This window comes from Ananas comosus, linkage group 21, assembly GCF_001540865.1.
Source record: "Ananas comosus cultivar F153 linkage group 21, ASM154086v1, whole genome shotgun sequence".
Classification (NCBI taxonomy): Eukaryota; Viridiplantae; Streptophyta; class Magnoliopsida; order Poales; family Bromeliaceae; genus Ananas; species Ananas comosus.
Window position 1 is genome coordinate 6303556 of NC_033641.1, and position 72089 is coordinate 6375644.

Consider the following 72089-nt stretch of genomic DNA (forward strand, 5'->3'; position numbering starts at 1 on the left):
GTGAAAACTACCACTACATGTAGGAAAGAGCTACCACCCCGGTTGTCAGATAAGTGTGTGAAGCTACCACATGAAAATTGATTGATTAACCGGAAAAAAAAATGAATATTTTAGATTTTTCGGAGTTATAAGGTGATAAGATGAAAAAGATGCTCAAAGAGCCACCCCCGGTGTTTTATTAGTTAAATCTCTATTTTGAATGTTTTGCGATAAATTGGCGTCAATTTTGCCGAATTTCTTTAAATCATTTTCCATGAACCATTACATCTTGATGTTTTTGGATCATTAGATCACTTTTGATAACATAATCTTGATGTTTAGATGAATTTGGAAATCTTATAATATTTTATTTTCATTATAATGATTTTTGGAGTACAATCCTTAATTTTTATAAATTTAATTTAATTATGAAGTTTTCTGAGAAAAATTTTTGAAATCTGTGAACCGGTACTGGTACTAGATCATGTACCGGTACTAGTACTGTAGACCACATTTTATAAACAGGTTACAGGTTTTCGTTTCTCTTTCAAATCACAACCAAATCTCTCTCTTTCGCTCTCTAAAGTTCCCAGGTGATCTTCGCCTCCAGATCCACGTGTTTCCATCAAAGATTTGTGAGTATCTTCCTCGGATTTAATCTTTTAATCCCGTTTTTGCTGTTTTTCGAACAAACTCCGAGACAAAGCTCGATCTCTGTTTTGAACCATTTTTGTTGAATTTTTTTGCTGTGATTTAGTTTATATTCATGTATTCTCACTTCTAGAACACTTAGATCACGACATAATGCGTTATTTTTTGCTAATCTATGATCTATACCTTGTTATATACAAAATTTCGGGATTACATGTTAAATGCCACTTTTTATGATAAATCTTGCTTGAAATAGTTAAAAATAGTATTGTTATGTATTCTAAGATTATTAGAAATTTTTTCGCTATTTTTATAGATTTTCTTCAGATTTTATTCATGCAAGGTCTGTTTTTGTGTAGGAAAATGGCATTTTCACTGCTTTTGGCTCTGTTGGTGCTTATGGCCACTGGAACTGGTCGTGGTCGCGGTAGAGGCCGTCGTGGGGCTTCTAAGAGGACTCGTACTGCCAACGAGTCGTCAGATTCTGATCCAGATTATCAGGCTAGCTCCCACGAGGAGGCTGAAGAAACAGTTGTTCGGACCGACAAAGGCAAAGGGATAGCAGCTGAAACCTCACGTAAGAAAAAGGGTTCTCCTCCTAGGCCAAGCACAGGTGGCCCTGTGATCTGAGAAGGTGGATCTTGTGGGCGTGAAAGTCGCTCAAAGCATGCTGCAGAGGTTCAAACGGAGCGGCGAAAAGCATTCTCAAGCAGATCGTGCCTTGGGGAACGTTATGTGAATTTCAAGGAGCTTGTCCAGGAGGTTCCAGACTTTGGGCGTTTACTGCAGAGAGCTCCTATCAAGCCCGTTGGACGGGTTCCGGCACGTTCACCTTTTTGTGTGGAACTCATTCGAAAGTTCTACATGTATGGAAAGGTTCTTGCAGAGGATGAGGAGACCGATACGTACTTATTCGGGGCATATGTGCGTCAGCAGAGGATTCTTGTTACCCCATACACAGTTGGTGAGCTTTTGGGGTTGCATGTAGATACCACGGGTCTTCATTATACATCAGGGATTTATCAGTCTTTATCTCACTGGAACACGGTTGTTCGTGCGATTTGCAAAGATGGAACGAGGACAAACCATGGTTATGTGGAGTCAAAGGACTTGCGGCCTGAGTATCACCTTTTGTCCTTGGTTCTTTGTTACAACGTTCAACCTACTATTGGGACTAAAAGGATTCGCTGGGATCGACTTGTGCTTCTATATCTCCTTGGCCACCCTAAGCTAGCAGATAGATTTAATATTAATATTCCATTTCTTATATGGCAAAGAATGGTGCACGTGATACAGTCGTCGGTACGACGTGAGCTACTTCCATTTCCTAAATTGATCACGCGAATTTTGCAAGAAAATAGAGTAGACGTGACGTGTGAGAAATATAACTATGGCCTTGGACCAATTAATGGAGTGACATGGGCCAAGTCAGTGAGCACATTAAAGACTTTTCAACAGACGAAGGGATCTTCGAGAGCAGCTTCTAGTTCCGCACCTCCACGTCGTGCAGAGGCCGAGGGATCTTCGAGTTCAGGGGGAGTGATTACTGTAGAGTCACTTCACCATGAGGTGCATTCTGTTAAGAAAGGTTTAAAAAGGTTGGAAGAAGGGATGAAGAGAATTTTGGAGAAGCTTGGATGTCGACACGACGATGTATTTCCTACCTATACCAGGTCGACATCGACACATCCACTTATACCACCTTCCACTAGTGCGTCGGACGTAGGAGGAGAGGGAGCTAGAGATGATGATGAGGAGGAGGACACCGACTGATTTCATCTTCGCACTTAGTTTGTTTTTATTTTCTTTTTAGGACGATGTTTTAGTTTATCATTGCTTGCCTTTGCATTTCTCTTTAGGGTTGTAACTATGACATGACTACTTTCCTGCTTTCTAGTATATTTTCGCTCTATATGCTTTGTTTTGGCAATTTTTGACAAAAAGGGGGAGAACATAGATGTCGGATCGTTGGCGCTAACCATTAATCCCAAAAGCTCGAGCTATTAGAAATGCGCAACCAATTCACTTAAAGCGTACAGAAACAGCGCCCACGGATTTCGATTGTGACTCGGCCCACCTGGCCTCACGCCACTTCGAACATGACTCGACCCAACCCAGCCTCACGCCATTTCGAACATGACTCGGCCCACATGGCCTCCCGCCACAGGGCAGGATGCTGGCCCATTTAAGCCAACAATCTCCCCTCCAGCACCTGCACACATTTGCAGCATGCAGGAATCGAACCCGTGACCTCTGGCTCTGATACCACTTTAATCTGTCACGCCCCGGGGTCCTTTTTAGTTCAAAAGGTAGCGGAAAAGCGTCTGGAATTTTTTTTTTGAAAATCTGACCCCAGAGTGTGCCAGATCCGCCACAAATACAGGAGTTCCACTGTTCACATGGACAGAGTCTCTAGGATGGGAGTAGTCCTAGGATGGGTGACCCCCTGGGAAGTTGGGGCGTCACAATAGATGGGCAGGTATTGATCAAAGCAGGAGAAGAGGAGAAGACTTCAAGAACAAAGGGGGAGAAGGAATGAAATTTCGACATCGACAATGACTTGAAGGTATAATAAGAATCCAATGGTTTCAAATTTCTACATCATTTTTGGATAATTTGTTGTGCAGGAGATCATGACTTCGAGACTCCTAGTAGCATCTAAGTCATAGAGTCTGTTGTAGGAGTTTTGATGTAATTTGAATTTCATATTGTATTTGGATTACACGCGAGGGGTTCGATGTTTTGGTGATGACATTGAACTTCGTTTTCTCTTTAAATTGTAATTTTTGAGTTTGTGTGAGTTTTGTCACGAAATTGCCAAAGGGGGAGATTGTTAAGTATTGTATGTTGGCAAGTTTCGTGAATTGAGTCGGCGTCTTGAAGGAGCAGTGCATATCGTCAAAGATCGAAAAATCCAAGATTTCGAAGAAATCAGAAATAACTCACGATATGAATCACGATGCTAAGGTAAGTCTTTAATTCATGTTATGGTGATTTATACTTAGTTATAGACATAGTTAGTTAATTCGGATTCGGCAAAAATTCGGTACGGATATAATTTGGATAAAATTCGTCTTCTAATTTTTAAATTCGTTGAAAAATACGGCTAAAAAACGGATTCAGTAATTATTCGGATATGTGATTTATACGGATATTATACGTTCTTCAATTAAAAATTCGGGATCAAAAATTCGGCTATTAAATTAAAATTATTTTTTCTCAAGATTTATTCTATTAGTATAAATACTCATATTTCTTAAGAATATAAGAATAAAAAACTACAAAATTAAGCTAATTAAGTAAAAAAAATAGCAAACTATATTATCACTATAAATAAAATGTTATATAATAATATTTTTATTATAAAAATAAATTATTATATATAATAAATAAATATATATTTATAAATAAAATTATATATATATATATATATATAAAGTTAATGACTTATGAGAGGGAGGTCCACGGTGCATGTGGTCCATGAGGCCAAAGTGGCCTCGTGGACCGTGCCCCATCCTGTTCTCGAAAGCCCCGATTTTCTTTCTTCTTCTTCCCAAACCCAGCGCCATTTCTACCGCTTGCTCTCAAGTCTCAAGTCACAAACTCGATTTTTTTTCCAAAATTTATAAAATAATTTTTTCAAAAAAAATTTGAGGGACAACTATTGTTTGGAAAAAAAAATTTTAGTGAAATTTTTTTTTTCGAGGAATTTTACAGTGATCCAAAGTTCTGCGATGAAAGCGATGGAGGAGGAGGACGTCGACGATGGCGGCGACGACGCGGCCGCGAGTCCGCGACCGCCGTTTCTTTGGACGAATCATTCGCGAATCGCAAATGATTCGCGGATGATTATTATTGCTGAAAAAAACGCGTTTTTTTACGCATGTTTTGGAAAAATTCGGATGCCGGTGTTTAATTCGGTTTTCGAAAAAGTCGCGAATAATTCACGAATTAAACGCGAATTAACTAACTAAGGTTATAGACATTAGAATCATGAAAATCAAAGTTTAGTAGATTAGAAAGTGCTTCGGAACTGTGTGAAACCCGAAATAGTGCAAAATCTGGAAAATGCACAGTATACCGGTACAACATTGAAAGAGTACCGGTACTAACTTGGTTCCGGTACAACATTACCTTTGTAACCGGTTATCAATGTTGAGTAGTTTTCTGTTTCGTCTTGGTGTGACCGGTAACAGCTTATTTTAGTACCGGTACGCAGTGTAAATTTCTGAAAACTTTCTAATCCGACTCTAATTGATTCTAAAGTCTATAAATAAGGTATTAGGGTTCTCTAACTCGGTGAACATCATGAGAATACATGTTTGAGAAACCCTATAGGCTAAGTTTCTTCCAAAACCTATTTTCTACAAAGAAGCCTCTTTTAGGTCAAATCGAGATATTGTAATTTGATATCTATATGTCGATTTGATCTACTCTTCGCTTGGAGTTTTCTTCTCTGGTTTTTATCGATACTCTAAGCGAAGGATCACCATAATCATAATGTTCTTCATGGACGGCGTCGTGGATTCGGCGTGATCAAGGCGGTTTGAGGATTCGGATCGTGGGCTCGTGGATTCGAGTGGCGTTCGTGGATTCAGAAGTGAACGAGGCGTTTGTGGATTCGAACGTGAGGGCGTGGACAACCTGGTGGATTGCGCGAGATTCATAGGAGGTTAAGAGAGGTCGAGTCCGTGGAGTCGGTAATCACCTTGTAATCTTTTCTCTTAGTGAATTATTTTTTCGTGTGTTGGTCCCATGGATTTTTTACCCCAAGTTGGAGTTTTCCCACGTAAATCTGGGTGTAATTTTTATTTTCCGCATTTACTTTTATCGCATTGAGATTTGTGGTTTTTGGCCGTTACACCTATTCACTCCCTTCTAGGTGTTTGATACAATCTAGATAGATCTTAGGGCTCCTCAAAACTTACACCCCCCACAAGTTCTCTGGTGCGCCTGAACTAATAATCATCAAATTCACCATATCCATCGAAGTCCTATTTTTACGTTCAGCAATTCCATTACATTAAGGTGTATAAGGAGTAGTCACTTGATGCACAATTCCAAACTTTTGACAGAAAGTAGTCATCTTATTTGAAGTATATTCACCACCTCGATCAGACCTCAAAATCTTGATTTTCTTATCTAATTGATTTTCAACTTCAGCTTTATAAATCTTGAATCTGCTTAAAACCTCATCTTTAGATTTGATCAATAAAGATAACAATATTTTGAATGATTATCTATTAATGTCACAAAATATTTATTTCCACCTCTACTAGGTCTACTTCCATCACAAACATCACTGTGCACCAATTCTAAAAGATTGCAATCTCTATCCACAGATTTAAATGGTTTTCTAGGTTCCTTAGCTTGCACACATATTTCACATCTATGATCAGGTAAATCATATTTAGGAATCAAATCAAGATGCATCAATCTTTTGATAGTATTAAAATTCACATGTCTCAATCTTCCATGCCAAATATTAGGAGAAATAACATTCAATACAAGATCACTTTCATTAATAAAAGGAGGAGATACATATAATTTAAATAAACCATTACTCAAAAATTCCTTTCCTACAAAATTCATTCATTTTGTTATAACTACCCTATTACATTCAAAAACTAACTTAAAATCCTGCTGAACTAAAAGAGAACCACTAATCAAATTCTACCTAAGGTCGGGAACATAGTGGACTCCGTGCAAGGTTAAGGTCTTCCCAGAGGTCGGCTTCAAGTCCACTCGACCTGTCCCTAGCACATCAGAAGAGGCAGCATTCCTGTCACGCCCCGAGACCCGCCTATTTGGTCGGATTCGGGCCCGCTAACAGACCGCCAAACGGACAGAGTTTCCCCTGTACGTCCTAGGCGTCGCAATCAATACAATTCTCGATGTTCCAACCAGGAACAGATTTCAAGCAGAGATTGCATAAGGAAGTATCAAAATCATAAAACAACTAAGTTATTTCAAGCATTCACATCACATCCTTTTTGCAATTTACATTTTCATTTTCTTTTCTTTCAAATACAATCAAGATTATTACAATATTGTCTTTCTTCATTTTTACACCCCTAGCTAGGCTGACTTGGGGTACCGCTATCTCTGGTCTCAATGGTAGGGCGCTATCTACGGAGCTACGCCCTTTCCTCGCGCCGCCGTGCCGCTTACGTGTGAATCTGTAATCCCCAAAACAACATGGTGTGAGAACTATTGTCCATAGTTCCCAGTGAATACGGCCACCCAAGGAAAGAGCTCGACCCACCAGGTCTGAAGGAGGCACTGCAACATGTTAGTCCAACAGATATCCAACAGATATATATGCAAGTATTACAATACATGTTATGCCTCTCAACATGCAACAATGCAAATCTTGCAACAATGCAGATCATGCAATAAGCTAAGTAGATCGACCGATTCTACTTTCAATCCTGCTATTCATAGCTCATCCAATTGACTTCTAAGTTTTTTTCTATCTTAGATTCATGTCAATTATAACTCTGCTCATAAGGTTTCATCTACCTTTGATCCATATCATTTGCTCTTTGCTTTTAAGGTTTCTTGTACCTTAACCAAGCTAGCCACCCGACTCAGCCTCGAGTCAATCATTTGCGGAATACCGCGTAAAACCAGGCTCGAGGTGAAGGACATCTCATATGCATCTCAGCCTTAAATCCACTCAACTGGGATACCGAATCCACTCTACTGGGATTCAACTACAGCTCATATGCTTGTCACCCAATCTCACTGGCTAACCCGAAGGTTACGGCTGACTCACATCTCAAATCTCACGGTGAGGAGACTCTGCACTACACACACCCGAGACCGTCTGCTGGGTAATCATGTTACCCAAACGCGACTACTACTCTGGAGCTCACTACTTGGGTGGGGCGACCACGCCAAGGTTAAACAGACTATGTCAGTATGATCCAATCCTCTCACTCGAGGATACCCTGTCGACTAGGGTTAACAACAACACGAGAAATCCACTAATCCCAATAATAATGTCACAAGTGTCTCTACTACACTAGTTTCACGTGGCACACATCCACGACTCGGGAAATCATCTATCCCTCTGTTCACGTCATAGTGTCTCTACTACACTAGTCCAAATGCCACTCGATCTACTTGACATTCTACTTATCCACATCGAGTATTATAGTTTTCATGTTCTTGTTTTCCGATGTCAAATTCTCTAATCAACCTAGAGTTATCGACCCTAGTTCACATCTACATGAATTTAGCACATGCTACAACATATCATCATGCATATTCATCTAACATAATCCACTTAATATGCATATTCCATCTCATGCATTCATATAGCCTCTATGTCATGCATTCATCTAGCATCTCATGGTAGGTAACAACATCAAGCATAATATGATTCCTACATTCACATATCATGTGCAACCTACCAAATATACATACATGCATCAATAATAACCATGCATCGTCATTATCATCTATGGTAGTTCAATCATAGCATTCATCTCATGCAATCACATGTTTTGCAACTAACTACCATTATATGCATCAATGATAAACAACACTCCACTTCAACATGGAAGTGAGCTAATATCTTCGGTGAGCACAACCCACCTCGTAACGCTCTACGATTGCTTGTAGTCACTTGCAATTGGCCTTCCGCGGCACACATGGTCCGGTTCGACCCGAACTCGCAATCGGCAACCAAACACTCGCCGATTCTCAACCTAGAGTCACTTGGGGCTCTTCTCTAGCCTTCAATTAGAGAACGATAGGGTTATACTAGATCAAAACCTTCTAATCTCCAAAACCCTTATTCTAACTCTAGCCTCTGCACATGCTCCAAATATCCCAAATTAAATGGAGAAATTATGCTAACATCACATTAGAGGCTACTAGAACATCAAGTATTAAGGATTTAACCAAAATCCTAACACTCACCAAATTGCGAACGCCGAGTCGAAAGCACGCCGCTCAACCGGGTGCACGAAGACCCGATCCGATGCTCCACACGCGTTCCCAAGCCCGCTCTCCGCCAAGCCCGCGAATTTGGGAGAGAGAGATAAAGAGAGTAGGGAGATATCTAGAGAGAGAAAGGGAGGGTTTCTCTCTCCCTCTCCATACGTGTGTGTGTGCTGTGTTCGGTTGTGGGAGGAAGAAGAAAGGGTCAAAAACCCCTTTTTATAAAAGTCCCCCACAACATTAACATTAGCACAATTCTAGTTTAGCAGTTCAGAATTTGTTCCTTTTTGCTGGAGCCCTTCTGAATGTCCGTTTGCGCTCAAATTCGACAGTCATGCGCAGTTTTACCTAACAAGAAGAACGATATCTTAACTTCTCAATTTCGACCTTTTTTGTCACTGAAAGCTCTATCGACCCAAAATCTCTAGCAAATAGTAGTCGGATTTTATTTTTCACTTTTCGGTTGTCAGAATGACATAAAACTTTAAATCTAGCCTCATAAAAATAATCCCGACATTTTCGCAGATTTTCATAATTTTCTGACACCGTGAATTTTCTGCTAAAATATCAGCCCCGTTTCTTACAGAAAATTCTAAATCTTCTGTTTCCACTCCAATTTCAGCATAAGTCATTTTCGACTTCTATTTTACTTCTTTAAGTTCAATAAAAATAGTATCTTACACTATTTTTATTTACATCTACTTTTATATTAAGAATTCGGTACATTACAAGCATGAACACTAGCTCCAGTATTTATCCACCAATCAGAAGAACTATAGGCAAGGTTAACATTGAGTAAACTAGATCCTAACCTGATAGTGGAGTCAGAAGGGGCAGACCCAGCAGTCAGCATATTCACCTGGCGCTCAGGTGGAGCTTTCTTCTTCTTCTTTGGTATAGAAGGTCGAGTCTTGCGAAAGTAGCAATCCTTCACAAAGTGATTCGTCTTCCCACACACAAAGCAACCAAAGTTGCTCCACTTTGTAAGATATGGATCCCGAGGATCTAAAAGGTAAGTAACACCTAGAGGGGGGTGAATAGGTGTAAAAACGGGAAACTCGAAAATCTCGATGCAAATAAAACAAAGTAGTGGAAAATAAAACAGCACACCGAGAATTTAACGTGGGAAAACTCCAATTCGGAGTGAAAAACCCACAGGATCGATCACGCGAAGATAATCCACTAAGAAAACTTGAGTACAAGTGATTTTGACAAAAATATACGACTCAATTTACCGATTTCTTGTTGATGGTGATCTTCGCCGGTCCTCGATCGATAGGAATCCACCAATCGACCTTGCTGCAACTCCTCGCAGCGTCAACGCCTCAACTCCTCGAAGCGTCCACCGAATCCTCGGCTTCACGCGAGATCCACGCGTCGAACCTCCTTCCGGAGCTTGTAGAATCGAAGATTTGTGATGATTTAACCTTTGAATACCATAAGCTATGAGGGTTCACCTTTAATCAAACATCTACTTGATTCTCGTATGAGTTATCGAGTAAAAACGAAGAATCAAGCCGATTGTTGATTGTTAGAAACTCGTTATGTGAATCGAAGCATTGAAACGGAAAAACAAGTTTCTAGGGTTTAGAATCAGTAAATATTCAAAGCCTTAAACTTTTAGATGACCCACATAGCTTATTTATATGTTTAGAAGACTTAGAAGTAGACTAGGATTGCAAAAAGTCCTTTTTAAAAACCTGTGTCGTCCTCAGAGACCGGTCTTCTCGAGGAGACCGGTCTGTGAGAGACCGGTCTCTCAAGTGAGGAACCGGTCCCTTGCTGCGTGACCAAAATCACAACGTTCGGGAACCGGTCTCTCAAGCTTGAGACCGGTCCCTCGCTGTGCGACAGAAATACCAAGGTTCGGGAACCGGTCTCTCATTTCAGGGGACCGGTTGCATCAAAGCTCACGCAGTGAGGACCTTAGGGGAACCGGTCTCTTGAACTCAGGGACCGGTCCCTGAACACAGAAAAATTCAGTAAAATATTTTTAAAGCAATCTAAGCCTTCTGAACTTATTCTACCCATTAGGTTAAAAGCTTAATGCTCTACCAACTGAGCTATACACCCGATTTGACAATCAGGGTTGGTGCGGAAAGCTGCAATCAATAGGATTTCCCTAATCCTCCATTCCCGAAAGGAAATTGAAAGATTTCGTTGAAATTGTTCGTTTGGAAATTTCCCAAGGAAGCTATAAGTAATGCAACTATGAATCTCATGGAGAGTTCGATCCTGGCTCAGGATGAACGCTGGCGGCATGCTCCCAAAATGAACTAGAAAACCTAGATATTTTTTTTTTATAGAATTTGATCAATCCTTTTTTCTGTCGTTAAGGTGGAGAACTGAACCAAGAATTCTCTTTCTTCATCATCAATCGAATNATCTTCACCACAAATGATCTTTTCCTCATACCTTAGATGCCAAACTTTACGAGTGAGTTTTTGTTCTTCAATTTAGATCAACTCTTCAAGACTCCATTCAACATTACGAAATCCGCCAACCTATAAAATCCTTAACACACTTTCCTCAGGTTTAGGTATCTTAAAGTTTGGGTTGAACTTTCTACGGTGGAAAGGCTTCTTCTTAAAGTTCCGGTGAGGCTAAAAGTTTCTACCCTTTATTTTTGGGATTCTCTACTAGGTTGGCTTGGGTTGAAGGTTCACTGGGCTTCTTATCCTTAGCTCGGTTCGACTCTTCTATCCTAATGGATCTTAGGACATAATTCAGGGATAGCTCTCTCTGATTGTGGTTAAGATTGTTTTCATGGTTCGACCAAGAGGGTGGCAACTTATCTATAAGGGCGGCAACTAAAAAACTTTCATCAAGATCTACACTACTAGATCTAAGCTGCTCAACTATATGCTCAAAATTATGAAGCTGGTCAGGCATGGACTTATTATCTACCAATTTAAATTTAATTAGATCAGACGCCTTGTATCTCTTCTGGGTAGGATCAACATGACCATACTTATTTTCTAAGGATGTCCAAAGTTCCCTAGCTGTCTTAGCACTACAGTAGATATCATATAATTTGTCAGATAGGGTACTAAGAATCCGGTTTAAACAATGATAATTTATCATGTTATGGTCAACAGAAGGTACGATTGTAGTTATAGATGTAGTTGCAGTTTCAGTAGTGGGAGGAGTGGATCCAGTCTGGGCTTGGCTTCGAGTAAGCGGTCTGTTGACCACATTCTGGGTTGCACCTACAGGTGCAGATCTACTGGCATTCTCGGCAGAATCCGAGATAGCAGAAACCAGCCCAAGTGTGGTGAGCCAGAACATCATTTGGTTCTGCCACCTCTTAAAATTACAACCATCAAAAGTAAAAGGTTTCGCCGAATCCTCCATAATAAAAAAATAATTTGTGGACAAATTAATTCTACTGTTATGTCAAAAAACTGTTTTGAATTTCAGAAAAATAATAGTAAGATAGATATTAATTTGTGGAAAAGAAATATTTTATTTACTGTAATAAAAGAAACAGAAAGATTAAATTAATTAAAAAAATTATCTTCTAGATTGTTCGATAAATCTTTTTGATCTTTTATTACAATATTCTTTAAAAACAATTCGGAAGTTTAATTTCAAATTTAGAAATATTTCGAGAAAGAAAATAAATAATAAATATTGTAAAGAAAATGTTTAGATAAGGTCTGTGGATCGAGGCATGCAGAGCACTATCCTAGAAGTGAAATTACCCCTCCACGTGCGAGGCTTTCCGGCAATTACTTCCAGCGATACAACGACCACGTTCCACCTTGTCGGCATACTTTCAAGGTGGCGTAAAACGAACCCAACAAGCTTCAAATCCAGCAAAGAAAACTCGGCAAAAATCGGCGGAAAAGATTAATAGCGAGAAAGCAGGAAAAGATGAGAGGGTTTAGGTATGCTCGAGTTCTTTTTCAACTCGTGCATGTACCGCACGCGCTCGGCCTGGCTCGTGCTCGTTTAAACAAGAGCATAACTCTCATTTTCTTCCAAGCAACTAACTTGAGAATAAAGAAATATATATATATATCATCAACACCCTTTTGGTTTCCAATGTGGGACTAAACCTCACACATAAAAATTTTAGTTGGGCTCCCAAACAAATCCCATTAACAATTATTGGGCTCCCAAGAGACCTTAACAAGTTTTAAATCAAAGAAACACAATAAAATCCAATAAAATCCTGGAAAGCAACATTATGAGGCAATGGAATGGATCTTGCGGTATTTAAAAGGTACAGCTAATGTAGGAATTATCTACACTAGAGAATCTGGAATTGCTAAAGTAAGAGGGTATATTGATTCTGACTATGCTGGAGATTTAGACAGGAGGAAATCCATTATAGGTTACACTTTTCTGCTGAGTAGCGGACCTGTTAGTTGGAAATCCACGTTGCAGCGCACTATAGCATTGTCAACTACAAAGGTGGAATATATAGTAGCAATTGAAGTAGCCAAAGAAGCAGTTTGGATCAAGGGCTTGGTAGGTGAATTCAGAATCATACAGGATAAGGTAAAAATATTTTGTGATAGTCAAAGTGCTATTTGTCTTGCTAAAAAACAGGTGCACCATGCAAGGACTAAGCATATAGACATAAGGTATCACAAATTAAAAAAGTTCACAAATGAAGATGGTAGAGAAATTCAACTTATAAAGGTGTCTACAAAGGACAACATAACTGACATCATGACAAAGCGGGTAACAGCTGAAAAGTTTAGGCACTGCCTAAACTTAGCAAATTTGCAAGATTGCTGATGACTGGAAGCTCTAGGGAGAGAGGGCATTAAAATGAGAGAGATTGAATGAAGAACAAAACAAGCTAAGATAGAGATTGTTGGTTATATATTTTCTTCTGTATAGGGCATAAAGATATTTATTTAGCCCATAAGGTTTTTCAACTAATATGCAAAAGATACATGAATATGAAAGTTGGTTCATAGTGCATTGGGTCTACCAAAGTATTTCAAGTGTGAATACAATGACAGTGAAGTGTGCTTGTGTTTCATGCATATGCATGAAACACATGTATGCCATGTTTGTCAAAAGCCTATACATAGTCTATTAAAGAAAGTTGACAATTGAAGTTGCTAACTTTAATTGTACATCTGCATGCATGTCTATTAAAGGGTTCCAACTCCACAGATAATGCAAGAAGCATAAGCAACAAGCAACAAGTGAATTAAGTGAGGTGTGAGATGGAGTCTGAGAATTTAATTAGTAGCTTGTTGAGTTTCTCTCTATTTTAAGAAAAATTCATTTGAGATTAAGGCATGAATTTTTTTCTTATAACAAGAGAATGGTGGTAGTAACCATAAGACTCTTGTTTTTAGATTAAAATAAACATAGAGGTGTGGGCTTGTATTTTGATTTTCTTCATATAAAGGATATATCTCTCTCGCTCTCCCAGTGGATGTAGGCAACTTGCCAAATCACGTAAATCGATGCCCTTTTTTCTGTGTATTTTTTTTCTATTATATTTTGTTATTTTTTTATTCGTGTATTTTTGTTAATAGCACATGCAGGACGACCCTAAGTCCCAACAATTGCCACATATCACTTAGGGATCTTTTGATCATTAGAACATGTCTGAATTTTGATTCTCCAAAGTACAAAAATGGCTAAATAGGCTGATACTAGATGACACCCGGCAATATTGGGTGGCATGCCAAGCATTGGTTGGTGGGTGCCGGGCTGCACGGGTTCGTGCCACGTGCCGGCACGCCACCAACATGATACGACACAATGTTGAGGCAATCCTTGCATATAATGATACTCAAACTTTCCAGAAATACCGACGGTACCTAGCGCAAGTGACTAAGAGCTTGATGATTGGTACAAGTGATAAAGAGTTTAGTGGTTGATATCCGAGGTCTCGAGTTCGAATCCTATTTGATTCACATTTTCAGCTAAATTTATTTCTAAATGAAATAAACGAAGCGGATAACATGCTACCTATCTCTAAAAAAAAAATAATAAGATACAAAACATGACAGAATTACCATATTGATTTAAACAATACAGCTACAGACTTAAACTTAGTTTAGTAATTGAGGCTCATCATAGAGTTGGAATAAAAACAAAATTGTAACTGACTTATCGTGATATGCAGAACGCAATATTATGTACGAAAATAAACATAATATTTTTTCATCCTACTTTCTCACTGCACGTAACGCAATCTTTATCTCAAACGAAGCCTTAATGATGTCAACTTTGGGGTCCTCGGCTCCGATATCCAGCAGAACATCCTTTTCTGAATTTCTTTGTTGGAGCGAGTTCAGTAAGACAATGAATTTCTTTGTTGGAGCGAGTTCAGTAAGACAAAAGAAATATTCATGCTCACTGCTACAATCCACAAGTTTAGTATGGAAGAGAAAAAATTACAAAGGCTTTCCCCTAACAAAATTAACAAACATTAAAGCTACTCGTGCCGATCAATTCCCTGTTACTTAACAAAAAGAGAATAATAATAATACAAAAGACGAAAAACCCCCAAGAAATACATCAAGCGGTGCCACAGCTATAATAACAAGTGGGTCGTAATATAATTGTCTCAGAAGCTGCTTGTTTTCTAGCCAATATATACATTGCTAGTCCGACGATTCCAGTTTATAGGAGAAAACAAATCTTCAATGACATTACAGCTGAAAAGTAGCAAAAATATTGACAGTAGACATCGTCAAAAAAATGTCGAGGGCCTCTCCAACGTATGCGTTACTGAGCTCTCAACTTTTTATGGGCACAAATGAAACCAAATAGCTCGCCATTTTGGGGCCCCAAAATGTCGCGGATTGAAAATGAAAAAGAATACTTGCAGCATACCACTTGTAATAGTTTATGAACTAACGAACTTCGAATGAATGACACAAAGACTCTGGGGTCGTATTAGTATTATACACCGTAAAATGAAACAGCCGACGCTCTCTCTCAGCTACCTGAAGCAACTGGAGGAGCAGAACCCACAAACGATGGTAAAAGCCAACCGTGGTTCCTCGCATGATCCACGTACCCTCTGAATTTCTCCCGCGCATTAGGAATATCAAGAACCAGATCATCGAGGCCATCCCTTACCCTGGAGAAGCCCTTTGTCATCTGATTGATGGTTATTAACCCTTCGCTAAAGCACTCCTGCAGTAAGTCTAAGATTCCATCGTTCTGCTTCTCCATTGCCATCACCAAAGCTTTCTTCACCACTTCGTGATTAAAGAAGGGCATCCCCAAATCGCGAATGCATTGGCAAGCCTCCCCCAAATCTCCCCCGATCTCGTACTCTTCTAGAAGCTTTGAGATCTTGTCCTTTGCATCCTCGACGGCCCAACCTGTGCCACCGCCCCAGCATCTTAACATCCTCTCCCCTGCGTGCCGAGCAGAAACGAGAGCACGGGCCATGTGGACGGTCTCATAACCACTACTATTTGGCTGGAGCTTACTGCTAATCTCATCAAGATTCAGAGGGACCAAGACATCATCAATCACCGCCCTAGCTAGAAACATTGCAAGTTCATTCGAGGCATCTAAAATATCCAAAGCAGTGTCCTCTGCCGACTCCAAAAGCATTATGAATCCATTCATGATGTCGTCGCCCGAGAACAACTCCATACTAACAGCGGATAGCAGAACAGAAGCCATCTCCTTTTCCCTGTTTTTTCTATCCATCGCAAGCGTAATCAACTTTTTAAGGAAAATAGAGTTGTACTCCGGAGCGGCGAGCTCTTGGAGGCTTCTGGTGAGTTCAGGTATGTCGTCTGAGAGGAAGTACTCGTGGATTATGTTCACCGACTCTTCTTTAAAACGTCTTATCTTCTCATCACCCTCATTCCTAAGTTCTCCAAGGGCACTGGGCAATTTCCCAGAGGAAAGATCAATCCATCCTTCAGAGTTTGCTTTCGAAACCAGCTTGTCGAAATGCGCCTTTGCAGAAGGAATATCGAGAGTTAAATCATCAAGACTCTCAGCAACTCGGGAGAAGCCCTTGAGCATCTGGCTGGAACTGATTAAGCCTTCCTCCGCCGCTACTTTCAAGAGATTTAAAATCAGCGGCTCTGATGCCTCTATCTCCATCGCCAAAATCAAGGACCGTTTCACAACCTCATGGTGGAAGAAGGGGAGGCCCAGCTCCCTAATGCACCTGCAGGCCTCTGCAGCATCTCCACTCCCCACATATTCCCTCAACAGATCCGCAATCTTCTTCTTTACCTCCTCGACCGTCACATGCGTACTACCACCCCATCGTCTCTCAACTAGTTCAGCATGGTGAGGAGCCGATAAATATTTCTTTTCAGCAATTTGTAGAGCTTCAAATCCCTTGGAGGTTTCAGGAAGTCGCTCTTTTGCTTGAGAGAGAAAAACCGGAGGGAGGATTTCATTGACAACTGCACGAGCGATGAAGAGAGCTAGGACCTCGACCGCGTCAGGTATGTCCACAGACAAATCATCAGCGGACTCAAGAAGCATAACGAACCCTCGCTTAATTTTAGATGAGCTTAGTGCGTCCACATATAAAGCGGACAGCAGAACTGATGCCATTTCTTTCTCTTTGTCGTGACGATCCATTGCTGTGGAGATGAGCTTCTTCACAAAGTAGTGATGATGCTTCTCCGATTCAAAATTTCTCAGTTCAGAGGCTGCCAATTCCACATCTCCTGTGCTGAAGTATTCCTCGATGATAGTAACAATAGCTTTTCTGTAATCCTCCATTGAGGTGGAATTTGGAGTATCAACAAGCTGAGAACAAATTGGCAGTCCTTGAGTAATTAAGGAAAAATGTACCTCAGTATCACTAAGCACTAATAATTAATAAAAGGAGCAAAGAAGAAATGTTGCTGCACTTCAGAGAATATTGTAATGCAAACTAAATTCATTTAATATTTTAAGAAGCGGTCGATCCAAACAATCATCTTACCTCAGTATTCCCCTGATGAGGACCTTCACTTAGGGTCAAATCAGTACATAAAAGATTGTCTGGTTTACTATTTCCGCAAGCATCATCTGTCATAACAATGAAACTTAGTAAGTGGACAACACTATCGTAGGCATATCGAATAACTCGACACAATAAAACAAGGAGCAACATGTATGAATGGGTCCTGTACTATTGTGATTTTGAAATTTAATCCCTGAAATTTCTGAATGTATATTTTATTCCTGACTGAAGAAAAATCTAAAATTTTCCTGAAAAATGGCCATTTTACACATCCTTTAAAATGGCTTGTTTGTTTTGGAATACTCAAAACATTGTTAAAGAAGGATCATTTTAAAACATAAAGGTCAGATATTTATGTGGCAAGGGATGACATCGCAATATATGAAAATTTTGAGTTAGTTGCAAAAATCAGATAATAGAGCAATATCTAGCGCATTCTTCCCTAAAGTAAAAAAGATGCACTGCTAAAGAATGAATGTAACATCAAGATAGTGTAAATAAATTAATGCAGGATATATCTTTCTATATTTTGATGTACTCTGCTTTTTTGTTAGAAATAGCTCACGGGTTCCAGCTCCATCCCATATTCTTTTTGGTTTATACTGATCATCTCACCACAAGTATAATTGATGCGGATCGGGCCTTTCGGGTGTATGAACGTCGTCGACACTGCAACTGCAATTGGAGCATATGGCTTGATCGACCCGAGATAGGTCCGGGTTGAATCGAAAGTACGAATAGCATCGTAGGTTCTAGAAGCATCTAGGGATATTTACTTTTCGATTATTTGAACTCATCAAGTTGTTAGGAAAGTTGTTAATTTGGTAGAGGTTTTATCTAAAAGTTGTTGATTTTATTGTTAGGATTTTATCTAAAAGTTGTTAGGAAAGTTGTTAATTTGGTAGAGGTTTTATCTAAAAGTTGTTGATTTTATTGTTAGGATTTTATCTAAAAGTTGTTAGGAAAGTTGTTAATTTGGTAGAGATTTTATCGTTAGGATTTTTGTTTTGAGCTTATCACTGTCGAAAAAAGCTCTTTAAATATTCTATGCATCAGACGATAAAGAATTAATGAAGAGGAATGTTTTTTTTAAATGAGATGTATTCTCTAATTTTCCTTCGCATTTATGCGTCGACCGGAGCAAGTCCGGAGGGAGCGAGTCCCTTTATCTTTATCCTTTCCTTTTGCAATTTCTTCTCCGACTTTAAGTCCAGCACCATCAATGCGCCTGCTGCCAGCACATCACCGTCGCCCAGTGCCAGCGTCATCAACACCACCTGCTGTCAGCCCTTCGATACACCTGCTGCCAGCACCTTCAACGCCACTTGCTGGTAGGAGCGCCGGCTCCATCCGCACTTCCTTCACCCCCCATTATTGTTGCCGTCGCCAAGTGTGTCCACCGTCATCGTCTTCTACCATCGCCCGATTGCTGCGCTTGAGCCTTTCGAGATCGATTCATCGTCAAGAACTCGCCCTCAACTTCTTTAACTGCCAAAACCTGAACCTATTCCTAATTTTTTTACGTTCTTTTCATTTTCTTTTCTAATCCTTTTGACCTCTCCTTTTTGCTTGGTTTGCCCGATCCAACAGGTTGCAACCGTCGAATAGGCTGTGGACTCAACAACGAATCGAGCATCTTGCGGATCCCTTGTGCGCTTGTTCTTAATAATATCTCTTGCTGAGCCCGACAGGTTTGACCCGAACATCTCAAACCCTTAGTTAATTTCAATGCCCGCCTTGCATTGCCTCGCTCTTTAGGTTCAAATTAAAATTATTTAATTTGTTGAGTATCGAATATAATTCCCGCTATGCTAGCATCATATTGCATTAAATAAGGATTTGTCCCAATTACATTTAATCTCCTAATCCTTTATCCACAAATCCTGCATTAGTTTTGGTATCAGAGCCCTAGGTTAATGTATGATCCTTAGGAGCGGAAAAATTTAGCAACCTTTACCAAAATCATCAGACCCTGCGACAATGGAGCAGATTTTACAACAATTGACCGCTTTGAACACTAAATTAAACGACCTAGGAAACCGTGTTGCCACCCTAGAAGCGAATCCTGAAAGATTATTTGCACAAAACAATGATAGTGGAGAAGAAGAAGCTGCGCTACGCGCTCCTCAACCCCATGAAGTTCATCGGATACAACCAATGTTTAATCCACCCTTTCAAAATGAAAACTATGTTTTTCTGTAGCACACTGGACCTTTGCAAATTGCGAGGTTCGAGTGTTTGATCTGTGTTCCGAGTTTTTCCATATATTCTAGAGGGTCGTTGATAGTATTCCGACCTATGGCTCGCATCCCGTGAATCGAGATTTAAAACTTAGCACTAAGATCTCCAAAGTGAAGAACTTAGGCTGCTCTCGGGTTGGACTCTGCAAAGCAGAGTACCGGTACAGCATTGAGCTTGTACCTGAATGGGAGGTGGTACCGGTAAAGCATCGGATTTGTACCGGTACAGTATCGGATTTGTACCGGTATCAAGTGTAGTTTTCTGTCAACCCGAGGCTCGGGTTTGCGAGCACAGTGTTTGGTACCGGTACTCTTGTCCGATGGTACCGGTACGCAGTGCAGACTGCGAACTGCTTGTTTTTTAGGGGTGTTTTTGTTATTGTAGCATCTCTATAAAGCCTCCCACGCCTCTTGGGTGTTTCCTTGAGCTTGGACCAGCAGGGAACCAGGTAAGGGAGCTCCTCCCTTCCCGTATTTCATTTTCTTTCAATTTTGATGGGGTTTTTGAGGATTAAACTCCTCTTTTTCCTTCTTTGTGCTTCTTGGTGCCATTTCCACCATGAGAGAAGGCTTGGAGCTTGGTGAAAAGCTTGTTGGAGGAGAGATTTTCAACCTTAGTTGATTTCTAGCCTTGTTTGGAGCTTCTCTTGAGGTTAATACCTTGTTTTCCCCTTTTGATCCATGTTTTGATGGATTTTGCTAGATAAAACCCTAGGATTGAGAAATTAGGGTTTAAATTGGAGATTTTTGATTAGAGGCTTTTGGAACTTAATTGATGGGTTTAGAACCTTCATTTAGGTTGGATTAGAAGGACTCTAGCTCACATTTGGTGATCGGAAGAGATTTTCACCATACAAGGTGAAATTTTGCTCTTTCCTTGGGTTGTTTAATGTTCTCTTCATTGAGTGTTCGTTCCTTGTGTTTAACTCCTTTAGAATTTTCTTTAGGGAGCTAGGAGGCTAGGGGACAACTTCTTTTGCGCAAACAAAAGGGTTTGCAAAGAGCTCTTGGTGGGTTTGACCTCACCGAAATGAGAAAATCTCATTTATGTCTTTTTAATCTTTGAAAAATGAAAAATCTTGTATATTCATGCTAGATAGGGCATTTATGAATTTTAGAATGTTTAAAATGCAGATACTTGTATAATGAAATTTTAACTCTATGTAGTAGAGAGATTAGTGCATTGTGATCATGCATATGAATAGCATTCTTGTATATGGCTTGGGATCATGATTCATGTAGAGAAAATGACATGTACGATATGCTCTCGGACATAGAACTCATATTCGACATAGAAGAAAAACATAATGCCATAAAGAGGCATTAGTCTTGAATCATGCTTGACATAGTAGATCTAATATCATGAAGTGGCATTAGATGTAGCAGATGGTTGAACCGTACAGTGTCATTGAACTTGGAAGATGTTTGGGCTTGGTAAATTATAATGTCATAAAGGGGCATCGGACTTAGTAAATGGTTTAACCTTTACTTTGAGCCATTGAACTAGACCTTTGGGTTGCTAGTGTTTATTACATGTTAGAGACATAATGACCAAGTTCTTGAGATGATGACTATGCTTGTTTACCATTTATGCTCATTCGCACATGCTTGTGAGGATCGCTCCCTACAAGCCGGCACTGCGGAGTTAGCCTACGCGACATACGCTCGCTCGTGCGGTATTAAGAAGCCTACGGGGCCGGGTAGGATAGACTCATTCCTAGAGTGGGAATGTTGGGACTACCACGGGCACTTAGGCGGCACAAACTGGACTACACTTGTGTAGGTCCTAAAATGAGATTTAATATTGACATTAAATCATAATATGACAATCACTACTAGACTAGTACATAGTAGTTGGATTCCTTGGGTATGCTTGTAGCACAATATTGGACATTTAGTTGACATTCTTGGACATGTAGTATACTTGAGAGGGTTGCTTATTGCATATAGTATACTTGTTGACATGTTTGAATACACTAGTTCATGCATTGAATGTACTTGCTCATGATAGCTAGAAGCATCATTTTATCATTATGCTTACTTGCGGCATAGTAGTAGTAGTAAATTATAATGTTATATCTATTTGTTGCTTATCTTTATAAATGCTTAATTTCTCTACTTATGCTTTTAGGCCTAGTGGTGCACTCCCGCTGAGGTCAGTAATTGCCCACTGGGAGCTATTAATTATAATTCTCACGCCCCCTGTTTGATGTTTTCTTTCAGAGCCTTCCACTCCAGGAGAGGCTCAGGATCGCGGGAAAGGAATCGCCTCGAGCTAGATAGCGAGAGATTTTCCTTTAGGTGGTTTTGTCTCTATTTTTGTATCTATGTAGAGAGTGAGAGATCTTGTACCCATGTATAGAGACCACCATTTTTGGATATCGTGGCACGTGTATTTGAGACTTTATGATGTACTACTTGATGCTCTTTCCTTAGTGGTTTAGTTCTCTTTTATCCTACTCGTTGTTGGAATTAGTTGCTTATGCTTTGATATCTCTAGATGTCTTTTCCTTGCTTTCATATACTATTGTTGTTAGACGCCTTATATGTGTAGGCATATGGCGGGTCTGGACACGCACCGGGCGGGCCTCTGCCGGGTCCCGGGGCGTGACATTTTCGAGATAACATAACACGGAAAGTAAAAATTGATGCACCCACTTATGATGGAAAGTTTGATCCTAAAACTTTTATGGACTGGCTTATTGACATGGACCAATATTTTAATTGGTACAAAATGTTTGATAACCGTCGAGTACGTTTTGCCAAAATGAAACTCATCAGCGCCACCAAGCAATATTGGATAGGCGTCGAAAGGCACTTAGAGCAACTTGGCCAGGAGCTATCACTTTATGGGCTGAAATGAAGGCTAAATTGAGAGAGAAATATTTGCCGACCACGTACAAACAACAATTGTACGATCAATTAAATGCATTTCGGCAAGGTTCTCAGTCAGTTGTCGAATACATGGCCAAGTTTGATGAGATGAATGTCCGTTGTGACATTCGAGAAGAGGAAGAGCGTACCCTTTCACGAATTCGCAATGGCTTGCGCGAGGAGTTGCAGCGCGAAATTGCGCCACATCGAGCCGCCATAGTCGAGCAAGCTTTTCAGCTTGCCTTGGAATATGAAAAGTATTTAAAGGCACCTGCTCGTCGAATCATTAAGCAATGGGATGATAGGAACATAAAGAGCACCAACACGAATTTCAACAAAACGAACCGTTTTCAAAATCAACAAATCCACGATCCTAAGGGCAAGGGCTTAGCTACTGACGAAACTAAACCGTGAAAAACACAAGGTAGTTGTTATAACTGTCGCCAAATAGGACATTATGCTCATAATTGCCCCAAGTGGAACATGTCTGTCCAACCAACTGACGAAGAATTTGAGAACCTAGAAGAAGTCGCAGACATTGCCGAGGAAATCCCTAATGACGAAGAATAGTTAGAAACGGATGAGTTCGGGGAAAACCCCGCTTTACAAGTCATGCGATGTGTCTTGGCACAACCTAGGGAAGAGGACGATTGGAGACGCACTTCTATTTTTCGCACTTACACAAAATGTGGAGATAAAAGCTGCAAAGTCATCATAGATGGTGGTAGTTGTATCAATGTGATTTCTGAAGCAGCTATAGGTCGCCTAAACCTTAAAGATGAACCCCATCCTAACCCTTATAGTGTTGCGTGGGTGGACAAGACCACAATGCCCATAACAAGGCGTTGTTTGGTTCCACTTTATTTTGCTACCTATTCCAACCAAATTTGGTGTGATGTCCTTCCTATGGACGTCGCTCATGTGCTTTTAGATAGGCCTTGGCTTTATGATCTATCTGTCACACATTACAGTCGACCTAACACCTATGTTTTTACTCACAATGGGAAGAAAATTGTTTTGAATCCAACAAAACCCTCTCAACAAAAGTTTTCACCAAAAAACTCTTAAAATTTCCAAAAGATCCGAGTTCAAGCTCCACTAAAGATTTCAAAAATCCTCCGTCAGAAATTTCAAAGACGAAGCCCGTTCACATTGTTAACAAAAAAGAATTTTGTAAAGAAATTGATTCTCAAGTTTTGTACGCTTTAATTGCAAAGAGGTTTCCAACCCACCTGAACCCATTGAGACCCCTTTAGTCATCAAAAACCTCCTCTCCGAATTTAGCTGCCTGACCCCAGAAGAATTGCCTAATGAACTCCCCCCACTTAGGGATATTCAACATGCAATTGATCTTGTCCCTGGCTCGTCTTTACCTAATTTACCACACTATAGGATGAACCCAAAAGAACACTCTGAACTGAAGTGTCAGGTAGATGATCAAGTTAGGAAAGGCTTCGTAAGGGAAAGCATAAGTCCATGCGCAGTACCGGCACTACTCACACCTAAAAAGGACGAAAGTTGGCGTATGTGCGTTGACAGCCGTGCCATTAACAAAATCATGATTAAGTATCGAAAACTGCGTCTGGATTATATGCTAGACATGATGGTCGGTGCATCTATTTTCACGAAAATTGATCTCCAAAGCGGATACCACCATATTCGGGTTAGGCCTGGAGATGAGTGGAAGACTGCATTTAAGACGAAAGAAGGATTATACGAATGACTAGTCATGCCAGTCGGCTTGACAAATGCTCCGAGTACTTTCATGAGGGTTATGAACCAAGTTGTTAGGCCTTTCATTGGGAAGTTCTTAGTTGTGTACTTTGACGATATTTTGATTTATAGCCATGCCGAGAATGAACACTTATATCATATCCGCCAAGTCCTTGAAATTTTAAGAAAAGAAAAATTTCACATTCACATTAAAAAGTGCGCTTTCATGCAACCTCGTGTCACCTTTTTAGAATTTGTTTTGTCCAATGATGGGGTATCAGTTGATCCAGAAAAGGTAAGAGCAATTAGAGAATGGCTTGAACCTAAAAATATTCACGACGTTAGGAGCTTTCATGGCTTAGCAACTTTTTACCGCAGGTTCATTAAAGGCTTTAGTACCATAATGGCTCCAATTACAAATTGTTTAAAAAATGGTGAATTTAAATGCACAAAATCGGCCATTAAAGCTTTTAAAGAAATTAAGTCTTTGATGACAGAAGCACGAGTTTTGAAATTGCTAGATTTTGAAAAGGTTTTCGAGGTTTGTTGTGATGCGTCAGGAGTAGGCATAGGTGGAGTTTTGAACCAAGAAGGCCACCCGATAGCCTATTTTAGCGAAAAATTAAACGAGACTAAACTGAAAAACTCTACCGATGACAAGGAATTGTATGCAGTGGTTCAAGCATTAAGGTATTGGCGACACTATTTATTACCTAAGGAATTTGTATTATTTTCCGATCATCAAGCCCTTAGGCACCTCAATTCACAGAAAAGTTTAAACTTTCGGCATGCGAAATGGGTCGAATACTTTCAAGAATATACCTCCTTTGTCCTAAAGCATCGATCCGGAGCCAATAACCAAGCCGCTGACGCCTTCAGCCGAGTCGTGGCCACTTTGAACAATGTCGGGGTGAGTGCAATTGGGTTCGACAACGTTAAAGAGGAATATCCCTCGTGTCTAGACTTTAGCGAGATCTACTCCTCAGTTTTAGAGTGCAATTCTACTAACGCAGATTTTGTCAGTCGAGATGGATATCTTTTTTGGGGTGTTCATTTGTGCATCCCACATGGCTCATTACATGATTTCGTCATTTGGGAACTACACGCGGGAGGCTTAGCCAGACACTTTGGTCGAGACAACTATTTCTATAGTTGAGGATCGATTCTACTGGCCAAGCCTCAAAAGAGATGTTGCGCGCGTTGTGGCACGATGTGGAATGTGTCAAAGGGCCAAAGGTGGACGGAAGAACGTAGGATTATACACGCCCCTACCTGCACCATATTCTCCTTGGCAAGATCTAAGCGTGGATTTTGTTTTAGGTCTACCAAAAACGATTAGAAGGCACGATTCTATTCTTGTCGTAGTTGATCGTTTTTCTAAGATGGCTCACTTTGTTCCTTGTTGTAAGACATCCGATGCTACCCATATCGCAAAACTTTTCATGGCTTAAATTGTACGTCTTCATGGTTTACCAAATCAATCGTGACTGATAGGGATGTTCGTTTTGTTAGTTATTTTTGAAAAATATTGTGGAAAACTATGGGCACAAAATTACTTTTCTCATCTTTTCATCATCCGCAAAGTAACGGTCAAACAGAGGTAGTCAATCGGAGTTTGGGAAACCTACTTCGATATCTAGTCGGTGACAATGTTAAAAATTGGGATCTTATTCTACCGCAAGCTGAATTTGCATATAATAGTTCAATCAATTGAACCACTAGAATGAGCCTTTTTAAAACAGTGACAGGATATGACCCAAACAAACCAATCGATTTAATTCCTCTTCCTATAGAACAAAGACCTAGAGACAAGCATCTTCATTTGCACAGCATATGCGGGACTTACATTACGAAATTCAATGAAAAATAATTTTAAATAATGAAAACTATAAAAGGGAAGCTGATGCTCACAGCCGAGAAGTTGAGTTTAAAGAAGGAGATTTGGTGATGGTACGGATTAGACCGGAGAGGCTTCCGCACGGGACTATTTAAAGCTACATGCAAAAAACATGGGTCTGTTTAAGGTTCTCAAAAAAATTCGGTCTAATGCCTATTTGTTGGATTTGCCATCTGACATGGGAATTAATCCCACTATCAATGTTGAGGATCTTACTTTATACTATCCAGATATACAAAATTCGTTGTCCCATTCATTTTCATCTCCACTTGTCCCAAGAACCCCATGGCAGGAAAAGAAAAATGACATCGAGACAATCCTTGACGATCATATTATGTCGACGAGGGATGGCGGAGAGCGCAGCTTTTTGGTCAATGGTCATATCGGCCTAATGAGGATGCGACTTGGATTTCACAAGAGGAACTCCAGCGGTTGGACCTTAATTTGTATAAAGAGTACATTTCAAACAATTCGACGGAGTCGAATTTTTCAAAAGCAGCGAGAGCTGATGCGGATCGGGCCTTTCGGGTGTATGAACATCGTCGGCACCTCAACTGCAATTGGAGCATATGGCTTGATCGACCCGAGATAGGTCCGGGTTGAATCGAACCTACGAATAGCATCGTAGGTTCTAGAAGCATCTAGAAATATTTACTTTTCGATTATTTGAACTCATCGAGTTGTTAGGAAAGTTGTTAATTTGGTAGAGATTTTATCGTTAGGATTTTTATTTCGAGCTTATCACTGTCAGAAAAAGCTCTTTAAATATTCTATGCATTGGACGATAAAGAATTAATGAAGAAGAATGTTTTCTTTAAATGAGATGTGTTCTCTAATTTTCTTTCGCATTTATGTGTCGACCGGAGCGAGTCCGTAGGGAGCGAGTCCCTTTATCTTTATCCTTTTCTTTTGCAATTTCTTCTCCGACTTGAAGTCCAGCACCATCAACGCGCCTGCTGCCAGCACATCACCGTCACCCACTGCCAGCGTCATTAACACCACCTGCTGTCAGCTCTTTGATACACCTGCTGCCAGCACCTTCAACGCCACTTGCTGCTAGGAGTGCCAGCTCCATCCACACTACCTTCACCCCCCATTATTGTTGCCGTCGCCAAGTGTGTCCACCGTCGTCGTCTTCTACCATAGCCCGATTGCTACGCTTGAGCCTTCCGAGATCGATTCGTTGTCAAGAACTCGCCCTCAACTTCTTTAACTGCCAAAACCTGAACCTATTCCTAATTTTTTTACGTTCTTTTCATTTTCTTTTCTAATCCTTTTGACCTCTCCTTTTTGCTTGGTTTGCCCGATCCAACAGGTTGCAACCGTCGGATAGGCTGTGGACTCAACAACGAATCGAGCATCTTGCGGATCCCTTGTGCGCTTGTTCTTATCTCTTGCCGAGCCCGACAGGTTTGATCCGAACATCTCAAACCCTTAGTTAATTTCAATGCCCGCCTTGCATTGCCTCGCTCTTTAGGTTCATATTAAAATTATTTAATTTGTTGAGTATCGAATATAATTCCCGCAGTGCTAGCATCATATTGCGTTAAATGAGGATTTGTCCCAATTACATTTAATCTCCTAATCCTTTATCCACAAATCCTACATCAATAATCATAATCCACCAACTGCTTTTCACTATTAATTATTACAACAATTAACACGTAAAGAAAATAGTTAAACGATATATTAGGCTGCAAATAAAAGTTTACAACATTAGAAGATAGTCCACAGATGCATCATCTTAACCTATGCAAACCAATTCAAAACAACAAGTTAACAAGAAGAGAAAAAGACCTCTTGACCACTCTTTTATCCACAGGAACTAAACTAGATTGACATGATTTACGGTTCAACATATCAAAATGTATTAGTTACCATCAACTGTTGCTTTCATGTGTATACCCTATAACAAGAACATTATAAAGTAAACATAGCTAATCCCCATCATTAAACCATGAAAGCACGTAATGTAGGACAGAATATGAGCTCCTACATTCTGTGGGCGCCAAGATAGGATTTACAATTTTTAAAAAAAAACTTTTGAATTTCTAGGAATTTTTTAAATCTTTTTTGAATTTTTTTTGGAATTTTTAGAATAAAAAAGAACTTGTAGAAATTATGAAAACTAAAGAAAATTGAAAAAAAAAAAATCAGAAAAATAAAAAAGAATAAAAAATAAAAAAATATAGAAAAAATAATCAGGATTTACTCCTGAACCGAATTTATTTTGGGACTGGACTCACTCTAGAGCGACGCATTTGCGAAGGAAAAAAAAATTCTTGTGCATCAAAGCTCCGAATTATCCTTTATTAATTTATTAATATCATCATCCTCATACAATGAAGCTCTACCCGTTGTTTATACTATCCTAGCCTTAGATATACATAACCAACTTCTGATTTAATCTTATCCTAAATAACCAACTAAAAAAGCCTTATCTAGCAACTAACTGAATAATAAAAATTTGAACATAAATACTAACTAAAAGATAAGATCCAACTACTATAGTCTGATTTAAAAGCAAAAACAATGAACTCATTCGATTTAAACCATTAACCAGATCGGGTCGGGCTAGTTCTGCATCATCCGCTTTCTCTACGCAGGATCTCGTCCTCGAGATCAGTTGAATTTGTAAGGTGACAGGAACAACCAAGTGTACAGAATAAAGTGATGCATCCCAACACCTGCATATCGAACAACCTGTATCATCAGGGTCTTCGACTAAGTGTTGACGTAGAAATGACTGTTAAGTCATTGAGGCTTCATAAGGATTGATTTTAAAGAGAAGGATAGGTTTGGTGCAATTTGAAGCTCAAGTATAGAGGACTCATATTGCTGGGATAATGAGGGTAACTTGATTTATAATCTTACCTCTTCAGCACGCTAATCTATCTCATGATTTAACTGGAAATGCTCCAATTCTAAGTCAGTCACATCTATAAATTCTTTGCAATCGGATGGTGTGGATAGAACTAGATCAAATTTGTCTACTCCCAATTGTGCTATAGGTGGCATACTTTGTTGAGCAATCAAGGTCTCCAGTTGAACTGTTAGTTGGATCTATCGATAATCATCTCTGATCTTATCCATCCATTGAAAATCATCTTAAGCAATTTTAATATCATCTTCAATATTTTTCAACCTCCTTTTTTTTCTTCCAAAAATATTCTATTAAAATCAAAATAGAGATATTTGCCTTTGTCTATGTTGTAAAATGAGAGTGGAAAATATTGATGGCAATTTTACAAACACTTGGTGGGCAATTTCACAACCCACTCTCTACAAGCATCCAATAAAGAGCCAATCACAAAAGCAATAACAAAATAAACAAAATCACAAGAGCACAAAGATTTACGTGGTTCGGCTATGCCTATATTCACAGGAGAACAATGCAAAAGAAGTTTCCACTATAAACTTGGAGATTACAAGGGAGATTCAAATGAGAAGAAATATCACCTTAACTCTAAGGTATAAAAAAGGAGCTCCAACAATCTCTAGCCCTACCCAAATGGTGTAAACCACATCTCACAAGGAAGATCTTACCTCCTTCTTGATAGAACCAAAATCAAAACCAAACTCTAGGGCTTCCTTTTTTTTCTCCCACTTTTTTCTCTCTCTAGTTCTCTCTCTTCTTTTCTCTAATATTCTAATATCCCACTTTAGCGCCTAAGAGAAGAAGCTATCAATATGGGCCTTTGGATCAAAAGAACTATGATCCAAAGGCTTACAAATAGGCGGCCCACATACATAATAAGAAAATATAGAAAGAGGAGATTTTGACTTCACCAAATTACATAGCCCAAATAGTAAGGCCCAAACAATAAATAGGCCCAATGTAATTAGTTCAACAATCTCCCACTTGAGGCAAATTTCTATCCAAGGATTTAAGTGCCGTGGCACAGGGTCGTGCCGGAAACTTGCCGACACGGTACAGCACGGTGCGTGCCGAGCCGTGCCGATGCGTGCTAATCAAAAAAACTCTTGTGTGCCGACACATAATAGCATGAAATATTTAATTTTTTTAACAGAAAAATATTCTAAATATTTATTATGTATTTTTATCACATCTTTTGAACTTTATTGCGGAAATTACTTACTAATTTAAAGAATAAAGGGTTTTGAGCTGTGCTATCGGCACGGGGTCTGTATCGTGCCGGTATTTTGTTGGCACGGTGGTTACAGCCCGTGCCGACGGGCACTTAAAACCTTGTTTCCATCGTTCAAATAAGTAATCTACATCTATCAAATGAGTTTCATACAATGCATTGTTCTCCAACCACTCCATCTACGTCTCGATCAATCCGCAATGCTTCCTACAAAATATGAGCTTTTCCGTAGAAACAACCTTTGTCAACATATTCGCAAGATTTTTCTGTATCGATCTTCTCTACGTCCAAGTGTTGACGATCTAATGCCATTCAAATAAAGTGAAAGCGAACATCAATATGCTTAGTTCGGGAGTGATACGCCGCATTCTTTGCAAGATGAATTGCACTTTGATTATCACAATGCACAACATATTTGTTCTGCTTCACTCCAAATTGTGAAAGCAATCGCTTCAACCAAATTATTTCCTTTGCCGCCTCGGTCAAGGCAACATATTCAGCTTTCATAGAGTACAAAGCAACGATGTCTTGCAATCTAGACATCCAACTAACCGCACTACCTCCAAATGTAAAAACATATCCCGCAGTAGACTTTCTTGTCTCTCTACAACCGGCATGATCAGAATCAACATATCCATTCACCTCCAAAGAAGTTCCACCGAAACACAAACAAACATTTTGTGTGCCCTTCAAGTACCGAAGAATCCATTTAACGGCTTGCCAATGCTCCCATCTCGGATTAGACATATATCTTGAAATAACTCCAACCGCATAAGCTATGTCCGGTCTCGTACCAACCGTAGCATACATCAAACTTCCAACGGCGAAATTATAAGAAACATTCTTGATTTTATCTCTTTCGATCTCATTCTTTGGAGAGTTATTCTTGGATAACTTGAAATGTCCAGCTAATGGAGTTAAAACCGGCTTACAATTATTCATCTCAAACTTTTAAAGAACTTTGAAAATATAGCTCGATTGACTAAGCCACAACTTGCCGTGCTTCCTATCCCTTATAATTTGCATGCCAAAAATTTTCTTTGCTTCACCAAGATCCTTAGTAGCAAACTTCTTCAACATATCAAGCTTCAACTTTGTAATATCATTTTGATCATTACGAGAAATCAACATGTCATCCACATATAGTAACAAAATAGTGAAAGAACCAAATGTTGAGCCTTTAAAATAAACACAATGACCAAAATCACATCTTTTGTAGCCTTCATCTTACATGAAAGAATCGAACTTCTTATACCATTGTCTGGATGCTTGCTTTAAACCATACAATCTCTTCTTTAGTTTACATATTAATTAGAATTAGCTTCTACAAAGCCCTCGGGTTTAATATATAAATTTCTTCATTTAAATCACTATGCAAGAAAGCGGTTTTAATATCAAGTTGTTCAAGCTCAAGATCCAAAGTTGCAACTAAGGATAAAACAATTCTAATTGAGCAATGCTTGACAACAGGAGCAAATATTTCATTGAAGTCAATACCTTGCTTTTGTCCATAACCCTTAACAACAAGCCTTGCCTTATATCTCTTGGATCTATCGGCTTCATTCTTGATCACATAAACTTATCGATTTTTTAATGCTTTCCTTCCGACCGGAAGCTCCACCAACTCTCAAGTATGGTTTTGATATAAGAAATCGATCTCATCCTTCATTGCCCTTTGCCACTTTGCTTCTTCAGGACAATCTTTTGCTTCCTGAAAATACTCGGGCTCACCCGAATCAGTAAATAAAGCATAATACAAGGAGAATACCTTTGGGTGGGTTTATGTAGCCTGGTTGATCTTCTCAACTCATGTGTCGGCGGGATAGACATATCGTCCTCGCTCTCATGAGAACCATGCCGACTTTCACTAGATTATGTGCTTTCTTCATGATCAACATTACCGTCATGACCAACATCATCATGTACATCTTGAGAAGAACTATCAACTTGTACATCAGTAACAACCTTATTTTTCTTTTACTTTTCTTCCGTGCCTTCTTTAAACATTACATCTTCTCTAAACACAACATCCTGACTCCAAATAGTTTTTCTAACAACGGGATCCCAAAGTCTATAGCCCAACTCATCACCTCCATAGCCAAGAAATACACATTTCCTTGATTTCACATCAAGCTTTGTTTTACTTTCTTTAGGAATATGAACATAGGCTTCACACCCAAATATTCTCAAGTGTGCATAGGAAAATGTCTTTGCCACTCCATACGATTTCCGAAATGTCTCCTTCTAATGCAACACTAGGTGATCTATTAATCAAGTACATGGCCGTATTTGCCGCTTCGGCCCAAAAAGGCTTTGGTAGACCGGAGTGAGACAACATATTTCAAATCCGCTTTACAATGGTTCGGTTCATTCTTTCAATAATCTCATTTTGTTGCGGGCTATAGGGAACCGTCTTCACTCTTTTGATGTCATTTTCAAAACAAAAATCATCAAAGGCACTAGAGCAAAATTCATGACCATTGTCAGTTTGCAAGCACTTAATAAATGGTCACTTTCCTTTTCAACACGAGCTTTGAATTTCTTAAAAGTTTCAAAAACTTGATCTTTTGAAGCCAAAGGATAAATCCAACACTTTCTAGAATAATCATCTAAGAAAGTAACAAAATAGTATGCACCTTCAAGTGACTTAATATTGAAAGGACCACAAACATCGGAATAAACCAATTCCAATAGCTTACTTTTTCTATGCATCTCATTTCTTTTAAAGTTAACTCTATGTTGTTTTTCCATAATGCAATGTTCACAATCTAAAAATGAATGCTCAAAGGAAGGAATAAGGTTATATTCTTGTAATACCTTCATACCATGCTCACTTAGATGACCAAGCCGATTAAGCCAAACTTGCATATCTTCGTCTTTGCTTGCGGTAGCAACCATCAAATTTGAATCATCACCCTTTTGAGCGGTTCTATAAAATGTATAGAGACTTCCATCCTTTTGCCCTTTCAAAATAGTCATACTACCCCTCGATATCCTTCAAGAGCCCTTTCCAAAAGTGATAACAAAACTAGAATCATCCAATTGTCCTCCCAATATTAAGTTCTTTGTAATCTCCGGAACATGATGCACATTTGTCACTATATGCTTATGGCCATTTGTTTGCTTTATGACAATGTCACCAATACCAATAATTTTACATGCCCAATCATTACCAAGATAAACAAATTGATCATCTACTTCTTTGTATATAGAAAAATTTGATCAGTTCGTATATGAAAAGAAGCACCGGAATCCAAAACCCAAGTGTTTGCACAAGAAGAGACCCTGCAAGCAACACTTAATGTGACTCCACGTTCACCATCCGAAGCGTTGTTAGCTTTATTCTTGACATCCTTGCCTTTATCTTTTGCTTATTTTCCAAAGCATAACAATCCTTTCTCACATCGCCCGTCTTCTTATACTACCAACAAGTAAACTTTCTACCTTGTGATTTTGACCTTCCTTTACTTTGAGACCTTCCCTTTGTGTTAGAATATTGACCTCGCTTCGATGACTTTCCTCTTTCATCAATAGTTAGTGCATGACTCAAATCACTAGACAATTGATTTGTGGCTTTACGAGTTTTCTCATTCAACAATGAAGCAACAATATTATTTAACTTGAATTTGTTTCCCATTGTGTTCGCCACCATAGTAACAAGAGTATCCCAACTTGAAAGTAAAAAACTCAAAAAGTATTAAACAAAGGACTTCTTCATCAAGGTTAATTTTGAGAGACATCAATTGTGCCGCAATAACTCACTCACCATGCTTACAAATAGTAGAACCTTCTTGCATCTTCAAGAGAAAAAGTCTCTTCATTGCATGCATCTAAGTCAGACCGGAAGGTTGCTCAAACGATTGCTCCAAAGTCTCCCACAACTCGGATGCAATCTTGCATTGATAGACATCAAACAAGATCGATGGTGAAATGCATGGCCTAATCACCGCCAAACATTTTCGGTCAAGTCTATCCTATTCATGATTATCCATACTAGTGGGCTTTGCACCTTTTTCCAATATTGGTAAATCAAGCTCTTTTGCAACCAAATAATCCTCTATCATGATTTTCCATATAGGCCAATTGCTCTCATTCAACTTCTCAAATTCCATAGCCTTCTCCATTTGAAAGATGAGTGAATGAACACAAATGAATGCTTAGATAACCACCAATCAAGCTCCGATACCAATTGTTGTAAAATGAGGGTGAAAAATATTAATGGCAATTTCACAAACACTTTGTGGGCAATTTCACAACCCACTCTCTACAAGCATCCAATGGAGAGCCAATCACAAGAGCAATAACAAATAAACAAAATCACAATAGCACAAGGATTTACGTGGTTCCGCTATGCCTACATCCACGGGAGAACAATACAAAAGAAGCTTCCACTATAAACTTGGAGATTACAAGAGAGATTCAAATAAGAAGAAATATCACTTTAACTCTAAAATATAAAAAAAGAGCTCCAACAATCTCTAGCGTTACCCAAATGGTGTAAACCACACCTCACAAGAAAGATCTCACCTCCTTCTTGATAGAACCAAAATCAAAACCAAGCTCTAGGATTTCCTCTCTTTTCTCCTACTTTTTTTCTCACTCTCTAGTTCTCTATCTCTTCTTTTCTCTAATATTCTAATACCCTACTTTAGCTCCTAAGAGAAGAAGCTATCAATATGGGCCTTTGGATCAAAAGAACTATAATCTAAAGGCTTACAAATAGGAGGCCCACACACATAATAAAAAAACATATAAAGAGGAGATTTTAACTTCACCAAATTATATAGCGCAAATAGTAAAGCCCAAATAACAAATAGGCTCAATGTAATTAGCTCAACAGTCTATACTACCATTTCAAGTCATCTAGCATTTCCATCCGGATATCATTTTTTTTTTAAGTATGACCTTTGGTCGTACAATCATTCATCAAACTTGACTCTTGTTATCTCACATATTTCTTTCAATGACTCCATATGTATTCCTTTTTTTCTGGCAAACTTTTGGAAAACTTTTTTAAGAAGTTCTTTTACATCCATGATATTTTTTTTTTTACTTTTTCTCCCTTTGTTTTCCGCACACTTTTCTTTCACCTATTTTTTTTTCACTCCCTTCTTTTTTTATTATCCTTTTTCTCACTATTTTTTTCAATTCTCACTATGTTTTTTTCCAGAAGCCAAACCTTTTGGCGAAACAAAGCTGTCAAATAGCCTAAACTTTGATACTAGATCTGATGTCTGACGGAATTTGAGTTCCTACATTTTGTGAGCTCCAAAATAGGATTCACAATTTTTTTCAAAATCTTTTGAATTTTTGGAACTTTTTTAAAATTTTTTTGAAATTTTCAGAATAAAAAAATTATAAAAATTATGAAAATTAAAGAAAATTTTAAAAAATTCAAAAGAAAGAATAAAAAAGAAAAAAATAATAATTAGAACTCACTCATGAAGCAAACTTGCTTCAGGACTGGACTCACTTTTGGGCGACACATTCGTGAAGGAAAAAAATATTGCTCGTGCACAAAAGCTCCGAATAGTTTTTTTATTAATTTATTAATATCATCATCCTCATACAATGAAGCTCTACGCTTTATTTATACTATCTTTAGCCTTAGATACACACAACCAACTTCGAATTTTATCTTATCCTAAATAACCAACTAAAAAACCTTATCTAGAGATTAACTGAATAATAAAAATCAAAAAATAAATACTAATTAAAAGATAAGATCAATTACTCCAATCTTATTAAAAAACAAAAACAATGAACTCAATCAATTTAAACCGATCAACCGGGTTGGGTCGGGCCAATTCTGCATCAATAAGTAGTGGAAGCAACTGGGATGAAAGTTGCCTTCTTTTAGTAAAAGAGAATTCCAAATCAAAATAGAGTTTCAAGGCCCTAAATTATGGTTTCCTCTTTTCAAAAATTATTTTTCTGGTGTGGTGAATAGTAGAGAGAAAACTCGAGAGATAAAAGCAAAGTTCCGAATGTAAGAAAATCTAATGAAACATATTAGGCAGAAAGCAAAAGAAGCAATGAAAAATTTTTACGGCCCAGCGAACAGTTAGTAGCATTAACTAAACCCTTGATCGGACCAACCCTGCTATGAGTATGAAAATATACCACACTCATTTTTCGAGCAAAATAACTTCTACGTTATTATAGAAAAGAGCAACCAAACTGGTATTAGAGACTGTAAATGATTAAAATAAGATTCCTCATGCCATGAGCAAGGTTTTAAGTGCCCGTCGGCACGGGCCGTATCCACCGCGCCGTACTGTGCCAACAAGATACCGGCACGATACAAACCCCGTGCTGATGGCACAGCTCAAAACCCTCTATTCTTTAAATTAGTAAGTAATTTCCTAAATAAAGTTCAAAAGATGTGATAAAAAGACATAATAAATAGTTAGAATATTTTGTTGCTAAAGAAAATAAATATTTTATAGTATTATGTGTCGGCACACAAAAAATTTTTTGATCAGCACGCATCGGCACGGCTCGACACGCACCGTGCCATACTGTGCCAGCAAGTTTCCGGCACGACCCCATGCCATGACACTTAAATCCTTGGCCATGAGGTACAAAAGAAGATAGGAAACACTATGAACGTAAAAAACACATTGCTTCTGATTCAATAACTTGATTTCATAGCATATCACCTTTCTTTCACCAAAGAAAAAAAGACATAAAAATGCTTTGCAAGTTTTAGTACTCCTAGCTGCATTAGATATAGCATATCTGGAGAGGAAAAGCAATTGTGTACTTTCTTAGGTCTCTAATTTGACCAAAATAAGTCCAAAAGCTACTTGCTCCCGATTACATTACTAAGAAAGAGCTAAAAGGACAATACCACTCAAGAAAAAGAGAAGAACAGTAGTGAGTGGTAGCCAATTCTAGGTTGCTTTTGCTATACACTTCTTCAGAAAAGGTAAAACAGCTATTTACTTTCCCTGCTTTACCATGAAACAAGCCATTCCATTCTCTAAATAAGATCATTCACGAGAATGAGATGAACGACCAAAGTTGTTCTGGGACACGGATTATCATCAACATATACATAACAAGTAGGTTCTCCTTGGTTCAAAACTATAGGGAAATACTTTCCTTGCTTAAATTTTTACCAATAATCGTCCATCTCTAAACAGTTGCCACGATACTCTCTTCCCACATATAAAGGATCCCAAGAAAATTATTTCTGGTAGAGGGCATACTATTTTGTGTTCATTCTAGTTTTAATCCTCAGAAGTTTGGGCAAGTACCGATTTAGTTCCTAAACTTTCGGTGCTTACAATTAACGATCTACAGTTTAATAATGAACAATCAAATACTCTAGTTTTGTAGTAGAAGAATAACAATCAGACGGCAGCCTAGCCATCCATGTTAGATATCCTGGACAAGAGGATTTGACTACATCTAAATCCCACCTAAAAACCGACATGCCTCACACGAGGGAAAATTCCACCCCCAAGAACTTTGACTATCGAAATGTCCTCTTAATATTGATGCTCATGTGCGTAATTAGGTGTCATAAACTATGAGTAAATATATACCTAACGAGGAAAAAAAAAATCAATGAAAAATGATATTAACCCTATGATATTCTATGTTTGCCTCCGGGACTCAAGTTTCAACCTGCCAAGTGATGACCAAAATCTCAAAAAAGATGAAGAGGAAAGGATTTTTCCTATAGCTGAATCCTAACCCAAGTACTTAACCGTAAATAAAAGTGAAATTCTGAATGAAATTTATTTCAAATCCCCAAATTATGCCTTCCATCAGACCCGAGTACATGATCACTAATGAGGAAGGAGCCTTCACGAGACAAACAAGGAGAGCTCTAAACAGTGGATTTTGGTTCTAAACTAAACACTGCATATATTCATTCACCTTATCATAATAAAGAACACCAAATATTTTGGGGAAAACAAAAAAACAAACAAACAAACAAACAACATGAGAAATTTACCTTTCTTTGCCCCGGCTGCAAGATGCGATCCGGGCAGGTGGCGAACAGCAATCCTGTCCATCGGCACCCGCACTCCTCCGGTCGCGACCTTTAACCGCCCGTCCAAGAGCATGGACGCCGGCGATCTCGGCGACGTAGGAAGAATTTCTTCCTTTTGATGAGACGCCGCCATCGCAATTAAATCGCACTAAAACACAGCAGCACATAGACAACTGCTTTGCTCACTCAATTAAACAGCAGCAGATGACGATTCTTGATATTACATTAATGAGTCGGGGAAAGAGAGGGAGATCTCTTTCCCCGACGAAGAAGATATTAGTAAGGAAGGGGACAGAGATGTATTTGGAGTTATAGTTGAAGGTCGCCGTCGTCCTGCTCGATGGATGTTTCAGTTCCCTTTTTTATTGTTCTCTTCTCTCTCCGCCCTCGACAGAGACCAAACGGGGATTATTATTATTATTATTATTATTTAATTAAAGAAGATGGAGATAAATCGGGTGTGGTTCGGTTTTCCCCGGGGCGAGGGGCGTGCATGTGCCGTTGTACACTATCCCACGTCAGAGAGGCGTGGGCGCCCGTGTCGTTTCCGGACAAGTGGCGGTCGCGCAGCCGTCCATGAGAGGGCGGCGGAGCGCAGGTGCACGTGTCGTGGGCTCTCGCGGCAGGCGAGCGATGGAAGAGCTGCTAGAACCTATACAACTGTTGTCCCTGCGCGACACCGACCTCAACATTTGCATAAAAGCGGTCGAATGGTTGGTATTCGAAACTCAAGTTCGAATCCTAGTTGATTCATATTTTTAACTAAATTTATTTCTAAATGAAATAAATAAAGCGAATAGTGTGCTATCTATTTCTAAAAAAAAAGTATTTGCATAAAAAAAAGCATAAATTTTGAATTTTTACAAAATTGGGAAGTTTTTTTTTTGCATATTCGGATCGAATTTTTAAAAAACTGACCAAAATATTTTTATTTCTTTCTCTCTTTCTTTTTTTTTTCTCTTGTTCTTTTTTTTTCCTTTTACGAAGAGAGAAGTGGAGGCGGAGGCGGTCCACCTCCCCTCTGCCCCTGTCTGCGCACCACCCACCCTCCTCACCTCCAACCCCACCAAGGCTGTGCTCACCGCCGCCCTTTGGAACGCCCTTCCTCCCCTCTGCCCCATGTGCCGTTGCCTACGCCCGCTCACCTACCGCCCTTTTCGTCTTTTATCCCGCCGAGGCTGCGCTGCGATTCTCTTATTTTTTTTCTCTCCAAACCTTCTCCACTGTCTCCACGGCCATTTGCGACCCACCTACACCTCCACCTCCATTGCAACAAATTTTTTACCCACCAAACCCACTTCTAGGGAACCCGCCATCCTCACCACCGCTGACAACGAAGAAATGGAAGCGCTTCTTGATGCCAAGAAGCTCGCTGGCGAGGAAGGGGGCATGCGAACCACCGCACCCATCCGAGACCGGCGACGAGCAAGGTGGAGACGGAGAAGAGCATGACGATACCGAAGAAGAGGGCGGGGCGGCAGCGAGCGCAGGGTCCCAGAGGGCAGCAGCGAGCGCAACATTGGCGGTGTCGGATGCGAGGAGGGTGGGGGTTGCACGGGAACATTTCTGGTCAAGCACTTTTGTTTGCTTAAAACAAAAAAAAATTAACTAAAAATCAAGAACTAGAGAATAAGAAGAAGATAAAATTACACTTTTAAGATAAAGTTATAATGTTTTAGAAGAACGTTGCACTATTACAGACGTAAGTTGCAGTCTTTGAGATGTAAACTACACCTTTTAAGATTAAAGTTACACTCTTGGGAGATAGTTACACTATTTTTTCTTCCAAAGAGCAACCTTTAATATGAAAATTACACTTTTTAAACGAAAGTTACATTATTTAGGAGATAGTTACACTGTTGCTCCTCCCAAAAAGTACAATTTTTGTTTAAAAAGTATAATTTTTATCTTAAATGTTATAATTTATATTTCAAAGAGTGCAACTTACGTCTATAATAGTGCAACATTCTTCTAAAAAAGTCTAACTTTATTTTAACAATGCAGCTTCATCTTTTTCTTCCTTCTTCTCTAGTTCTTCTTCTTTATTCTCTAATTTTTTTATTTTTAGTTAATTTTTTTATTTGAAGCAAACAAAAGTGTTTGACGAGATATGCTCACGTGCACCCCCCGCGCTCCTCGCCTTCGACCCCGCTGAGCCCGCACTTACCGCTGGTCTCTGGGATGCCGCACTCGTCGCCGCCCTACCCTTTTTTCCAGTGTTGTCATACTCTCATCCATCTCCACTTTGTTCGTTACCGGCCCTGGATAGGAACTGTGGGCTGTGTGCTCTCTCCCTCGCTAGCGAGCTTCTTGATGCTGAGAAGCACTTCTTTTCGTCGTCGGTGGCGATGGTAAGGACCGCGGGTTCCCAAAAGTGGGTTCGGTAGGTGGAAAATTCGTTGTAATGGAGGTAGAGGTGGAGGTAGGTAGCGAATGGCCACGGAGGTGGTGGAGGAGGTTCAGAGAGAAAGAGAAAGAGGATCGCAGCGTAGCCTCGGCAAGGTCAGAGGCGAGGAGAGCGGGGGGTGAGCGGGCGTGGGTGAGGGCGCATAGGGCGGAGGCAGTGAGGGGTGTCCCAAAGGGCGACAGCGAGCGCAACCTTGGTGGGGTCGAAGACGAGGAGGCCAGGTGGTGCCCGGACATGAGCGATGGCACGGGGGGCAGAGGCAAGGCGGGCCACCTCCGTCTCTGCCTCTCTCTTTAGAGAGAGGCAAAAAAGAACAAGAGAAAAAAAAGGAGAGAGAGAAAGGAATAAGGATATTTTGGCCAGTTTTCTAAAAATTCGGCCTGAATCTACAAAATTGAAAAACGCGGCCCAATTTTGCAAAAACTCAAAACTTGTGGATTTTTTCTGCAAATTGGACTTTTTATAAAAAAAATTTAATACTTTACTACTTTTAAATAAGGGTGTCAAACGGGCCGGGCAGCCCATGGACCACTCAGCCCGGCACGAGACGTGCTATTGTAGATACCGTGCCAGGCCGACGCAACCTCCTATACTGGGCGGTGTTAAACCAGGGTTTTAGGCCCGTTAGCCTAGCACAGCATAGTCCATAGTGGGTTTGGGTCGTGCCAGGCCGACAGTTTAACCCGTGGCCCAGCACAGCACGACCTATGTGGGTTGTGCCTATCGGGTTGGTCTGGCCTGGTCCCTAAGGCCCTAGACTAGTTTGTCGGGCATTGGGGCTTGGCCTTTGGGCGAAAAAGGAAAAACCTTCCTTTCTCCAAAGGTATGCTTTGTGGCAGACCTTAGGCTCTTCGCAAGGTCTGCCACAACCTTCGACCTCTTCTAAAGTCTCAGACCTTGGGAGAGGAGTAAGTTTAGTCTCTTTGGACCAAATTGCCCTCCTTGGGAAGGCAATTTGGTCCAACTTGACTGTTTCTCCTCCCAAAGAGTGCAACTTTTGTTTAAAGAGTATAACTTTCATCTTAAAGGGTGTAGTTTATATTTCAAAGAGTGCAACTTACGTATGTAATAGTGCAACATTCTTCTAAAATATTGTAACCTTATCTTAACGGTGCAATTTTATTTTCTTCGTCCTTTTTCTCTAGTTTTTCTTTCTTATTCTCTAGTTTTTAATTTTTAGTTAATTTTTTTTATTTTAAGCAAGCAAAAGTGCTTGACCAGAGATGCTCCCGTGCACCCCCCGCTTTCCTCGCCTTCCCCCGCTTTCCTCGCCTTCAACCCCGCCGAGGCTGTGTTCGCCGCTGGTCTATGGGACGCTGCGCTCGCCGCCGCCTCGGCCTCTTTTCCGGTGTCGTCACGCTCTCCTCCGTCTCCACCTCATTCATCTCTGGCCCTGGATGGGCGTGGTGGGTCGCGTGCCTCTCTCGTGCTAGCGAATTTCTTAGCACCGAGAAGCGCTTCCTTTTCATCACTGGCGTCCGTGGTTAGGATGACAGGTTTTCAAAAGTGGGTTTGGTGGGTGAAAAATTTATTGCAGTGGAGGTGGATGTGGAGGTGGATGTGGAGGTGGAGGTGGGTCATGAAGGGCTGCGGACGCAGTGGAGGAGGCTCGTAGAGGAAAAAAAGGATCACGGCGCAGGCTCGGTGGGGTAAGAGACGAGGAGAGCGGGAGGTGAGCGGGTGCCGGTGAGGTCGCATAGGGTGAGGTGAGGAGGGGCGTTCCAAAAGGCAGCGGTGAGCGCAGCCTTGGTGGGGTCGGGGCGAGGAGGGCAGGTGGTGCGAGGACGCGAGCGAGGGCGCAGGGGGCAGAGGCAAGGCGGGCCACCTCCGCCTCTGCCTCTATCTTCGGAGAGGCAAAAAAAAAGAACTGCAAAAAAAGTAAAGAGAGAAAGAAAGAAATAAGAGTATTTTAGTCAGTTTTCTAAAAATCCTGCATGAAGCTGCAAAATCGAAAAAGGCGGCCCAGTTTTACCAAAAGCTTAAAACTTGTGAATTTTTTTAATGCAAATTGGCCATTTTTTAAAAAAAGTTTTTTTAATAGTTTACAACTATTAAATAAGGGTGTCAAATGGGCCGGGTTGTAATGTATCGATTCCCTGGTGTATTGTACCGAACTTTGGTCAAATTGACCGAAGTATGGTAAGGGGACGACTGGAGAGATTCATGTATTGTCCTTAAGGTTTCGGAGTTGTTAGGAGTGACCTTTGAGTGTGTTTGAGTGTTTTCAGCATTATTGGGTGCGAAAACGGACTGAGAAATGTTAAAGCTACAAATTTTGTATTGAGTACCGGTACTGGATGTTGGGTATTGGAACCCAATACAAGTGTAGAAAAATCAGCTCTCGGGTATTGCAGAATTGGACCTGGGGTATCGGTATTAGAAGGCTGAGTACCAGTACTGGAGGTCACGTAACGGAACCCAATTGAATGCCCAAAAATCCAACGTTCTGGTTTACAGGAACTGCGAGATACAAAATTTGAATGAGTGCAAATTAAGGAAAATGGAGGGCTTATTTACAATTATGGAAACTTATAAATAAACCAAACTCCTCCTCTCTTGTTCTCTACTTGAGAACACACTCTCTTTCACTCTCTCAACTTCTCTTCCTTTCTTTCTCTAGAATCTCTCCAACAAGAAGTGGTTTTGGAGGGGATTTGCTGAGGATTGGAGCCTTGAGGGAAGAAAAAGCTCAAGAATAAGGAGCAGCTTGTGGAGTAAAAGAGACTAAGGTGAGGTTTTGGAATGTTTAAGTTAGGATTTGGTTTTATTGCTTTAGAATTGATGGTTTTGGGATTCTTAAGACATGAGAACTTAGTATAACCTATGAATCCCCATGAGATTTGACTAGATGACTATTGTGTGAACCCTAGGACCATAATTAGGGTTTCTATGGAAATAAGGTTCGTGGTGAAATTGTTTTTCTAATTGAAGGATAAATCAACACATTGGGCAATTTAAATTAGAGTTCTTATGAGCCTACGGTGTCCTATTGAAGAAAATTGTCGTTTTATCTTTGTTAACCTTGGGTCGACCTAAATCGGCAACAATAAATCGCGGGGTTTGGTTTCTTGCTTCTTGACATCAATACGAGGTGGGCGGTTCTATACGAAATAGTTGGATTTCTTCCTATGTCTATATTACCATTATTGGTCATATATATTTATGTATCGAAATTATGCATTGTAGGGTTATTATGGTATTATGCTTTCAATTTCTTGCACGCTTCAAAGTAGAGTTAGATAACATGGATCGGGAACTCGAACATTAGATGCATGAGAATTGGGTTGTTGAATATTGGGAACCTATGAATGCAAAGAACTAGTATGCAAATTAGAAAACATAGTGAAATGTAATGATATGAACTTGGTGGCATATGGACTAGCTGTGTTTGATAGCACTTGTGACATTAGATGCTAGGGATTGGTAGATCCCCAAATATTATTACCCTTAGGTAGTAGGGTATCCTCGAGCTTAGAGGATTGGATCGTACTAACATATTGTCTGTCGGTTTGTTGATGGTCGTGACACCATGAGCAGTGAGCTCCAGAGTTGTCACACATGGGTTAACGTTTCTACCCAGCAGTCGACCCCAGATTGGTTGTAGCGGAATTCTCCCCAATTGTGGACCTTGGTTTTGTGAGTGGGATTAACCTTTCGGGTCAGCTATATGATTGGGTGTAATATACCGAAAATTCGGGAAGTAAATATCGAACTTTAGTTAAATTGACCAAAGTGCGAGGATGGTACACTTCGGAAAGTCCGAAGGTGTTAAAGTGAGTAAAAGTGCATTGTGGGAGATTTTCGAGAGCTTAAGAATCAAAAATCTGCAAACTGCAGTTTTTGAGCTCTCGGGGACCGGTTCCTGGTGGGAGAGACCGGTCCCCGAACGCGTGAGAAGTGAGAAAGGCCGAAAATCGGCTAAGTCTCAGAAAACCAGCTCTCGAGAACCGGTCCCTGCGGGGAGAGACCGGTCCCCGAGAGACCGGTCCCTCTGGGATAGACCGGTTGCATCGCGCGGGAGCCCTGGCTGCCCGCGGGGAGAGCTCTCTGGGACCGGTCCCAAGTCGGGGAGGCCGGTCCCCGAACCCAAAATCTGTCCAGTTTGGGCAGTTCAGTAAAGTGAAAGTTGAGGGGCCTATTTGCATTTATGCAACCCAATAGTTATGTAGAGGGCAATGAGGGCTTTTTCTCTCATTTCACTCCCTCTCACACCCTCTCACCTATCTTTCTCTCTCTAGAAGGCAAGAAAGAGAAGAAGAAGACAAGGAAAAGAAAGGAAAAGAAGAAGAAGAAAGTGGAGAAGAAGAAGAAGGAGTGAAGAAACTCCCTCTCCCTTATCTCTAGCTTTGTGAAGTAAAGCTTTTAGAGGTCAGCTTGAACCCTAATCATGGTAGAACCCAAACTAGGATTTAGATTAAGCTAAGAATGATTTTTATAGAACCTTTAGAGTGTTTGGAGTTACTTTTGCTTCCTTGTGAGATCAAAACCATGGATTGGTGTGGAAGGTGGAGCTTGAAGGAGAGCTTCAACCCCTCTCATGGTAGAATCCAAACTAGGGTTTGGATTGAACTAAAGATGCTTTTTGTGGAGTCTCTAGAGTAGAATGAAGCTTTTTTTGCTTCCCAATAAGATCAAACCCTAGGTTTGATATATGTTATGAGCTAGGGCACCCAAATTGGGGCTTTTGCTTACGAGGGTTCCAAAGTGAAATTGACCTTCTAGAAACCTAATTGGGGGTATTTCCGACGCGTTGGTGCGGTCGGTTGGAGCAAACGAAAAGCCTACGCAAAGTTATGGCCAAATAAGCCTAATTTGGCTTCGTTAACTCGCAGGTAGCGAACCGGGTGTCTAAAAATCCCTAGAAAATCGTCGGAGCACCTTTGAGAACCTACGAGATGGGTGATGCTATCCAAACTCGTTGAACTTCCTTCTATGCCTAATGTATCATTCAATTGAGCATATGTTATATACATTGTTGCATGCATCGTAGGGTATATGTAATGAGAATAATGTAATGTTGCATGTTGTGAGTACAATTTGCCTAATGAGATAGTTGAGAACCCCTATGAATGTTTAACCCTATATATATGCATGAGATAAAATGTGAGCACCCAAATGAGGCAAAAGAACAAAGTGACACTGTAATATACCAGATTTTGGCATAAAAATAAAAGTAAATAAAAATAGTGTGAGATACTATTTTTATTTGGTTTTTGAGAAACAAAGTATAAGTCTATAATGACTTGTGCTGAAATCGGAATGAAAACAGAAGATTTATAATTTTCTGTTGAAAACGAGACAGATAAATTAGCAAAAAATACAGAGTCTCAGAAAATTATGAAAATTGGAGGATAAGTCAGAAATATTTTTATGAGGCTAGATTTAAAGTTTCATATTTTTCTGACACCCGAAAGTTGAGAAATAAAATCCGAAATCTATCTGATAAAGATTACAGTTCGGTACAGTTTTCGGTGACCAAACGGGGTCGAAACTGAAAACTTAAAGTATATTCTTGTTCGGTACGTTAAACCGAATATGACTGTCAAATTTGAGCTCAAACGGATACTCTGAGAGCTCCGGCGAAAGATATCAGATTTTAAGTTGCCTGGATCCAACGTGAGAATAGATTTTTTTGGAAGTTCATAGGAAACTGGTAGAGCAAGTTTCCTCTCTATGTACCTATAGTTTCAGCGACTTGGCTTTCTTTCACCTCCAGTTATTTCACCACTCACAAGCAAAGAGAAAAAGTCCCTCTCTTACACCAACAAGTAGAGTATTGTAGAGAAGAAAAGATAAGAAAAATTAAGCAAAGGCTGTGGAAGAAGATTTTCCATCATGTACAGCTAGCTTGAAGTTGAAGCTCTCTCTAATGGTGGAAAGCAAGCTTTCCAATTGTGGATTTAGCTTATCTGAATGGTGTCTAAGCGTTGACGATCTCATAATTTAAGCTAGGATTTGCGTTAATCCTTATCTTAGTGTTCCAATAGCCTTCTAATGGTTTGGCATTAGCATGTTAAATCATTTTAATTTGGTAATGTGAGCATGTGTAAAGGCTAGTTTATATAATATAGACTTAAGAGCGCTTTAATTATATGACCTAAGACATGATTTAAGCGAATCCTTAGATGCTAAATAGATGACTATTGCCATGGACATAGCGGATGCATATGATATTTCTTGCATAGTGTATCTAAGGCTCAAAAATGGGAGTTTTGTTAAAAATCAGTAAAGTGATCTCATTTGACCTCCGGTAAACTACCCATTGCCTATGGTAAAACGAACGAGCGTTGGCGAGTCCGGTTCGGCGACTTCGTCGACCGGTGCAAAGTTATTAAAGAAACGGATGTTAGCTCGTTTCCGTGAAGAAGCCGAGGCCGACTCCTAAGAATCATGAGGATGCGATCTGCGGCAGCACCGTGTTAGTCTGGCGAAGAGCTTCCTGCACTTAACGGCGATAGCGTGCCTCTGGAGTGCAACTCTCCTTGAGATCAATCGTGGCCAAACCGGGTTTACGCGCGTGCCCGCGGAGCCATTGCAAGGGGTGTCGACAAAGCAATGCGGAAAGCGCTTGTGAGTTGGTGGGTTGTGCTCACACTGAAAGTCGGTATTAGTCACTTGTCCGTGCCGATAAAGTTTGTAGTATGTTTTCTATTGTATGGCATATAAAGTATGCTACTCTTCAGAATGCTTGATCAAAGTATGCATTAGAATGCATGATAAAGATAGAACCAAACTGATCATGCTATTGAGGTTGATGTTAATTTACTGATGTGCATATTATAGATATGCTAAAACACGATTTCAAGGAAAGTATGACAATTATATTTACTGTCTCTTTATACTAACCTGAGAATGCACCGTAGTAAATGTTAACGAATCAGAAAATGCTGAGTAGTAATGCTGCACTACAATGGGGATGACAAATAAATGCATGCGGTGAAATTTAGATTCGAGGCAGTCGACAATGCCGTAAAGTGGACACCAGAGTTTTAGTTGGCGACAACAAAGCAATTTATAAATGTATGTAAAGAATACCTATGATAATGGCTAAAATAAGAATTAATATATGTTTAATGACACTAACTTTCGAAATTGCCAGATCTCGAGTTGTACTTTCTTTGTTGTGTGTGAAGGGAATGTGGGGGATACATTCTACATTTTGAGAGAGTGAGCGGGTGTGGCAGAGCGCGTTTGGTTTGGAACAAGTTAGAGAGCATTGGAGTGTTAAAAGTAGAGAAAATGCATTGATTGCGGAAAATCAAGCATTCTTCTCTTGTTGTTACCGTACGTACACAAGCAATCACTCCTTGTACCAGTACGCATTTGGGCAGATTCGTGTGCTAGCAGGGCTAATATTGTCATTTTTCACCTCTTTGAGCCAATACTATTTGAAACCCAGCACAACTCTGGGAGCTTGCTGGACGCCCGAGTGTTGGCTAGGCTCAGAGAAGCGGTTTCTTCCTCTTTCTCTCTTTCTCTTAGGTTATTCATCTCTTCTACACTCTAATGAGAATTCGGTCGTTCGCGCCGTGTTCCGCCGCCGCGCTCGGCTCGACCTGATGGAGACTCAGAGGAAAGGTGTTTGGATCTGGGGTGGAGAGGGAATTTTTGCTGAGTTTCTGTGAGTTACCACCTGAGTAAGCTGCAGTGTAAAGCTTTGAGGCAGAGGGTATTAATATCGATTTTTTCTCTTAGTTACGTTTCGTTATTGGTTTTGGACGCCTGTTTCGTACTTCGTTGCTTCCAAGCTGACTTAGAAGTTGTTTTCACCAAAAGATAGGGTTCTTTTGGCTAACTTAATTATCCATCTAAATACTCAGAGATATTGGTGCTTTAAAGCTATATGAAGGATAAGTTAGTGAGTATAACTATTTCGGAACTATTACGCAGGTTTTATTGACGCATTTCGTTTGTTCCTTCGCAGCAGGTAGGTTCTTCGAACCATTTGCAGCTAATTGGTATGACCTGCGCGTTCTCAAAGGTTCTAGAATGTTCTAACCTGAGAGTTAGTAGGGAATTTCAGTTAGAAAAACTGAATTCGATGATTCCGACTAATATTGTTAGAATTGGACGACTTTGTTTGCCTGTTTTGGAAAAGTCGCGCGGGTCGCAGGACCTTCGGTATTAACCTCCGGCTGATACGTGAGGGATTTTGGAAAGCTTAACATGAGTATTATTGAGCAAACAGCGATTTCCGCTATTTGATTACTAAGTGCAATTGCGCGAAATTGACATATTCGCATCGTAATTTTGAGTACGATATTATTGCTTCGTGTTCAGGCAGGATTAGCCACCTAGTGGAAGCTGATCCTTGGGGACTCCTTTGGCACTGATTTGAACTTATATTTAGGTGGGTATTCCTAACCAGAGCAAGGTGAAGCGTCCCCTATTTTCTATATGTATCGTATAGGAAAATACTCGCATAAGTGCATTAGTGCTTATCGTGATTGAGTAGAGAATTTGACATACTAATCATCGTGATGTTTGGTGCTTAAGTTAGAATGAAATCTCTATAAAGTAGAGAATACGTATACATGAAAGATATTTATATTCATATTCAATTCAAGTGGAATGACTTATGAACAAGTGTAGATAGCACTTATAAGTAGAGAACATAGACATTCTCTTGAACTCTAAAGTAGCAGAACTATGGCACACCTGCTTTATGATAGGTTAATAGTGCCTAATAGTGGAAAGATTATAATTGCCACTGATTTAGCATTCCCTCTACATGTTTTACAAGTCTAGTGAGATACTTAAGTTCTTAGTTACTATTTGCTGTATTGGAATTTCCCGATCAGAGGATCGAGGGTGAAGAACTTCTGCAATTGGAAAATTAGAACATTGAGACATTGTGGACAAGGGATTATGCTTGGCTTGCCATCGTGCCATGTCGGCAACACGCTTTTGGAGGGTCGCTCTCCTACAAGCCGCACTCCGGAGTTGCGCCTACGCGACAAGTTGTGAGGGTCGCTCGCCCGATGCGGGATGGTGCGAAGTGGATTGCCGTGGTGAGTGTATACTACCCGGGCGCATTAGGCGCAGGCGCAAGCTGGACTACCTGTGCACGTAGACCCCTTGTGGATTGAAAGAAAGTGCTAAAAGACATTTGGCAGTAATGAATAAATCACCAGTACAGTGTACAGTGATGTTACTGTACACAGTTATGTTATGTTCATGCTTATATGAGGTTGCTATAGCTTCTATTATTCCGTTGAATTCATTACTGTTGAGATTATATTACAGGTTGCTTACATGTCATTACCTTGTTAGCAACTTGCATAAATTAATATTCTATCATGCAGTTACTGCCTTTTCTTTCTTTTGGTATATCATGAGCCTAGTGGGTTAATCGCTGGTGTTGGCCGGCTACACACTGGCGAACTATTGTTGTCTTATAGTTCTCACGCCCTTTTGGTGGTTTTGTGTTTACAGAGCCATCTATAGGAGAGCGCTAGGGATCGTGGCAAGGGCTCGCGTGTCTAGCTAGATGTTGCTATGGCATGCTAAGCCAATCACCTTGCACTCGGTGCGCCGAGGGGTTGATGTCGCCTATGATATAGAGAGACCACCATTGTACCTATTTTTGTTACCCCGTGATGTATATTTACTGCTGTGATCCAGATGTTTCTTTGTGATACGTTACGCTTTAGTCGGCAGATTATTGGTATTGTACACTCTTTGTTCTTTCTGATTGATAATATACTCGACTTGTACATTGTCTCTGATATCGAGGTGGAACTTTCCTTGTTTGCTCCCTATCGACTTGCTCTTCTTTCCGTGTATCCTTATATACTGCAGGTATGGCGGCGTCTGTGCACGTACCGGATATGCTTCCGCTATGTACCGGGCGTGACAACAATGTGAGAATTGATAATTAATATAATTGTGCATGATGTGAGTCTACACGTGGCTTATTAGAATGATATAATCGATCTAAATAATTTATATCGTGTATGCATCGAGATGTTAATGTTGAAACTAATGATCAATGGCTTAGACAAGGCAAAGCAATGTGATGCATAAGAATAATGATAATGGCTAAAGGCGATGTAAATAATGGTGGCATAAAAGACACAAGCCAAAGTAGTAAAGAAACAATAATAATGGCAGAGCTTAGCAACCAAACGTGACATGAAAGCACACTAGAGTTACTGTTGTGGCAACAAAAAGAACAAGTGTGTCTATTCAAGTATTCAATTACTTAGATAATTGACACAGTGGGGTGTAAAGAACAATGATTGCTGGATGTTAGCAACTAAATGGATGTAAAAAAACACTAAAGTTAGTGTAAAAGCCAGGGAACTTAACATAATCCTTAGGTTAAGATTGATTCATACTTGCTATGAGTTCCTGCGCGGAAGGGCGGTCGCTCCCCCTTCGAGCGATGCGCTCCGATCAGTTTGCATCACAGGTCTGGAGTAACCCAAGCGCGTCCTTAGCTGGGGGTGAGTATCCTGCCGAGATGAACTTAATGTGAAGCAAGTTAATGTGCGGAAAACCCCCGGGTTTAGCGTGAGCATTAAAGAACAAGAGCAAGAAGGAATCATGAATCTGGAGAAGTGGATCTTGTATTCATTATGAATTGATCCAAGACCGAGTTCGATGGCATAGTTGGCTAAGTAAGGTAACCCTGTGCAAAGAATGACAATTGAGAAAGAATGGTACAATTGGAGAAACGTCTTGTCTTAAATGTTATAAAGAATGGCAAAATGGTTATATAATATGTGTCCTATGAGTCAAGAGATCCACTTAGCAAAGAATCAAAGAATAAAGAAATAGAGAGTAAAGAATAAAGATTAAAGAAATAAAGACTTAGGCTAATATGATAGAAGAATTGCAATATAAATCTAAAAGAAGGAATGGTAACAAAATGACCAAGAGTTGCATAATTTGCTGCATATATGCTGGAGCAATATGAACAATGTTTATGATATGTATTAATATGTAAGGGTAAATCTGTATGAACTAACAAGTATCAGTGCCAACCATTTATGGTAAGGGCTGAAGCTCTTCACACTGCGGTGGCTGATAACCCACTTGAGCACGACTATGGACAATAGTCTCACCCCCGTGTTGTTGTTTTTGGGGGTACAGGTTCACACGCGAGCGGCCCGGCGGCGCGAGGAAAAGGGCGTAGCTCCGTAGTTAGCGCCCTACCACAGAGACCAGATAGCAGCACCCTGAGTCGGCTTCTTAGGGGTAAAGAAAAGAAAAGAAAAGAATCGATGTTGTAATATTATGTTTAGAAATCGATTGTATATTTGGAAGTTGAGGATCAATGTAATGAAAAATGCGATGTAAAATGATGAGATGAATGATTGTAATAACATAGGATGTGTTATGTTGTTTGATACCTTCCTTATGCAATCGTTGTTGAAAATTGTTCCTGTTTGGAACCTCTTGTACTTGTATTGATTGCGACGCCTTGAACGTGCAGGGGAAACCCTGTCCGTTCGGCGGTCTGTTGGCGTGCCCGAATCCGACCAAAGAGGCGGGCTCGGGGCGTGACAGACACAATGAGCATAGATCGAGTGGCATTCGAAAGTACATAGTCGACACTAGAGTTAGTGCGTGGCATCAAAGAATCAATGTGATGAAAAGAACAATGATAATGGTTAAAGTTAATGCAAAGTTTGGCATAAAAAACGAGTAAAGTTAAAGAACAATGATTGCTAGAGTTAGCAAAATAAAGTGATGTAAAGAACACTAGAGTTAGCGTAAAGACAATAATTGAACTATATATTCTTAGAGTTAAAGATTGATCATACTTGCTATGAGTTCCGTGCTCGAGGGCGGTCGCTCCCCCTCGGGCGATGCGCTCCGGAGTTTTGCATCACGGGTTGGAGTAAACCCAAGGACGGTCTTAGCGGGAGGCAGCTGAGGGTCCGCGATGATGGACTTAATGTGAGCAAGTTAATGTAGCGAAACCCCCGGGTTAGCCGTGAGATTAAAGAACAAGAACAAAAAGCAAAGCTTAAAGAATAAAGAATAAAGAATAAAGAACAAAGAACTTGCATACTTGCATGATTTACATTGAGCATATTCCGTGCTATTTGTTCAGGCATATTAGTATCATGATTATAGTTTGGTTACTATTCTACTTATCATTTCTATTATGCCTGAGTTAGTCCTAGTGGGAAAGTCGGTGAGATTGAGGCCGAACCCACTGGGAACTTTGTTGTAGTTCTTACCCCACTATTCCACAGAGCCGGGACCGAGCGAGCCGGCGAGCGACCGCGATAAAGGTATCGCACCTTAGTCAGAGGCCACCTGAGTTGGGTTATTTACATTTTGTAGTAGCATTCCTTTTTATCATCTTTTGTATTTGATGATTTAAGATGTTAATGTATAAAGCAAAGAAAGAAAAGAGTGTAATGTTTATTTCGAGCAAATGTGATGTAAAAAGAAATGATGAAAAGTATGTAAAGACTTTATGAATGTACAAGTTGGTTAAATGCAATGTATGTGATCAGAAGAGAATCATAGTACTTGTGTAGATGTTCAGTTTCCTTTCTTTCACTCATAGCTGTTGCTTACCCTCGTGTAAGCCGTTTGTGTATGTTTTCGCTAGTGCACTTCTTGTTTGAAATTGTACAGGTGATGAGCCTTGGGCGGACAGGGGAAACTCTGTCCGTTCGGCGTTTGTTTGACGTGCTTGGGCCGGCCCAAATTGGTATCGGTCCCAGGGCGTGACATTGGGTTACAAAATAGAAACATGCATCATGAGCATAGTAACATACTTGTTTACTTATATCATATTGTAGAGGCATAGTAATTTCATTAATTATTTATCATTGTTCTTTTTCTTGCTACTTATGCCTTATTAGACGTAGTGGGAAAGTCGGCGGGATCGGCGGCCAAACCCACTAGGAACTTCTTTTACTTCCCACCTTTTTGTTTTGCAGAGTCTAGCGCAAGCAGTGCCGTCAAGAATCGCGGCAAGGGCATAGTGCCCTAAATAGTGGACTTCATTATAGTAGTATTACCCTATGATGTGTAGAGAGAGAGATGTTTTGTATTTTGGAGAGAACTTGTAGAGGTTCCATTTTAGGAATGATCATGCACTTTTCATGTATTAAACCATGTATTATGAATGGAGATGGCTGTATTTGGTTTAATGTAAATGAAACTCCAATATTTTAGTTGTAATAGTTAAGTTATTATTCTCTCTCGCTCTTATATATTGCCCTCGTGCAAATCATATATGTTGTTGTTTTCTTGGGCGAACCTCATGTACATAATGTTGTTGAGCCTTGGGCGGACAGGAAAGACTCTGTCCGTTCGGCGGTCAGTGCGAGTGCCTGAACTAACCAAATTAGCGGTCTTGGAGTGTGACAAATTAGAATGGTATTAGAGCGTATAGATGTTTAGAAAAGACCTAGGAAACCTTAAGACGGTAACCATAAGGACATAGGTACGTGAGTGACGTTGATCAATGAGTTGTGGTGGAAGTTAAATCAATTTGGTTTAGTCGTTAGTATGTCTCTAATAGTGGTTGGAGACTAAATTAGGGTGTTATTTATTCTCAACTCAAGGAGGCTATGTTAGCGGCCGACGACATGATACCTAGGGATGAGAATAAATACACCTGTATACTTTCACTTAATTTGGTTTTGTTGGGTTTAGCCTTTCAGTTGTGTAGAATTTGTGGGTTAAAGTGATTAACCTAATTGTTGCGTTTTAGGAGATAATGGTGCCAAGGAAATGCCTTGTGACGAGATCTACTCCGGCACCACATCCTAAGGTGCCTGAGTTATCAAGGTCCAATAAAGTTCAGGATTTGCGTGCTCAAGTGACCGCACTAATTGGTGTGGTACAGAGGCATGAGGCTTCTCGAAGCAATGTGTGGCCAAATGAACCTTGTCCCACTCCAAAGTATATATATCCTCGAATAGAGTCTCCATCGAGGCGATCCAAGTCTCCACAACCCAAGGATCCACAACCTTCCCGTCGAAAGTAAGAGGGTTGAAACTTTTGAAGGTCATGAGAGCTATCAGCACTTACTCTCTCTCGGCCTCCACTTCGGTTGAATCGGGGGCCGAGGATCTAGAAGCCGCCAGAGGAATCCCACCGAAGTAGGGTGAATCATCACCGGCACCGCTGCCATATTCACTCCCTCAGTAGCATTAGGAATGCGCGTCAAAGGTGCAGGGGTTCCCGGCTTCTAGGTGCCGTCACCGCGGCCGCCGCCGCCTGTTGCGCCACTAATTCCTGAAGCTTCCCAATCTATCTGTAGCGTAATGTAGGTTCATCACTAGTAAATATATGAAACCTCAGTTTGCTTAAGCCACGTGGCAAACAAGGCGGAGGCGGGCGTGGGTGCGGGCGTGAGCGAGATCGGGCGTCAGGCGCGGGCATGAAGCGAGCGGGCGAGGGGGCGAGCTGGCGCGAACTCAGACTTGGGCGCAGGCGGGGCCCGGGGCGTGAGAGGGCGCGGGGCACGGGCACGGGCGCGGGCGCTAGCCAGCGTAAGTAGGCGCGAGCCGGCTCGGGCGCAAGCGCTCGCGCGTAGGATAGGCCTAGGGCCCACTCGAGGGAGTGAAGAAAGGAATTTTTCTTTTTTTTCCCCTTCTTTTTTTCTTCAATTTTTTAGCACTCGCGCTGGGCCCAGTGTAGGGGGCCCAGCCGGGGGAGAGGGGAGGAGCGTTTTATTTATTTTTTCCCTCTCTCTCTCCATTTCTTTTTTTTTCTCTCTCTTTAATTTTTTTTATTTTTTCCCCTCTCTCTTCAATTTTTTTATCCATCTCTCTTCAAATATTTTTTTTTTATTTTTTTCCTCTCTCTTCAATTTTTTTATCTCTCTCTTCAATTTTTTTCCTCTCTCTTCAATTTTTTATTTTTTCTCTCTCCCTTCAATTTTTTTCTCCCTCTCTCTTCAATTTTTTTTCCTCTCTCTTCAATTTTTTTTCCCTATCTTTTCAATTTTTTTCCTCTCTCTTCAATTTTTTCCCTCTTCAGATGTGGAGAAGAAGATTTATCTATTTTTTAAAGTCCAATCTAATTTTTTATTTATTATTATAAAACTTTAAAATATATAAATAATTTTTAAATAGTTTAGTCTGTTTGCATTAAATATAAATTTTAATTTTATACCGTTGAGTATTTAGATATAGATTGTACATTAAAAAATTTAAAAAAAATTTGATGGTGTTTAAGTTAATTTTATATTTTATAAAATTACTCAAATTTGATATATAGAAAAGTTGAATAATAAAAACAAAATTTTGAAAAATTGAATTTACACTTTTCGCCCATAAAACTATAAACGAGTGACACTTTATTCCTCAAACTTAATGTGTTATGCTTTAAACTAGGGGTCATGTGATAATTTCATTATCAAACTTTAATTAGTTGTAATTTTTGACTCGAAATATGATATATTTTATTTTGGGATAATTGCCTATATACCCCTCAAGACTTCAAAAATATTTCATTTACCCCTACTTTTTTTTTTCTTCCCAATATATCCCTAATATGTTCCTCTGTTATTCTAAAATATCCCTGCCGTTATCACCCGTTAAGTTAACTTAGGTTAAACATGAGTTAAATATCTACCACAGTTAAAAAAAATTAAAATACCACTTTTGTCCTTAACTTAAGGGCAAATAAGAAATGTTGGTCATGGTCAAAGGGCATATTTGAAAAGACCAAAAAGTAAAATACTTTTTGTGCTCCTAACTTAAGGGCAAATAAGAAAAATCAGTGATGGTGGAAGGGTATATTTGAAAGGGCAAAATAAGAATTGCATAGAGAAAACAGAGTTCATTAACAGATTTTAACTTTATGGTGCATTTGGTTCGCGCTATCTTTTAAAGATTCCTAGTAATCCAATGGGAATAAAAAAATATGACGATTTTTGGCTAAATGCACTAAGTAATCTAGTTGGTAATATTATATTCACTTGGGAATAAGATTCACCCCAAAGTACTAATCTTATTCCCTTGAGGGAGGGTGGGTATCCTCATATTAATGGATTGGGTAATCATAATATGTCTAATCTCTTTCTTTCTTCTTATCCGCCGGCTAATTGATATTATTTTTCTTTACACTCTAACGTTATTTCTCTCTCTAAACTTATTTTTCTCTCTAAAATTCAACTTTTTTTCTCTCTCTAAACTAAGCTTTCTCTCTCTCTTTCTAAAATTTCAACTCTCTCACTCCCTCTAGTTTCGACTATATTTTTCTTTCTATTTTTTTAATTATGCTCTCTCTCTCNATAGATCGAGTGGCATTCGAAATGGTAAAGTGGACACTAGAGTTAGTGTGGGACAACAAAGAATAAATGTGATGTAAAGAATAATGATAATGGCTAAAGATAATGTAAAATAATGTGTAATACACTGAACTTTCGCAAATTGCAGAGTTCGAGTGTGTGGAATGAAGTGTGGAACTATTCTACATGTTCTAAATGACTTGGACAAGTTTTTGAACAAGTTAGAGAGTGATTGGAGGGTTAAAAGTGAGAAAATGCATTGATTTGCGAAAATCAGCATTTTTCTGCTTGTTGTACCGGTACAGCCATCACCTTGTACCAGTACAGCATTGGCAGATTCGTGGCAGCAGGGCTAATTTGGTCATTTCACCTCTTGAGCCAATCTATTTGAACCCAGCACAACTCTGGGAGCTTGCTGGAGTGTGCTAGAGCTCAGAGAAGGGTTTCTTCACCTTCTTCTCTCTTTCTCTCTAGGGTTTTTTCTCTCTCTACATAGAATTCGTCGTTTCGCGCCGTTTCCGCGCCGCGCTCGTTGCTCGCTGATTGGAAGACTCGAGGAAAGTGTTTGGATCGTGGGGAGAGGGAATTTTGCTGAGTTTCTGTGAGGTTACCACCTGAGAAGCTGGTTGAAAGCTTTAGAGAGGTAATTTTAACTCGATTTTTCTCTAGTTTACGGTTTCGTATTGGTTTTGGACGCCTTTTCGTTTCGTTGCTTCCAACTGAGCTAGAAGTTGTTTTCAGCAGTAAAGAAGGGTTCTTTTGGCTACTAATTATCCATCTAAACTCAGAGATATGCTGCTTTAAAGCTTATGAAGGATAAGTAGTGAGTTATAACTCAATTTCGGAACTATACGCGGTTTATTGACGCAGTTTCGTATGATTCCTTCGCAGCAGGTTTTCGAACCATTTTGAGCTAATTGGATGACCTTGGGGACTGTCTCGAAGTGTTCTAGAAGTGTTCTAACCTGAGGTAAGTAGGAATTTCAGTTAGAAAACTGAATTCGCATGATTCCGACTATATTGTTAGCAATTGACGACTTTGTTGCCGTTTTGGAAATAGTTCGCTGCGGGCTCGCAACGGACCTTCGGATTACCTCCGGCTGATACGTGAGGGATTTTGGAAGCTTAACTTGAGGTATTTATTGAGCCAAACAGGGATTTCAGCTATTATGATGTACTAAGTGCAATTGCGCCGAAATTGGACATTTCGATCGTAATTTTGATACGATATTTATGCTTCGTGTTCAGCAGGATTGCGACCTAGTGGAGCTGATCCTTGGGACTCCTTTGGACTGATTTGAACTTAGTATTAGGTGGGTTTGACCTAACCAGAGCAAGTGAAGCTCCCCTATGTTCTATATGTATCTATAGAATACTCGCATAAGTGCATTTAGTGCTTATGTGATTGATAGAGAATTTGAAATATATCATCGTGATGTTTGGTGCTTAAGTAGAATGAAATCTCTATAAAGTAGAGAACATATATACATGAAAGTATTTATATTCATNAATATTAAATAACATGGCTAATTAATATTACCGTGCGAACCAAAACACAGGAATTCTACATTCTTAGTAATAGGATGAATAAGAATAAGATTCTCGGATATCTTTTATTCCTAGTAATCTTTAATAATGCGAACCAAACGCACCCTTAAAGGTATATTTGAAATAAGTTGAAACGTAAAAAGAGTATTTTCAATATTAACCTTCTAAGAGGGGTAAATCAGAAAGTCAGAAATTTTTCAGGGGTATATAAGCAATTGCCCCTTTTATTTTAGTACTCAATATTTATTGTTGCTATAAATATAATTTGTTATTCGTATGATTTTTGCCCTTATTTTTTTTAATCCTTCATATAATTTATTTTTATATTTTTATTGCAGTAATAGTTGTTTATTCTTCAATTATTTTTTTTATATAATTCCTTGCCTCTTTTTTCTACTATTATTTATTTATTTATTTATTTATTTATTTATTTATTTATTTCTACGGAATCGTCTCGCCGCAACACGCGGGTCCTTCACTAATATTTGAAAGAAAAGCAAAATAAGGACCCGAACTTGACGAAGATTCAAGCAAATATGGAAATTGATAAGGCAACGGAGTTCAGTGTAGACGCCTCAAGAGTGCTCAAATTCAGAGATCATTTATGTGTGCATGTGGATTCACAGATTCGAAAAGAAATTCTAAAGGAAGCACATATTTCTTTTGCACAATTCATCTTGATAGAACCAAAATATATAAGGACTTGAAGGTGAACTATTGGTAGAACAAAATGAAAAGGGATATTGAAAGATATGTATTACAGTGCTCGATTTGCCAGTAAGTGAAAACTAAGCATAGAATGCCGGCTGGCAAGCTTTTGAATCTTCTAATACCTGTGTGAAAATGGGATATGATTACCATAGACATTGTGATTGGATTGCCACGGTCGAAGGGCGGACATATTGCTATATGGGTAATATTAGATAGATTGACTAAATCTGCTCACTTTATACCGATTCATACTACATCGTCTAGGGATAAACTTGCTTAGGTGTATATTGATGAGATTTTGAGATTCCATGGTGTTTCAACCTCTATCATTTCAAATAGAGACCCAAGATTCATTTCATATTTTTGGAGGAGTCTACACACGGTCTTGAGGACTCAGATATATTTTACCACGACATTTCACCCACAGATTAACAAATAGTTAGAGAGTACGATTTAGATTCTTGAAAATATGTTAGGAGCATACATCCTTGACTATGGGGGTAGGTGGCATTGACACTTACCGATGGCAAAATTTGCTTATAATAACAATTATCATGTAAGTATCAAGATGGCTCCATTTGAAGCCTTGTATGGTAGAAAGTGTGGATTCCCCTTATATTAGAGTGATGTGGGTGAAAGGAAGACTTTGGGTCTAGATATCATTATGGAAACAAAAGAAAAAGTCATAATTGCAAAGAGACATCTTGTGATTGTCCAGAGTCGACAGAAGAGCTATATTGATGTTCAACGATGAGATCTCGAGTTTTAGGTGGGAGATTACGTACTTCTGAAGATTTAGCTGTCTAAAGGGATAAAGAGGTTTGGGATATGTGGGAAGCTCAGCCCACAATATGTATATTGGACCTTTCGAGGTACTCAAGTGAGATGGAACAGTAGCATATTAGCTTGCTCTACCGTCGAGATTGGTCGAAGTCCATGATGTATTCCATGTTTTTTCGTTGAGATGATACATTTTTGACCTCTCGCATGTGATCAACTTTGCTCCACTTGAGCAAAGTGAGGATTTGACCTACGAGGAACACCTGGTTCGAATTTTGGCACAAGAAGTTAGAGCAACCATGAAGAACCGGATTATTCCTTATGTGAAAGTCTTATAGAGCAACCATGAAGAGCGAGAGGCAACGTGGGAGCTCGAGGATCAGATGAAGGAGACCTATTCCTACCTATTCGGGAGCTCAGATTTGTATTTTAAAGTTTTGAGAATTAAACTTTTTGTAGGGGAAAAGGATGTAATACGCTGGACTTTAGCAAATTGACAAAGTTGCAGTTTGAGTTGCTTGACAGCATATTTTTGGAATGCTAGATCAAGTTAGGACCGTTTTGGCGTGAAGCTGACACGAAAACATAAGTTGGAATCAAGTTTTGGCCCAATCTAAGGTTTTTGCCACTTGTCGAACTCCCGAAAAATGTTTAGGGCGCTCGGAAGTACTGTTTCGGCTAATTTGATTTCGGACCCTTACCTTGTAAGCGCCTAGCTTGGCGGAAGATGATCCAAATCTGGTTTCGACCCTGGATCTGGACGATGGGGTATTATTTGTAGCAATCGGGAAACTGGTAGGTGCATGATTAAGTAATAAATAAGTTGATGCATGACGCAGCGTGTTGACTCCTCAAGGTAACTTATTAAGTTAGAGTTTCCGGATGCAAGAACCGATCGAGTGCCCGGAAAGATAGTGATTTGGATGCATTCGGATGACCGACCAGGTGCTAGAGATCGAGGACGTGCAAAATGGCTCGAACAGGAGGTTTCGATTTCGAACACCCAAATTAAATTAAGGGATCAGGCGCCCGATCGAAATGTTGGGTTTTTTGGCCGAAAATGGAAATTTTATAATTTTAGGACTCGTGACGTGCAGTTATTACATTACATATTTTGGCTACGGAGTTCCTTTTTCTGTTTGCATGAAGAGGCAGAGAGAGAACATAAGGGAGATAGAGCGAGAGAGAGAGAGAGAGAGAGAGAGGAAGAAAGAGAGAGAAGGATTAACTTCGAGTTCCAATGCTATCTCCTATATTATGTTCCTCTTCTATGTCAGAGACGATTTTATGAATTTCCGGATTTTTGTATACTATATATTATACTGCGACTCCTGCTGATTAATTATTAACTGTGAGTCAAATAACTTTTCACTCACTAAATTTGGCCATATTGACTGAATCCTACCGGTTAATTAGTATGTCAAAATTACTATTATCATTATGCCATATGACATAGTAAAATATTTAATTAAGAGCAATATGATAATTTTGTGTTGAATTGATATTTAAAGAAGTTTTTATTTTTTCTAACAAAGAAGCCCTTTTTCGTGAGCCCAAAGGTTGACCAGATATTTTACTCCAACTGGGCGAAAGAATAGTATTCAAGTTCAACTTCCCACCTATGAGACAAGAATATTTCATTGCAGGTAAGTCAGAAGCATTATTGGAGCAGCAAGTCTATACTTAATTTTCCTTTTTTTTTTTTTTCCTTTTTTTCTTTTGTAATAATGTAAGAAGACCTCCATAGCTATAGGCCATTTTGAAATATTCTTAAACATTTCTTTTGATCGATACCTCCTCCTAGTTTTAATACTAGACTAGAAGTTTCTGATCTTTGTCCAAATTCAGTAAAATTAGCAACTCATTTAGAAATCCACCATTAACAACAAAAAAACATTCACTGCTTCATCAGCTGAAAAACTGTTCAGACTAGTTAAACTTAAGAAGCTCATTATCACATTTAATAAGAATCAGAATTAAAAGTTGAGGAGGTATCAATCAAGCAGAAGAGAATTAATTGTCTATTTTACGATGCCCATTCATTCTTACGTTTTCTTTTGAGGAAAAGTCTGCACTCAGTTTTGGTGCCTGGATGACTCACAACCACTGAAAGCGGAGATCCAACAACACAAATACTCAGTTTCTTGCAAGTAAAAGATGTTACATCAAATCTTGAGATTATGATTTGTCGAGAAGATTTTCCAAGTACAAATTCAAAATGTATCTTCCAGTCGACTGTACGTCGAGCCTCTTCTCGCTTGGTTCGTACTTTCCCTTTCGTAGCTGGTACCGATGAGTAACAGCAGAAACTGTGTAAGCCCGGCCTTCAATGGTGACACTCTCTCCACAGTGTATGTTCTGCTTCAAATATAGAAAATGAAGTGAAAGAATTTCAGTAACTTGTTCACCTAAAAAAGAAGAAAAAACTCATTTAAGTTTTTTCACCCTTCAAGCGAGAACTACAAATTGCATTATCGTTTCAAAACGAAATGTGTGGCATGCTATGTTTCTCTCTCTCTCAAAAAAAAAAAAAAAAGAAATCCAGAATTAAGACGATAAGAAATTGTTTTATTTGCATATTGTACCATACGTAAAGCATCCAAAGCTTATTTCCTGAATACTGTTAAAGATAATAGTAACTTTCTTTAAATATCTGACAATATGCTGAATTAAGCTTCTTGTTTTAGAATAATTTGTTGGTTAGCGGTAATTTGTTGGTTAGTAGTACCGAACCCAGCACTAATTGATAGCAAGTTATGCTGACTCTTCACTAACAGCAATAGTCAGAAACAGAATAAGCTAGAAATAATCAGAGTTTCTTGATTTGGAAAGCCCAAAATGTGAATGTAAAAATGTATTGCTTTATCATTTATTTTACTAAAAATTTGAAACTTGAAGTATACTGTAACTATCCAAAATTAAAGTCAACAACTCTACATTACAAGATAGAACTTTCCCATATCCAGTATTTGACTACACTGGTTTAATTGACACGAATATACGAATCTCCACATCTATATTTGTAGTAGCCTAACCTCCACATAATTCAACAAACATCAGCTGTGCAGCCTTAGAGTGTAGATTGTTCTCTCTGAACCACTAAAACATACATGATGGACAACAAGTTGCAAATCTTTACATTTGATACAAGGGTAGAAAGTTGCAATTCTCCAGATCAAAATTTTCGGTTTGGAAAAATCCAGAACCGGACCAAACTGATTTATTTTCGGAACTGAACCAAACCAAACCTTGATTCAGTTTGGTTCATTTTGGTCTGGTTCCATAGCTTTTAGAAATCTTTTTTTTTTTACTTCTGTATATTCATGATTTAAGAATCGAAAATGAATGGTAAAGAAAATTATGTAAGAAAACTGAATCTGAACCATACAATTTAAAATGTGGTTGTGAAATGAGTTTAGAATTTTGAATATATGATTAGGATAAAAAGTGTGAGTAATATCATTATTCACTTTTTAATTTGGTTCGGTTAAGAAAAGTGACAAAACTGAAGCGAGACAAAAAATCGAACTTTGACTATTCTAACAACCAAACCAAAGCAAAAACCAAATAAGCTGAGCCAAATTGCCTTATTTATTTCGGTTTGGATCGGCGAACACCCCTGCTATTAAGAATGGGATGTTAACGCTAAGGCTCGGGAGTTAAATTCACCTCTCCCAATTAGCTAGGAAAAATAAATGCAGTTCAATATCTCCTTTGTTTTAAAAAAAAAGTTTTAATTTTCTGAAAGTTAAGAGATTTCTCTCCTCTATCCCCCCACCCCGACCCGCGAAGAAAAAAATACAAAAAGAAAAAAGGTTTAGTATTCTCAGAGTTACCAACATATCATGGTTACGTTTTTCTCCTTTTTTATTTGTGGGAAACTTGCTCTATCACTCAATATTTCTCACAACACAGATAATAAAACCATATAATTAATATCTCTCTCTTTTCACAAAAGGTGTTGAAGAATATCTATGGATTAATGAATATAAACTGTTTCTTTGGAATCATTCATTAATAGCTGGTAATTTGAGCGGTTGACTTGAGCTACAAATTAATAGAGACAGACTTCATAGAAAACATTCTAGAATCATAGTATCTCGTTGTTCTAAGTTTATCAATGATTATTCGTCTTATCTCATGCAAAGTCCTAGGCTCTTCGAAATTGAATTGTGAAACTCCCATTTCTCCAAGTCTTTGCAAATGCAGCAATACTAATCAAACTGCACATCTGTCTCACGGTTTTTCTTTCTTTTCTTTTCTTTTCCTTTTGCTGCTAACTGGATAGTTACCAATTGAGAAAAAATAAAAGATAACATCATAAACGTTTTGTCATGCATAGAAAATTCAGAAGGTAAGCTCAAAGCACAATAAATGCAAAAACTATGTTGCACAGATACGGATACGGGAATACGGATACGACACGATACGGATACGGTGATACGGCAATTCCTAAAACTTCTAGGATACGATACGCGGGATATACTTGAATAAAATATTATTTTAAATATATTTAAATATATGTTGATTATATGTAATGATATATTGAGAACAATCAGAATATCTAGACTATATTAAGGAATATATTCTAATATGCATTAACTTGTATAATTGTTTTACATATGTTCATAAAAAAAGATAATCAATCATATAAAATAATAATTCAAAAAGTATCAAACCAACTATCATCCAACTTGATCAAATGATAACAATAGATATGTAGTTGCACAAACTAGATAATTAGTCATTCAATATACATGTCTGTTTTGTTAGTTCTATTATTAAAATAGTAATAAAAAAATATGGTAGCAATTTAATAGAGAAGTAAAAAAAATCATATTTTCTATAGCCTTTGTTGCTTAATGCTAGGTTGACAAATTAGATGAAAGAGAGTAAATATTGTGTGAAGATAGAACGAGAGGGAGCGCCTTCTACCATTCAAGAGCAAAAAGATAGATGAAATGACAAATTGAACAGAGATTGGCGTTTTTCTCACTCTTTTCCTTCTTTCTAATAGGTTTGGACGTGAGTTTTTTAAAAAAATTTTAAGTTTCGATCATTTTAGATCAAAAAAGAATCTGGCCGTGTCCCCCCCGTATCCCCCCGTATCCCTCACGTATCCGAGCCGTATCCGATATTTTTTTACTTTTTAAAAATGCCGGATACTTCATTCCCGTATCGGACACGTATCGGGCGCGTATCGGGCGCGTATCGGTATCCGATACGTATCCGATATGGGTACGGCATGAAATTTGAAGTATCCGTGCTTCATAGTGCAAAAAGATAAAACTCAAATAAATTGCATGTTCAACTAGAGATATTTGCTTCAAAATCTCCATTTTCAGAAGAAAATGGACAGAAAATGATTAGCAATTGACAGAAACAAGCTTTCGCATTGGTCTCAGGATACAAGATGAGAAACTGCACTAGAAACCTTGTTTTCCTCTTGCATAGATGGATTAAGCTCAAATAATGTCCAAGCTAACTTCTCTCAATTGTCGTAATGCATCTTAGGTAATTGTAGCACACATATTTACAACCTGTAGTCTCTAAGATGCCACCAATATGTAACTTGAAGTTAAGGTTCAAGCACATCTCAAAGTAAATGAAAGAAAAAAAATGAAAATCTTATATGTTCTCTTTTGCATAGAGATAACTTTCATTTTAACTCTATGACTATAACGCCACAATAGTCCCACATCGGGTGAGAAACTGATTCTGATTAGAATATATGAAGCCTACACGCTAGTAATAATAACTAGACTTAACATTTTGGGCCGGTGGTTTGGCTCAACGAGTTATTATTGTTAGCGGGTCTGGTCGTTACATTTGGTATCAGAGCCAGTTCACCAGCTAGAAGTGTGGGATGAGTCTTGACTAAGCCAAGGTCAAGCTAAGTTAGGGTCAGAATGACAAAGACTAGTAAAATAAGTCTTACATCGCCTGGTGATCTTGGGCTATGTGTGTTTAGGGCTGACGAGGACGTCAGGGCCTAAACGGGGACAGTCACATCGAATGGGAGATTTAGACACTAGTAATAATAACTGGCTTAAGCATTTTGGGCCGGTTGTTTGGGCCCAACGAGTTATTGTTGTTAGCGGGTCGGGTCGTTACAATTGGTATCAGAGTCGAATACCAGCCGGAAGTGTAAGAGCTAAGTGCCATGCGGGGCAAAGTGCTACACCAACGGGTTTGGTAGGAGCCACCTCTTGAACCCGTAGGAGCCACCTCTAGAATCTCACATCACTTGGTACTTCTGGCCCTGGTCTGTCTGTCTGTGATCTGGTTTGAACTTGATGAGAACGTCAGGTCTAAACAGGGGGAGTTTGTAACGCCCCAATAGTCCCATATCGGGTGAGAAGCTGATTCTGATTAGAATATATGAAACCTACACGCTAGTAATAATCACTGGGCTTAAGCATTTTGGGCCGGTGGTTTGGTTTAACGAGTTATTGTTGCTAGCAGGTTGGGTCGTTACAGTGACACTCCTAGCATTTGGAATAGTTCTAAATAAAAGGTATAATATGTTGTGGTGTCCCTCCTCATGAGGGAGTTATGTGCAAAATTGCACATATTTTGTTGGACCCATTTTGTTATGTTATGTTGGAGCCATTTGGGCTCATGAGCTAAATAGTTGGGCCAAGATTTATTCCCCACTTACTCATATGACTTAAGAGGTTAGAGCTTGGGATGAGAGAGATAGAGAGAAAAAAAAAGTTCTCTATTTTTCTCTTGCAAAAAGGAAAGAGGAGAAAAAGGGGTAGAGAAGAAAAAGCTATTGGAGGTCACCATTGTTAAGCTTGTTAGAGAAGCTTTTGAAGCCGGGTTCGTGGGGAAGCCAAAGAAGCCCGATTACCTTACCGGAAGGTTTTCTTGGGAGGTGTTTCACAAGCAACATTGGTGGTGAGATCTCCCCAATATTTCGCTTTATTTGGAGCAATAGCTTTGATTCTTGTAATCCATGTCTCTAGTAGTAACTAGAGAGGAATTGTACTCATCCCATTTCATATAGTGGAGTTGTTTGGAGGTGGCCCTGTGGTTTTCCCTTTCTAGGGTTTCCACGTAAATTTGGTGTTTGATTTCTTGGTTGGTTTATATTTGCTTTACTATTGCTCTCTTTATGGTGTAGCATGATTGGAATTAATCTACTTTAGGTTATTTCCATTTGATCTTGCATAGTGGGAGAATTTATATCTCTTTCTTCTCCCAACAAGTGGTATCAGAGCCAAGTTATTTGGGTTTGTGCATAGATCAAGATGGAGTCGGGTACCTCTAGTAGAATGGTGTCACTCAATGGGAACAATAATTGGGCTATTTGGAAACCAAGAATGGAGGATCTTCTCTTTTGTAAAGATTTGTACACACCACTTGAAAGTAGTAAACCGAAGTATATGTCCGAGGAAGAGTGGAAGAAACTAGATCGAGTAACGGTGGCCACTATTTGTCAATGGCTTGATGATGTTGTATTTCATTTGGTGGCAAATGAGACGTCCGCCAAGTATTTGTCGAAAAAACTCCATGAGCTATATTAAAGAAAAACCGCCGGAAATAAGGCATTTCTTATTCGAAAATTGGTGAATTTAAAGTACAAGGATGGAACTCCAATATCGAAGTACTTGAATGAGGTTCAAAGCATAGTGAACCAACTCATTTCAATGAAGATGGTGCTTGATGATGAACTTCAAGCATTGTTGTTGTTAAGCTCTCTACCGGACTTATGGGAGACATTGGTAGTTTCACTTAGTAACTCGGCATCAGATGGAATTGTCTCTATGAGTTATGTCACAAGTTGTTTGTTAAATGAAGAAACAAGAAGGAAAGCCTCTCATACATCTACATCGCAAGCTCTTGTTTCGGAGAATCGAGGAAGGTCAAAAGGCCGTGATTATGGTGATCGATACAAATCAAGAAGTCAAAACCAAAGAAAGATATTACATGCTACTATTGCAAGAGGAAACGCCATATGAAAAATGTATGTTGGACATATAAAAAGGATTTAAAAGAGGGCAAAGTGAAGGAAGAAACAAAGTCCAAAGAAGAGGGAAAGCAAGGAGCTATGGTAACTCTTAATAGTGATGTTGCTATTATGGGTACATGTAGTCATGAATGTATTAATGTTGCATCTTCTTCTTCAAATGCTGATTGGGTCATTGATATGGGTGCATCCTTTCATGCAACTCCTCACAAGCACTTCTTCTCATTGTACAAAGCGGGAGATTTTGGACAAGTGAAGATGGATAATAGTGAATCTTCTTATATTGTAGGGATGGGAGATATTTGTATCAAGACCAATATGGGGGTAAAGCTTATCCTTCGAGATGTTCGCCATCTACCGGATCTTCGTCTTAATCTTATTTCTCCGGGATGCTTGGATGACGAAGGCAATGCCTCATATTTTGGTGATGGTGCTTGAAAGCTCACTAAAGGATCACTTGTGTTGGCAAGAGACAAGAAGTGTTGTTCTTTGTATAGAACAAGTGCACATATAGATGGAAGTGTTATTGCGGCTATGGATGATTTGAAGCCGGATTTGTGGCATAGAAGGCTTGGGCACATGAGTGAAAAAGGAATGCAAATTTTAGCAAGGAAACAAATTCTTCCTCACTTCAAAGGTGCATTTTCTAAACCATGTGAACATTGCTTATTTGGAAAGCACCATAGAGTTTCTTTTGCAAGTTCTATCTCAAAGAAAAGTAGAGATCTTTTAGATTTAGTTTATTCCGATGTATGTGGACGTATTGAGGTCAAATCTCTTGGTGGAAATATTTATTTTCTTACCTTCATTGATGATGCTTCTAGAAAAGTTTGGGTTTATTTCTTGAGGTCCAAGATTCAAGTTTTTAATTATTTTCAAATATTTCATGCCAAGGTGGAGCGGGAGACGAGGAAGCTTTTGAAGTGTCTTCGGACCGATAATGGAGGAGAATATACCTCTAAAGAATTTGCTTCCTATTGCAACAAGTATGGCATTCGGCATGAAAGAACCGTTCCACGTACACCGCAACATAATGGAGTAGTGGAAAGGATGAATCGAACTATTTTTGAACAGGTTCGAACTATGCTATCTATGTCTAAATTGCCCAAGACATTTTGCAGGGAAGCGGTTCGAACAGCTGTTTACTTGATCAATCGATCTCCTTCAATCCCTTTGGATGGTGATATTCCGGAAAGGATATGGACTCAAGAAAATATTTCTTATTCTCATCTAAAGGTGTTTGGATGTAAGGCTTATATGCATGTTGCAAAGGAGGAAAGGTCAAAGTTAGATGAGAAGACTTTACCATGTATTTTTGTGGGTTATGCCGATGAGGAATTTGGCTATAGATTATGGGATCTCGAAAAGAAGAAAATTGTTAGAAGCCGAGATGTTGTCTTTTTAGAAGATCAAAATATTGAAGATGTGAAGAAATTAAAAGAAAAACCAAGAGATGCATCAAATGGTGTTGATGATGAGTTACCGGTCTCTACTACAAGATCTCCACCCATAGTGCTTGATGATGGGGGAGTTGAGGAGCTAGATGCAAATGGAGAAGAACAAAATGCTAGTGATGTTCAAAATGATGGAGGTGCAAATAAAGATGATGGTGGCACAAGTGTTGATGATGTTAGTGCTCCAAATGAAGACACCAATGTACATGTTACTATGTTGCACAGATACGGATACGGGGATACGGATACGACACGATACGGATACGGTGATACGGCAATTCCTAAAACTTCTAGGATACGATACGCGGGATATACTTGAATAAAATATTATTTTAAATATATTTAAATATATGTTGATTATATGTAATGATATATTGAGAACAATCAGAATATCTAGACTATATTAAGGAATATATTCTAATATGCATTAACTTGTATAATTGTTTTACATATGTTCATAAAAAAAGATAATCAATCATATAAAATAATAATTCAAAAAGTATCAAACCAACTATCATCCAACTTGATCAACTGATAACAATAGATATGTAGTTGCACAAACTAGATAATTAGTCATTCAATATACATGTCTGTTTTGTTAGTTCTATTATTAAAATAGTAATAAAAAAATATGGTAGCAATTTAATAGAGAAGTAAAAAAAATCATATTTTCTATAGCCTTTGTTGCTTAATGCTAGGTTGACAAATTAGATGAAAGAGAGTAAATATTGTGTGAAGATAGAACGAGAGGGAGCGCCTTCTACCATTCAAGAGCAAAAAGATAGATGAAATGACAAATTGAACAGAGATTGGCGTTTTTCTCACTCTTTTCCTTCTTTCTAATAGGTTTGGACGTGAGTTTTTTAAAAAAATTTTAAGTTTCGATCATTTTAGATCAAAAAAGAATCTGGCCGTGTCCCCCCCGTATCCTCCCGTATCCCTCACGTATCCGAGCCGTATCCGATATTTTTTTACTTTTTAAAAATGCCGGATACTTCATTCCCGTATCGGACACGTATCGGGCGCGTATCGGGCGCGTATCGGTATCCGATACGTATCCGATACGGGTACGGCATGAAATTTGAAGTATCCGTGCTTCATAGACATGTTAGAAGATCAACAAGGGAGAGGCAACCATCAATGAGATATTCCCCAAATGAGTATGTGTTACTCACCGACGGGGGAGAACCGGAGAGCTTTGATGAGGCCATTCTTAGTAAAGACAAAGAGAAATGGTTGGAAGAAATGCAAGAGAAGATGAACTCTTTGCATGAGAATTGCACCTATGATTTGGTTCTTTTGCCAAAAGGAAAGAAAGCACTCAAAAATAAATGGCTGTTTAGATTGAAGAATGAGGAAAAGAATGAACAACCAAGATACAAGGCAAGATTGGTTGTGAAGGGTTTTGCACAAAACAAGGGTATTGACTTTGATGAGACCTCTCTCCGGTGGTAAAAATGTCATCTATTCAGATTGTTTTGAGCTTAGCCGCTTGTATGGATTTGGAGGTTGAGCAAATGGATGTAAAGACGGCATTTCTTTATGGAAGCTTGGAGGAGGAGATATATATGGAACAACTGGAAGGTTTTCAAGTCAATGATAAAGAGCATATGGCTTGTCCGTTAAAAAAAAGTCTGTATGGCCTAAAACAAGCATCTAGAGCATGGTATAAAAGGTTTGACTCTTTTATGATAAATCATGGGTACACAAGATCTAATTGTGATCATTGTGTGTATGTGCAAAAATTTGGTGATGATGATTTTTTCATACTTCTTTTATATGTTGATGGCATGTTGCTTGTTGGTCAAGATGTCAAGAAGATTTTTTGGTTGAAGCAAGAATTAAGTAAGGCCTTTTCTATGAAGGATTTATGTCTGGCACAACAAATCTTGGGCATGAGGATTTATCGTGATCGGAAAGTTAGAACGCTATGGTTGTCACAAGAAAGTTATGTTGAAAAGGTGCTTACAAAATTTGGTATGTTTAAGGCTAAAATAGTTGGTTCACCACTTGCTTCTCATTTTAAATTGAGTTCCAAGCAATGCCCATCAAGTAGCAAGGAAAAAGAGGAAATGAGAAACATTCCTTATGCTTCGGCGGTTGGAAGCTTAACGTATGCATAGTGTGCACGAGGCCGGACATAGCACATGCAGTTGGTGTAGTTAGTTGATTTCTTGCAAATCCCGGCAAAAAGCATTGGGCGGCGGTGAAATGGATTTTAAGATATCTTAAAGGCTCTTCAAAATTATGTTTATGTTTTGGAAAGGGGGAACCCGTACTAGAGGGCTATATGGATGTGGATATGGCCGGTGATGTCGACTCAAGAAAGTCTACTTCGGGCTATTTGATTACTTTTGTCGGTGGAGCTATATCATGGCAATCAAAATTGCAAAAATGTGTGGTCTTGTCTACTACGGAAGCGGAATTCATTGCTATCACCGAAGTTTGCAAGGAAATGTTATGGATGAAGCGGTTCATTTGTGAACTTGGGCTAAAGCAAAGTAAGTATGTTATCTATTGTGATAGTCGAAGTGCCATTCACTTGTCCAAGAATTTAAGTTTTCATTATAGAAGTAAACACATTGATGTAAGGTATCATTGGATACGTGATGTTCTTGAGAAGAAATTGTTGGCACTTGAAAAAGTCCACACCAATAAAA

General features: G+C 39.3%; 2 protein-coding genes across 6 annotated transcripts in view; both read right to left on the reverse strand.

Annotated features, from left to right (window-relative positions):
• LOC109726646 lies at window positions 14986-38723 on the reverse strand. Of its 2 annotated transcripts, XM_020256383.1 has the most exons (4): window positions 38300-38723; window positions 28775-28908; window positions 17477-17562; window positions 14986-17298 (listed from the first exon to the last, which is right to left on the reverse strand). In XM_020256383.1, exons 1-4 carry the CDS (start codon window positions 38503-38505, stop codon window positions 15502-15504), a joined length of 2223 nt encoding a protein of 740 aa, XP_020111972.1. In that variant the 5' UTR covers window positions 38506-38723; the 3' UTR covers window positions 14986-15501. The 2 variants fall into 2 exon arrangements, with proteins under 2 accessions (XP_020111972.1, XP_020111973.1); XM_020256384.1 differs by lacking the exon at window positions 28775-28908 and having other exon boundaries at window positions 38300-38720.
• Window positions 62006-72089, reverse strand: part of LOC109726644 — a 12640-nt gene continuing 2556 nt past the window's right edge. For 2 of the 4 annotated variants that reach the window (XM_020256379.1, XM_020256378.1), the window contains exon 3: window positions 62006-62408. In XM_020256379.1, coding sequence (XP_020111968.1) covers window positions 62179-62408 — 230 coding nt within the window. In that variant the 3' untranslated portion in view covers window positions 62006-62178. The remainder of the gene's footprint in view (window positions 62409-72089) is intronic. The other 2 variants (XM_020256380.1, XM_020256381.1) reach the window with 2 other exon arrangements.

Excerpts from the sequence above, each read along its gene's own strand:
- LOC109726646 (XM_020256383.1), bottom strand. The coding sequence starts at position 38,505 with ATGTGCTGCTGTGTTTTAGTGCGATTTAATTGCGATGGCGGCGTCTCA. Across the intron at positions 28,909-38,299 it reads TGCAGCCGGGGCAAAGAAAG|GTGTTGGGATGCATCACTTT; the intron begins GTAAATTTCTCA and ends TTCGATATGCAG. Across the intron at positions 17,563-28,774 it reads CCGACCCGATCTGGTTAATG|ATGATGCTTGCGGAAATAGT; the intron begins GTTTAAATCGAA and ends TTGTTATGACAG.